Source organism: Rhododendron vialii, chromosome 13a, assembly GCF_030253575.1.
Source record: "Rhododendron vialii isolate Sample 1 chromosome 13a, ASM3025357v1".
NCBI classification, from domain to species: Eukaryota; Viridiplantae; Streptophyta; class Magnoliopsida; order Ericales; family Ericaceae; genus Rhododendron; species Rhododendron vialii.
In genome coordinates, this window is record NC_080569.1 from 14,225,128 (window position 1) to 14,276,070 (window position 50,943).

The window sequence follows — 50,943 nt, forward strand, 5'->3', positions numbered from 1 at the left end:
GCTCAAAATGTGATCTTGACGTAAGATCGTACTCTTAAAACCATATTTTTGGACCAAAATCATTGTGGTTTTCTTTAACCAACACAAGTCTCTTTCAGCCAACTCGTCGTTATACATCCAAATAAGATGTGTAGGTTTTCAACAAAATAATTTTAATGCCGTTAAAGATTGCAACTTAAATTAGACGGATAAGTGCTTTCTCAATAGTGATCGTATCTTTTAACTATAACTGTGAACGAAACAAGACTCTCTCAAATACAATAACTTGATGCTATGACCGCTCTTCCAATTTTTTTGAAATGGACCGTTTTTCGGGAGCTGCTACTGCTGGACTAATTAGAAAAGAGGCACTAGTATCCAGTTCTTTTTCAATAAACCGAAAATAGAAGGCTTGCATTCGAACTTGTTTAATTTATACTGTAACTTCTTTCTCTCGAATTTTCTTGTTTATGTCAACATAGAGAATTGATAGGGAAATTAAAATTCACAACAATGAACAAGCCCCTGGATTCGAATCTTTCTTAAAAGAGACATAATTGCACTGATATACTGAGAAGACAACATCGATATGAGAAGACAAACAAAAACAGCTAAGCTAGCAACTGGGGTGAAAAAGATCTCCATTAACAGTTATAATAAATAGAAAAAGACAGCCTTAATAGCTAGAGAAGCAACACAATCGACAACCCTAATACATGTCTTCCAATCCAAGAAACAGAATAGAACTCGTTCCGCAGCATAGACTTGGTATCTGCAACCAAAACCATTACCTCCCAAAGGAGAACTAACTCTAATACACTGAGATGGATGGCTTGTTTGTTGTCTGATTCAATAGCCACATTTGATCTTGACATCAGCAAATGCTGTGTAATTCGCCTTGAAGGACTGAAGACACTTTCAACTTATTCGTATCACCATCCACTATGAGACCATTGGTGTCTTTAAAAACCACTGCAGCCACAGTATCACAGTTGGCTTTGAGCATGCCAGGACTTCGGGCTGACCACGGGATAATTTCTGGTAAAATTGATGTTTGAGATATCTCATCAGGCATAGACGCAAAAACCTAGGAAAATTCCAACCTAGGACACAATATCTTAGAAACAGTTGATTCTAGGCTAATAGATTCATTCCTGAAAATGAAGCGAGCCTTCCAAATGAACCAACAAAACAAAAAGCTACTTTGCTAATCGGAGAAATTACTTCCTTCTGAGTGTAATCACAATCAAGAATATGAGAAGACCATTCTAAACCGACGGAACAGCTCCATGTGTAATAACACCATGCAAATCATAGTCAAACCACACCACCCTAACCCAGTCGCATTTAAAGAGAAGGTGCTCTATTGATTCTCTAACCTTGTTACAAATTGGTCAGATAGGACAAGAATCTGCACACTTTCAAGAGTGGTTATGACATTCTTGGATGCTTTCCACCAAAAGTTTCCGACTCTGGGGGAAACCTCTAGTTTCGAAATTGTTTCACAACGTTCTTATAAATTGCTAGTGTTAGTTGCGACGTGCAAGGCACGTCTTCTTGTGCTCATTGGTTTTTTTTCCCTAATGTATTTTTTAATTTTTTTTGGTTTAGTAAAGTGTAATTGGATGCGAATGCAAGCAGAATATTACTCTCCAAGGCCCACTTCAATAATTGCAACCCTGTTTGAACCTCCAACATAGGAGCTGAGCTGGCATAACACACCTCAACGTGTGAAACTTGCTCTGATCCCCCTGCTCCAAACTTCACCCAAGCAGCTGCTCCTCTTAAAGAAGCTTGCTGCCATGCACCATCATTCACGAAAAAAAAACTGCACTGAACTCATGTTAACATCCATTCCTTGCCTTGCAACACAAAACAGTCCTTGCCATGTGAACAGCTCCTAGCTTCCATAGTGCTGCATGTTTCACTATTAAAATTAAAAACAAATTTCCTTTTCCATGTCTGCAACTGCTTCGTAGCCCTGCAAAATGAGTTAGTGCAACATCCACACCATACCAATCTGAATTAAACAAGGCATTATTCCGTGCAAACCAAATAGCCGAAAGTAATAAAACAGAATCCCTGACAACCTCCTCATTCAGAGCATTTTCCAGCCAGCCCATCAACCATTCTGAGCATAACACTGGAGTCCCAATATCAAAATCAAAGCCCAAATGCAAAGCTCGCCATAGCCGTTTAGCATAGGAACACTGGAAAAATAGATGTCCTATTGTCTCCATCGAACCTCCACCACATAACGAGCAATCCACGCAAACTTCAATTTTCCTGTTGAGCAATGTATCTTTGACAGCCAAAATCCGATGAACCACCTTCCAAATGAATAATTGACATTTTGGAGGGAGACCCAAACCCCAAACTTTAGCCCACATTAAGAACTGTTCATGATCATTGCTTATATTTTCACTTGTACCAAACTTCTCATAAAATATCAGCCAATAGGCTGACTTCACTGAAAATTGGTCATCTTTGGAAGGATCCCACACCAGCCTATCCTCCACGCTGTTATAGGGTATGTAAATCGACATGATTCTATGGGCATCCTCCGCAGAAAACAAAAGAGAGACCAAAGGGTCCCTCCATTTTTGTGCCCACAACACTTGGATGCCTGGATATACATACTAAGGAATACATTCAAGAGAACAGAAATGAGAGAGTTTTTTTTTATGGTACGGGAAAAAGGAAAACTGAAAGAACCAAAGAAAACAATCTAATACTACAGGGTTTCTCTTTTTTATTAATACTCCAATACTTAAATGTACATGAACACACATCCGCATTGAATCAATATAAGGGTTCCTTCATGCCGTAAATACAAGTTAAACAACACAATATTTGTAGTATACAAAGGGACCGTTCGCTAATTTCTCAAGTTCCTTCTTTCGACCTCAACCCCCTCGTCATGTTCCACAATCTTCCCTCTTATAATGCATCTCACCATCTTCGTGGCAGCGATCTGAAATAGCAAATCAAAAAACCAAATTAGTATGGCTGCATAATACCAATCAAGATCCGAATACATACACATGCATTTTTTTGTGTGTGCATAGAAACGAGACAGTTAACGACCTAATCGATACGTAAAAGCTCATCTGGTAAATTGACATAATCTTAATCCACTTTTGTCTAACCTAAAATCCATAAATAAAGTCATTGATGAGCAAATAATATTTAAACTACCTTCATTCCATCATTTCCTTTAGGGGACAAAAATTCATCCAACCTGACCATGACAACCAAATGCCCAATGCTGATATGAACACGGTATCAAATTCACACCCAGTGCATTGAACATGTGATAATGTCATCCAATTCATCTACTAATGCCTTTCCTAATTTTGTTTTCTTTTTCGCACCTTGATGGTGAAAAGTAACGTACATAGCAAGCTAAAGGTATGCACCCACTTTTGTATTAAGACTAACATTATGCAACAGCTCAAACCTCATTTTGTCCACTCCATCTTAAAGATATCAATAACAATTTCTGGGTCCGGCAAGCATTGCAACCACCCAGCTGTCAAATCTTCCCAATCATAATGTTTAAGAGAACTGGTGCAACAAACGAATTTTTTGACCAAAAGGGCATCTATATTTGCAATACTCTTAGATTTATATCAAGCAATCATACTATCTGTTTTCCATTCCCAATCCTTTTTAACTGTACTTCATATCCCCCCAGACAAGAAGTCCAATGAAAATCCAGAAGTTGTCATTAATCTGTCATGGAATCAAACAGGATACTACCTAATAAAATTCACCTGCATCAACTGTGGTAACCAAGTGAATTTGCAATGCTTTGGGCACGTAGAATGTTAAACATGTCTGAGGGAGTGCCTGGAAAAGAAAAGGAGTTGCATACAAGTTGAAACCAGTTAAGCTGCAAACTACCCATAACAGTCTTCTGACAGAAACGTAAGGACAAGGTTAACCTTCAAGACATCAACTTGAACGAGACCTCCCCAGAATATTGAAAAATCATTTAAGCCATTGGATACAATTATCAAATAAACATCAATTCGTAACCACCCAAAATTACCAAAACATCCCGGCCACAAACAAAGACCAAGCCAATGGAATCAGGGACATTTTTGGCAACACAACAACAATATAGCGATGGACAAGCCACAATCCTCTGACTTTCGAGGCAGAAAATGCCATCGATTGCTATATGGTTGAGGCTACCACCAAAAAGGGCAAAAAATGGCTCCAGAAAGTGTTCAGTGGCCTTGATCATGCTTCTAAGATTTGTGAAGTTGCAAAGAAGGTTCAAACCATAAGGAAAGAACTGGATAAACTCAACCAGAACCTGATGTTCATCTTTCAAACCCTTCAAGCTAAAGACCCTGCTGGCCGATGCAGGACGGAGAGGAGGCTCCCGGGCGTTGGAAAAGACAACTTGGTGGGATTTGACGAAGCGACAACCATGCTAATTGATCAGCTCACCGCAGAAACCACAGAACTACAGGTAATCTCGATCATAGGAATGCCTGGGCTGGGCAAGACAACTCTAGCAAATAAGGTTTATAACGACCCTAGAGTTTTACATGTATTTTCTACTTTGGCCTGGATTTATGTATCTCAAACTTATAACAAAAAGGAATTGTTGCTTTCCATTCTGGAAGGTGGTAATCAAGTCATAACCACCATGTCTGACGTGGATGAAGCCAGCTTGGTGAAAGAAGTCTGTGGCTTTCTGTCTTGGAAATATTTAATTGTTGTTGATGATGTGTGGGAGGAGATGGACTGAGATAGCATTAAAGAGGCTTTCCCCAACCACAAAAATGGAAGCAGAATTCTGCTAACAAATCGAAACGAACCCATGGCTGTGCATGCCGATCCACTTAGCCTGCCTTATAAGCTGGATTTTCCAACTGATCCTCAAAGTTGGGAGAAGTTTTTAAAGGGAAATTACAGAAGCAGTTAAGAACAGAGAAATTGATAACAATCTTGGGCATTATTATTGTTTGTTTTTTTTTAAATTGAACTATTTGTTTCAAAGATTAAAAGAGACCTATGTTTGGCATTAATTTGTGACAATGACAAACAATTACCCAAATGCACATGCCTCTGGAGAGAGAGAATTAAACCACGACTAACAGAAACTAAATGTATTGTATATTGGGATGAAATTGCAAGCAAAACAAGCAAGTGTAACTCACCATCCACACACCTATTCATTGCTGGATTGTTATTCATATCCAAAATTCGAAAGTTTGATGATTTTTGGCGATATAGTTGGTTGATCCCATAAGAAATTCTACAAAGAAGGTACTGATATTTGAATCTCAAATCATGAAGGTAGTGTCTCAAGTTCTAAAGCTGCAATGGACAAGCTTGTCGACATCAGTCCACAACCAAAATGATTGAATGCATGGCTATAAAACCTAATGGGCTTTGAAAACTCATGGGTTTCACAAACAAGATTAATCCTACAGCCAAGCTGGAAAAAAATGAACTTCCAGTGCTTAAATAATAAAAGGGGAAGCAAATCTTTCCAAAACAGGTTATAATTCTCATTGGACACGAAAACAAAGCAAAGGAATACCAGATTCAACATTCACAAGAGACAAACTTCCAAATGTGCTATACACGTAACCAAATGATAGAAAGTAGAATGAACATCGAGATACATAACGATTACGGAAAAAGCTACAACACATATGGATGGAAGAAAAAGGAAGAATCTTACTTCGACATGAAGCACAACTATTTCCCCAGCACATATAAGACGATCTTTAGCTACCCTGAAATGAAATTAGTGGTTCTCATTTATCCAAGGAACACAGGTCGTTGAGCTAACAAAATTGAATAGGCATGTAAAGATAAATACACAGAATACAGAGAAATTCAAAAGAAAGTGTGGATTATATTTTCTTGGACTTTTAAGACTACCAAAAAACAACAGTATTGAATATTCAAATGCCTCTGTCACTGCTTGTGATTTGCTTGTACAAGTTTTTTGATAATTCACCTAGGGCCATATCTCTCACATCTTTTTCTATAAAAAAAACCATATGCCTCCATGAAGGAATGGAAAGATGGTAGTCATGGGACTGACATGGTTTCCATAGAAGTTTTCTAAGATCTTCAGAATACCCAACAATTTACTCATTAGTTCATAAAGGTTAAAGGTTAAAAATTCTCTTTATCTGATCGTATTGAAGCTTGTTCTTAGCATTTGCTCTATGGGCCCTCCAATCAGATTATATCATTTGTGGAATTTTGAGAAACCATTTTGCTTTAGCTTTGATCTTATCAAGATCTCAAACAGTGATTTAATAAGCAACGTCAACAGGGAAAAGTGGTCCAAACATCAAAACTACAATAGCACACATGGTTTAAAAAGCAACATACTGACTATTACTCGAGTAGCTGTACCTCACCCAAACTAATTCTAGTTCATAAACGACAAATCGGAGCATGTCATCTGAAACTTCAAAAAACTTTTACATTAGATCATCTTACCTTCAGGAACCCAGGTTCCATGCTCCCAGATAGAACAGTTGGATATGCGTTGCCAGTGATACATATTAAAGTCTTCCATAGTATCAGTGCAGATTTAACAATGATTCCTGAAATAGAAAACAAAATCACAGCTCTAAAAGATCGTTTATTCGTATTGGATATCAAACTACCATTCACCATTGTGATCATTCCCCAGGGCGTTGCAATATGATTTTCTTCTGATTAAAAAACGAATAGGGCTAATCTAACATAAATTGTAAAAGTAACATCACTCAAACAAGATGGGCAGATTATGATTTAAGCTCGATAGCATACAATAACAGAAGAGGGCGGAACTATATAGATAAGTGAAATCTTCGCTCTCAGCATATTACAATTTACAACTATGAAAACCCTCTACAGCTCTCAAAGAATGATTTGAGGTGAAATGCATCCAAGTTCTACAAAAATAGCATAACTCTTTGGTTTCATCTCCAGTATTAGTATCTAGTACACCTTGCCACAATTGAAGCTCAAGAAGGAAAACAAACATATAACTCTTATAATGCAATTAAGAAAATTGCAGCCCAGGTCAGCAAATTTTGCTCTGGTGCTGGGGTGAAATGCATCCACGTTCCACGAACCGTAGCATAAGCTTATTTGCTTCATCTGATTTCCCCTCTAGCATCAATCTCTTGCACACTTTCTCACATAACTTCAAATCAGGGATCAGATTCCGATCAAACATCCGACACCCCACCTTATATGACAACAGAGGAATACCTTTACTCATATAACTCTCCATAAGCATGTGGCATGTACTGGCATCAAATCTTGAAGCTGTCCTCAAAACCTTTCCCAAGAGTTTATATGCCTCGTCAAGGTTTCCAAGACTACAAAGCTTTTCTATAACCTGATTATACACTGTTCTGCAATCTTTTCTAGAAAGCATCTTCTCCAATAATTTCAACAAATCTTCCACCCTACTTTGTTCACAAAATCTACAGATGATTGAACGGTATGTAATAGGACTAGGAACCAAACCCTTGTGGAGCATTTTCTTGGTCAGTTCAATTGCGTCTTCTATTCTGCCTTTCTTTGCTAATGCATTAATAATTGTTGTATAAGTGACGGTGTCAGGGCATCTGTCACTCAAATACATGTCATCAAGCAACGAGAGCGCAGCATCCACATCACCTCTCTGACAAAATCCATGAATTACAGTGCTAAAGTTTACCGCATTAACTGCACATCCCTTGTGCAAACACTCCTCCATAAAATTCTTAGCATCATTAACTCTACTCTCTCGACAAAGAGACTGAATCACTAAGTTGATTTCAACTGCGGTCGGTTGAAACCCCTTTCTGATCATTTCCTTGACCACATCACAAGCCTCAGATAATTTCCCTTCCCTACGGAGCCCATGCATCACAACACTATATGTAATGCAATTTGGGGTCCACCATTCTTCCTCACTCAAGTTCATCATTTCCCTTGCCTCTGATGATTTCCCACTTCTGCAAAGCCCATTTAACAAGGCCGTATATGAGATAGTGTTTGGTTTGCAACCTTGTCTGTTCATCACCTGCATCAACTTTTTGGCTTCATCCACCTCTCCTACGCGACAAAACCCATGGACAACTGCACTGTAAGTCACTACATCAGGACTGCATCCCTTCGTGATCATTTCCCCTAAAAGTTCTTTCGCCCTATCTATTCTTCCCTCTTGACAAAACGAGTTAATTATCGCACTATACCCAACCTTATCCACCAAGAATCCTCTCTCTTCTGCTTCCTTTAAAAATACTACGGCGTCGTCGCTATGACCATGTTTGGTTAACATATGGATAAGGGTATTGTAAGTAACCTGGTCCGGTAATAGTTTGCCATCCTTCAACATCTTCCCCATCAGCTCCCTCACTTCTTTGATCCTCTTCTCCTTGCATAGAAAACCCATCACTGTGTAGTAACTAACTTTATCTGGTGAACAACCTTCAAATGGCATTTCATCGATTAGACTCACCGCATCGTCAATCCGATGCAAATCACAATATCCCTTGATCAAGCAATTGAAAGTTACAACACTACGTTCAATCCCAATAACTCGCATCCTATTCAAAAACCGCAATGCTTTCTCCAACCTGTTCCCCTTCACTAAAACATAAATGGCAGCGTTGCATATTGACAAATCAGGTTCAACTCCTGCCTTTTGCATCAGAAATAAAACTTGCATTGCTTTCACCATATTACCAGCTCGACTATGAGATATCATCACATAAACGAAAGCTTGTGGCTGAAGCTCAATTCCCCTTCTCAACATCAGACGAAGGACCCTTTGAGCACCATCATACAACTTGGTCTTACTGAGGACCTCAAGCATTGCATAGTACACGATAAGGTCATGTCGGTATCGCCATTGTCGGTCAGCCCAATAGAAAAATTTCAAAGCATTCCGTTCATCGTTCTGAACGCGCAAAACAGCACAAACATGTCGAGGTTTGAGGCTTCTTAGCAGGTGCCTCAACTCGTTTTCAAGCTTCGGATTCCACGATGACCGAAGACTAATCAACCTACAAACTTCTTTCACAAGAGGGTGTCTTGATTCATCTTCATCCCCACCAACAATCCTAAAAGTTTGCCTTTGGGGCTTGTTCGTGCTGGCCATATTCAAAACCCCAATATCATGATCATTGTCACTCTCACCCTCCCCTTCTTCAGACTCCTTATCCTCATCTGCGTCACCGAAATTACAAGTTTTTCTATGCTCATCACTAGTATTACCACAAGAACTCAAAAGCCCAAATTTTTTGAGATCCATTTCTTCAACTCTTGCGTACCCATGTTCATTCTCATCAATTTGTTCTGTATCCACGCATCCGGCGCATAAACAAGGGTCAATATGAGAACTAGGGTTAGGGTTTTCTGATGACCATGAGGAAAAAAATGTACCAGCCCTATTACAGCATATTGGGTTTCCATTACATTGGCTTCTGAGTTCAAAAGTTAGCCTTTTTTCCAGTAGCTTCCACCTAAATGCCATGAATAGAAGCACCTAGGGGTCGATTTGAGGATCAAAAACATTTCAGTGGGACAAATTCAGATTCACAGTTAAAAAATCTTGGACATGTAGTACAGAAAGAAGCGAAAAGAGGAACAAGAATGATTGGGAATTGAGTATAAAACGGTCAACAAAATATGCACCTGGAACAGAGGATTAACCAGTGAAGAGCAAGGATTCTTTTCTAATGCGGAGGTAACGAAGAAGGAGAGGCAGAAGTGACTAACGTTTGTGGATATAGCAACGCCGTTCCCAGCTTTTCGCAGATCAGTGCGGTCGGTGTTGTTTTGACAAGGGTTAATTAGGTCTCGTGCGGCTAAATAAATCAACACGCTTATTTTTTTTTCTTATTTAAATTTTTTTTGTATTTGTTAATTTGTTTTTAATTTTTTAAAAATTATTATATTGTTATAATAAGAGAATTTTTTTTTGTATTTATTAATTTTTCATCAATTTTTAAAAAATTATCGCATCGTCATAATAAGGGAAATCTAAGGAATAAAAATTACGATCGAAACTTAATTTTTTTATTAAAAATAAAAATAAGCTAATAAACCAATTTTTTTATTTTTATAAAAAAAATTTGAATTTCGATCATAATTTTTTACTGACGAGATATAATTCTAAAAAATTAATGAAAAATTAATAAATACAAAAAAAAAATTAAATAAAAATAAAAAAAACAAGCCAATTACTTATTTAACTTGAACGGGTCTTACTGTTAGCTCCTTTAAAACTCCAAAAATATACTGACTGTAGTAAAACGAAGAAAGATCAGAACCGTCGTACATATAAACCGTTTGCTTCCCTTCTCTATTCTATTTGCTGTAGCTGTAGAACAGGCCGAGAGAATCCCGCTGCACACCTCTCTCTCTCTCCACCGGACAATGGAGTTCACCGGCAATGTCGGCGAGAACGGCTACGCCGCTGAACCCCGATCGGCTGTGATATTCCTGGGCACCGGTTGTTCGAGCGCTTTACCCAACGCCAGGTGCCTCATCCAGCCATCAGATCCTCCCTGTCAAGTTTGCTTCTCCTCCTTGTCCCTCCCACCCGATCGAAACCCCAACTACAGGTGATTCTTTCAATCTCGTGGTTTTGGTTTTTGGTTTTTGTTCGAGGCATGGACCCGTGAATGTAGGATTTAGAACGCGCTATGAAAGAAAAGAAAGGAAAATAAAAAAAAATCCTCAGGGGTTGTTTGGTTCCTATGTCAGGGAAAGGAAAAGAAAATAGAAAGGAAAAGAAAGGAGAAAGCTCTGGAACACTGAGGAAAATGAAAAGAAAGGAAAAAGTTCTCATTTTCTTTCCATTTTCCCCTTAAAACCAAACAAGAAAAATTTATTTTCCTCATAATTTCTTTTCATTTTCTTTCCACAACCAAACAAGAGAAAAGAATCTATTTTCTTCACATTTTCCCTCTCTTTTATTTTCATTTCCTCTCCACAAGTTCCAAACAGAGCCTAAGGTCCAGTGTTTTTTCTTTGAGGCTTGTTAGGTTAGGTGCACTGAGAAATATGTTTATCAGATTCTTTTTTTTTTGGTCGTAATAGGAACGGCCCTTTATAAGTTCCCCATGTTTTTTTACTTTTACAGTTTGTTTAGTAGCTTATTTTTGGGCTGTTTGACTTTGATGATTCTTTTGGGGGATAAATTTGCTATCTTATAATCGCCAGTCTATTTTAGCTCTGAAACGCAAAAATAAAAAAATTCTGCCCAAACAGCTTGGCTCTTTTAACTCCTCTTTCTCAAGAAGAAAAAATCTCTCCTTAGCTTAGAGTGGTGGTGATGAGTTTTGTCGGTTGGGGTTGTCTTGTGGTATACACAGTATATTGGATAATGTGCAAGATGAGCGTGCTCATTTTTTTTTTTTTGGGTAAGTAATTTCATTTCACCAAAAGCACAGAAACTACAAAAACAATGGGGCCTCCCCCTGAACAACAATACAAGGAACAACAAGACTATGCAAGAGCATTAGCCATTATTGATTCTAAAAGCTCTAGAGTTAAGTAACCAATCATCACAAATTTTCCTATTAAGGCAAGAAAACTTTATAGAATTAAAAGAACAACACTTGGCTCTAATCGCATCAAAAATCGCTGCAGCTAGGCCATCTACATACCTGCTCTTGTTTTGAAATATCCTTATGTTACACTCACCCTACAGGAAGTAAGAAGTTGCTGCCAAAGATAACTTGTATACAGTACTACAAAAACTGTAATAGGGCATTATGGCATACACAATATATTGGATAATGTGCAAGATGAGTGTGCCCATTATGGCATTTAGGGTTGGGAATGTGCAAGATGAGCATGCCCGTTATGGCATTTGATTGGAAAGGATCAGAAGATGACAATTTTGCTTAGACCACAGCAACCATTGTGATTTGTGACGACCTGTAATAGGGCTTTTGCAGTTGGTAGCTGGATCATTATTAGGGGTGTCAAATAGGCGGGTTTTGGCCAAATTGGGTAAGTTATTAGTGGGTTGAGTCTTTAATGGGTTACTGACCCATTTAGACCCAATTAGTTATGAGCCTAATTACCCATACCCAACCCAACCCATTTATTTGAAATCAAACCCGACCCGCCCATTAACCCAATTACATATATATTAAAATTTAAAATGACTAACATACTCATGTACACTAAAATGACCGTATTGCCCCTGTACATTTAAATGACCAAATTACCCTTGTATATTAAAATTACCATTTAAATGACCAAATTACCCTTGTATATTAAAATTACCACAATACTCCTTATGTACTAAAATGACCAAATTACCTTTGTACACTAAAATTATTGAACCAAATGGAGATTCTGCTGAAATTTTAGGGATTTTTGGACAAAAGAATTTAGAGTTTTGGTTTTTTTTTTTTTACTCAATTTCCTCTTCTAAATTGTTGGTGATTATTATATCCAGATTAGCTTTTTTAAACCTTTTGCCAAATCCGTGGGCTATCTCCACCCCCAATCTCTCTTATAACAGTAAGGTACCTTTAACAATCAATATTAAGGATATGTTTGAATTAAAAAGTCAAGTCAAGTGAATTATTTTTTTGTCTTTAAAAAAGTATGATCGAAACTCATAATTTTTTTAATAAAGACAAAAATAAGTCAAAAAGATAATTTTTTTTGTGTTTTTAATTATGAGTTTTGATCAAAATTTTATACTTTTCAATCCAAAATGTTGGTGAATGGTACCCATCCAACATTTCAATCCACCGGTTAGAAAATGAGGTAATGGTGTTAATTTTGGATTCAATAAAGTCACCTCAATTTGCAATTGCCTTTTAATTAGATTTCAGAGATCAATAAATATTTTGGGAAGCTATTTGCGACGGCAGAAGGATGGTGGGAGCCTGGGAGGGGGTGTCGGGCAGCGGTTGGGAAGGGAGAAAGAGAGAGAGAGAGAGAGAGAGAGAGAGAGAGAGAGAGAGAGAGAGAGGCTTGCCTTGTTTTGGGTTCATTAAGTGGGACCCACCTGACTGAGGTGGCCTGCCACTTCAATTCTTGGACATGTTCTTGATGGTTTCGTACTCATGGATCATAGCATTCCTCGTCTATTTTTGTTTGGGTCATGTTTATGATTTATTGGGTCATTTAAGTTGAACCAATTGATGCCCAATTGAGACCCAATTAATAAATGGGTTAGATGGGTTGGACCCATTCTAACCCAACTAATTAATGGGTTGGGTTGGGTCTATTTTCTAGTAGATGGATTTGGGTTCAATTTGCCACCCCTAATCATTATGATGCTCACACAGACCTTTTCTAACAAAGCAGCCCAATCACTTGAAAGAAGCTGGAAGAACCAATCCAACTTTGGCAATCACTTCGCTTGCATTTGGTTGAGTTGTTATGTTTCTTTTATTATTAGTTGAATGATTCAGTTCCCATACTAACAAAATAGAGGTATGGTACTAATGGACTTCAAATGAATAGGTGCAATACATCTCTTCTCATTGATTATTGCCGAAGAGACGGTGAACACCGTTACGTATTGGTAGATGTTGGAAAGACATTCCGGGAACAAGTGCTTCGGTGGTTTACTTTCCATAAGATACCTCGGATCGATTCGGTTAGTTTACTTCTTTTAGTGCTTCTCGTACTGACATGTGTATTTGAAAATTAATGGGCCTTTTCAATTGTGAAACCATTATATAATTACTTTCAAGCAGATATGCCAACAAGTGTTTGCATTTATCATGGTATATGGCATGGCTTCTCCTTGGTTCTTTCTGCATATGCAAGAATGTACGGAAATGATATACTCACTATATCGTGCATATGATGTAAACTTTTGCCTACTGGGGTTGGAGGAAGACAAAGTACAGCCTCTTCAATCATGTCTAATTACCCCCAAAGAAAGTTGTTAAATCAAGTGTTGGCATTTGGCACTTTTGGCGAATGTGTGAACAGGTGTGTTTTGGGGACAGAAGTGTGGAACTTACTCATCTTAAATGCGGAAAACAAGTTTAATATGGAAAGTAGAAGAAGTGAATGGCATTAAGCTGGTGATGTCTGTAGCTTATTTTTATTGTATAGATAGAGGATTGTCTCCCTAGTTGATTCTTATTAGCTTTTTTGTTTGTTGTGTGTGCACAATTGTGCTTGCCCAATATGTATGACTTATCTTTATACTTGTGTTTAAATAGAAAATATGATGAACTAATGCGTATATTTCCTGCAGATTGTTTTGACCCATGAACATGCAGATGCAGTTCTTGGTCTTGATGATATTCGTGCTGTGCAACCACATAGCCCTACAAATGACATTGCTCCCACTCCTATCTACCTCACTCGGGAGGCAATGGATAGGTAACTATTGAACTGCTTTTGGACCGACGTGTACTATTCCCTCACCAAATCTTTTGATGTTTTTCAATCCACACCGGCACAATTCCGAGATTTAACCGTGATACATATTTTAATATTCTCAACAATGGCATCGGGATAATGTCTACTTACCTGCTTGTAGGGACTTGGAATGAAAATATTGCCGTACTGTCCACTTACCTGTTTGTATCATTTAATTGGGGCCAGCACCAATGTTTAAGATCCCCCATATTATTAACTAATGGTTTCATAATCTGTAACATTTTTCTTAAAACTAATATAAAAAGTCGTTTATCTCTATTTTGTTACAATTTAATAAGTTATCGACCAGTTACTGGATAAAACATTGTCGGGGGCTTGCATTACACAGTGATCATAAACTTATTTGGGGGGCTAGAAATGGCATTAACTTATGGCATTATTGGGTTTTTTTTTTTTTCCCCCCCAAATTAACATGCATTCTTTCTAGTTTTCCTGTGACACTTTTGCATGCTTCTATCCAACAGCGTTGACATGAAGTTCCCTTACCTGGTTCAGAAAAAGCTGAAGGAAGGTCAGGAAGTGAGACGGGTGTCACAGCTTGAGTGGAAGATAATCGAGAATGATTGTAAGAAGCCATTTGTTGCATCAGGACTAGAACTTGTTCCTTTGCCTGTTAGTTGCACCAAATCTTACTTTTCTATGATTTTAGATCTTATTCCTTAGATATTTCCTTGTTACATACTGCTTATTTTATGATGTAGGTGATGCATGGTGAAGATTATATTTCTTTGGGTTTTCTTTTTGGTGAAAATTGCAAAGTAGCATATATATCTGATGTTTCTCGAATTCTTCCAACCACCGAGCACCGTGAGTTTTTTTCCCTCTCATTTTGTTGCATGTCTTCCTTTAACATACAAACCAAATTTTGGAAGGAATTACTAGTTGGAAAACTTGGTTGTTCTAATCTTGGGCAACAGACTCCAATATTTCACCTTCCAGGTTCTTCAGTACTATTGCATACTAATGTTATCTCACTGAAACTATTTATCCTTTCTTCACATCGGTGATGTACTTTTCTCCATTCATTGGAAATTTAAGCTTCTAATTGCTCGGTACAACTAGAAGATCATTACATTTTGGTTATAACTTATACCGGCAAGTCTATCATGGTTACTCCTTTTCTCTTTAAGTAACTATTAAGACCTTGCTAGCAAAATGCGGTGAACCAAAGCTGAGTGAATGATACACATACACTTGAAACATACTGAGGAAGTTGAGGAAACTTGAAGGAAAGAGCCATCCCTTGTTTTTTTCTTCCTTTTGTCCCTCTTACTACTACTATTATTATTAAGTTGTAGCAGAGGGTCACTGCATTAAATGGGTGGTAATATCAGTCACTTGCCTTGTCTTTTGTTCTATATGAAGTCCATACATGCTTGATTGCCATACTTGTGGCATTACATAAGTATGTGTAAACTTGCATGTTTCACATCATAAAAGTTGCGAATTTAAGTGAGGTCTTTTTTGGCATTCATGTTGCTTGCAGCTTGCAAGTTAATTATTCTGCATTCTCCCTTTTCTTCTTGTTAGGATAGCATACCAAATTCTGGCTGAAGGATGGTTCTCATTTTGCAGATATTTCAGAAAGCAGTGGTCAACAGCTGGATCTCCTGATCTTGGATACACTGTACAAGGTCAGTCACAAAGCTTAGAAAAAGTTATTTGTTTCTTCCCAATTCTTTTGTGAGGACACTTCTCTGCATTCGTTTATAGTCAGGTGTTGGGGTTACGAAGGAAAAAAAAAAATTCTTTGAAACCCATATAATATTTTCCGTGTATTGTAGTAGACGTATTCAACAATATGATTGACTTGCTATTGAAAAAAGCTTTCACTTTATCATGTAGATACCTATTTGTTACTGAGTTGTATAGGAGAATTGTGGTAGACAACATATGTTCCGGCTCCTGCTTAGCATGGCCTTTTTCTGTTCTTCTCTTTTCAGAACCTGTTTTTCTGTTTCTCTACTGTATGTGTCATCCGTATATATCTAACAGACCTGGGAAGAAACCCCTGGAATCGGTGTTATTACATTTGGTAAGCTACAAGAGAGACTCTCGATTATTTACACAACTGAAAGTGAAAGAAGCCTCATTTGACTATTCGGAGTTGCCTACGTGGTTCCTTTGAATGCTGTCTCTTCATTGTGCGTCATCTAATACTTTTGTCAACTCATGCACCTATATAGTGGTTGTACCCATGCTGATTCTTTATCTTTGTCGTCAGTTCTGGTCTATAATCATTTCAGTTCTAGACACCCTTTCTTTGAGGTTTTTGTTCCAGGTTCCACTATTTATTTGTGCCGATGGAAACTTGTTTATTCCTTTTCCATTGATTGCATGTCTTTTTCTTTTTGCCCGATGTTCTTAATTCTGCTTTTTTGTTTCTTCTTCCAAATTCTACAGAAGGGGTTACATAACACTCATTTTTGCTTCCCCCAGGTTTGTGTTGATTCTAGCAATGTTGAAATTTTGTATCTTTACATGAACTTATGTTTTGTAGATCGCTCATGTTTGTATTGGCTTTCAGACTCTTGATGCTGTGAAGAGGTTACGCCCAAAGCGAGCATTGTTAATTGGGATGACCCATGAGTTTGATCATCACAAGGACAATGAATTTCTTAGGGAATGGTCTACAAGGTACTACAACTTGCATTTTGTTTATCATCTAATTCTCCATGCAGAATGTGTGAAATCATTCTTTATTAAATTTTACTTGTTTAACAAGTTGTATGGGTGAGGGCATTTGTGATAGCTTTTGGGGGAGTGATTTTATGTTCTTACACCTTGTAAGCTGTGCCAATGTGTTGGTCTAAATGGCTTCTGCTTTCAGGTCAAAAACAGCTTTTGAACTTCTTAAAGCTTTTCTTTTGTCTTTTTGGATTCTGATTTTTAGAATCAGCTTTTGTAAAATCTAGTTTTTTGGCAATTGGTTACTCTCTGATTGAAAGGCCAATTGGGAATGAGGGCCAATTGGGAATGAGGGACTGGTATTTCATGTCCTGTTATTTGGAAATTCTTACAGCTTTGTTTAATGTAGAGAACTGACTTCCTTGCTTTTGCGTTGTTTGACATAATATAGAGAGGGGATCCCTGTTCAGCTTGCACATGATGGATTGAGAATCCCGGTAGACCTTTAATGAGGTAAGGTGCCCTAGATATTCGGTGTTATGTGCTCTAGATGTACTATGAAACTATTTTTGTTTTGGGTTTTTCATAAGATGATTACATTACAGGTACAATGATCCCATTTGCTGCAAGTGATTTGCCGAGAAATGATGAGAGAAAGAAAGAACTTATGTTTGCATTGCAAAATGGTTGTGAGACTGGAAGAACAATTGCGAGAACTGGAGAAAGATTACTCTCTGAAACAGCAATATAGAGAAAGATCTCTTATTTAAGTAGTTTCTTTCTCACAAAAAAATGACGAGATTTTGTGTCAAAATGGATTCCTTGTGTACGTTTAAAAGTGCTGCGATTGCCCATCAAAAATTCAAATGAAGATAGAAAGATGACCTGTTATATTGGTTGCTTTTTTGTTTTATGGCAAAATGAAAATAACTGGAACAATGACAACGGTAGTGATTGTTTTGTAACATCTTCGTTCTTGTCTCTGCAGGTAACATACAGCCATGAATGGGGTTAGAGTTCACTGTTTCTTCTCCCAACTGATTTGAAGAAATAAGAACAGGATATTGTTGTTGTCTAATAAAAAACAAGAGGCCGAGATTTTCGTATCTCTAGATTGCTTGGTATTATCTTTGTACTTGTGATAATACTACCATTTATTATTGTAAGTTAACATTTTACTAATTGTTTCATTCTGACGTATATATAGTCAAATTCACATATAATCCTACAAGTCTGACCAGTCAAATAGGTGTAGTCTGGATTTGAGCACACTATCAATTCAAGTGTTTGTTGTATGTCTAGTTTAAGTTCTCTGGAGAATATCTGTCGAGTATGAAATTCCAAAAAAAAACAAGAGATTTGGATTTTGCTGTAATCAGCCCAATAAGCGTTCAAATAAACCAAAAAAGTGATATGATCTGTTATGGTTCAGAACGGTCAGTGTACTTTTGTAGTTATTTTTTTGTCATTTCAAACTTTTACCTCAGGAAGACAATTTTACCCTCTTGTTTTTTTTTTTTTGGCTGATTTAAACGATGGGCCCACCAGCTGATGTGGCATGCTATATCAGAGTCATGGGTTGGAGCATGGGTCGAGTTCCTGGTCTGTAGACTTATTGACCTTTTAAATAGAAAACATGAGCTAGTTTGGGATTAGTCGCTCAGACAAAGGGAGAGAGAGTCACCGTTAATAGTTGACCTAAATTTTTTAGAAAATAAGGGAGTGTTCCACTTTTGGAAAAAAATACTTTTTGAAAAAAAAAGGTAATTTCAAGCTCAAAAATCATGTGTTTATGAAAATAATTTTTCTACCAATATGGACCTTGTTTGATAGATTTCATTAAGATCTTTCAAACGGTGCAAAAAAAATTGAAAAAAGATTTTTCATTTTCATTATATTTGAGTTTGAAATTACCTTCTTTTTCAAAAAAGTACTTTTTTACAAAACCGGAACACCCCTAAGTGGGTTCTCTCCTTATTTGAATTTTTTTTCGCATTTGTTAGTTTTAAGCCAAAACTTTTGTGGATTATTGATTCATCTCGACGAAAAAAATCGATAAAGTAAAAAAAATTACTTTTACCCAAGTATTTTGAGGAATAACCATTTTTTAGAAGAAAAAAAAAAGTAAAATAAGTTGACTGAGTTCTCCTAAACTTTTAAGAAAATTAACTGGTTTTGTCCTCCTTTAAATTTTTTTCGCATTTGTTAGTTTTTTTCGCTAAACTTTATTGGATTACTGATCCTTCTCGACGAGAGGAATCATAAAAGTTTTTTTTTTACTTTTATCCAAATATTTTGAGAAATAATCACTATTTAGCACACAAAAAAAAGTCAACTTATTTCACTTTTGTTTTGCCAAAAAGTAGGAGTAGTTATTTTTCAAAATTTTTAGGTAAAAGTAAATTTTTTTACTCTTCTGATTTCTCTCATCGAAACAAATCAATAATCTATAAAAATTTGATACAAAACTAACAAATGCAAAGAAAATTTAAATAAAGACAAATCAATATTTTCTTAAAAATTTGAACTCACCCAAGTGGCTATTTAAAAAAACGTTGCGTGTGCTATTCACAGGTTGAGTTTATAGTACAGTAGGGGCTCGATTGGATGGTATATGAGCCAAAACATCCATATTAGGGAGGCGGGGGGTTGCTGTCCCCTTGGGGATAGCAGAGTGCTGCTGGGCCCAATTTCTGGGCCCACTCCGGTCTCGCTCTGATAATCGGAATCGTTTACTTTGTAGAACTCGTCGAGTAGAACAACCATGCAAAAAATCAGCTTAATTGGATATCGTTAAGTGCCTGATCGGAACCTTTTTATCTTGAAAAGAATGGATCTGAAACACTGGATCAAATCCACTGTAACCCATGGACCGAGAGTTATATGGGCTATGATCAGGCACTTAACGATATCCAATTAAGCTGATTTTTTGGATAGTTGTTCTACTCGACGAGCTCTACAAAGTGAACGATTCCGATCATCGGAGCGAGACCGAAGTGGATCCAAAATCAGGCACAGCAGCACGCTGCTGTCCCCTTGGGGACAGCAATCCCCCCGCTTCCCCGTATTAGTGCTTGACTGCACCGTTTGGATAGATTCCACACTCCTGTATAACTTAATCCCCCTTCTTCTCTATCCCCAGGTCAGGGCCATAATCTATTGTTACCCCCCAGGTAGCAATAGCTAATTCGGCCTTATACACCTATTTTATGACCTTTCTACCTCCCTCATTCCCCCTCCAACCCCCCGACTCCATCTCTCGCACAGAAAAAACCAAGCAAAACTAACCCATCTCTGACGCCGGAAAACAAAAATCAATCATGGCCGAAGTTGTAATTTACCAAAACTTTGTAATATACAGCACCAGACAAGATCAATTTACACCACCACACCGTCGCCATCGTTGATTACAAAGAGAGGGGGGGAACGATGGGCTGTCAAAAATTCCAAACCTATTGCCACTAGATTGGTAGATATGACCATCCACCGTCTTCAAAATCCAACCGTCGTCAGATGCAAGACTGAACCTCCTAGTCGTTGTCCATGGGAGAAGGTGGGTGGATCGGGGAGAGAGAGAGAGAGAGAGAGAGAGAGAGAGAGAGAGAGAGAGAGAGAGAGAGAGAGAGAGAGAGAGAGAGAGAGAGAGAGTTTTTTTTAGAAAAATCCTATCGTCCACACCCATTTGATTTGTTTAGTAAAATGAGTTTTGATCATGTGGTTCACATAAACTAAAAAAATCCTTTGTCTATCTCTTTTCTTTTGTATATAGAAACGCTATTAGCAAAGAAGGAAACAAAGAATGGTATGGAAAGAATAGTGGTCCCACTCCACCCCCCGTCCCGATTTTTGAACTTTCAAGAATTCAAATTTGCCCTTACTTCAACCACACCTATTTTGACAATAGTCAAAAAAATTCGGAAAGTTCAAAACCAGATCTCACTCAGCCAGAATCAAACCAGATCTTCTCACTTCACACACTCTTCTCTCAACGGCCACCCCAAACCCATTCCCACCACCTCCGACGCGCCACCACAACCATCTCATCTCTTCTGTCTCCTCCATCTCACACGCTCTCCTCTCTACGTAGCACCACCAACGGCCACCCCAAACCCGCCCGCACCACCACCATCTCAAGTGAATCCAGTGTTTTTTGTGGATTCTATAAGGACCAGGCTAAGCAATCCTCTTAGGGTATGTTTCTGTTGGAGTGGTTCTGTTTGCTCACATTGTTAGGGACTTTGATCCTCATGATCCCATTGGTGCCGTGTTTGTATCAGATGATAGAGCTAAGTGAACAGAGATAAAAATATAGTAGATATGATGACATTTTTTTACTGCAATTGAATTGGTGTGTGGTCACCATTTACTGTGAAACACTAACAGAAAAGGGATTCGAAGTGGAGGAAACCGTGTGAGTCTTTTTCGTTGCAATTAAACTGGAGTGTTCTTCATAATTTTGCTCTTAGCTTAATTGCACTCAAATCTTCTATAAGTAAGGAGTAATAAGTACTGGTCTCAGGTAGGATCTAGGTAGTTGGGACCCATAAAATTTAGGAAGGTAACCCATTTCATGAAACTGGACCATACCAACAATTGATTGAGGGCTTTGGTTCTGTGGTTCCAGTTAGAGTTATTTGTTGTTCTTCTCAGATTGTTCCAAACAGTCAAATTGTTTCATCTTAGCACTATGAAGCAATTTTATAGTTGCACTTTACAGACAGAATTCAAAGAGTGACTTTTGTATCAAATTAGAACCAAATTTATACCAGGAAACATTTCCTAATCTGCAATCTGTAGACATTAGCCTAATCTCTTTTTGGCTGTAGTTGAGTTAGTACTTATTCAGGTGATTATAGTCACCTTCTAAGCTTCTTTTTTGTGAAATTACTGCTTTCTTATTCTAATTACTATAATGTGCAGGTCGAATGCCAAATTGCTTTGCAAATTAGGCCATATGGAAGAGGACGGTTGAGCAATCGACATGATATATTTGCTTACATCCCAGGCAAAGGTCATAATTTGCAGAAGCATTCTTATAGGCTAGACGGCTCTATTCTCTCGCACTTCGATCAATTCCACGACTTTCCATCCTTCTTGTGAGAGTTTTAACTAATTCTAATCCCCGGTCCTAATTTTTATAGTAATACTAAACTAATTACGGCAACTATTAAACTAATTGTTCTAATCCCTAGTAATATTAAATGGGTTGATAACATTTAGTATGCTGCAAACTAGTGAACTAATCAGGGCAACTCATACTCAACTAATTGAACCACCGTAGAGTCCTAATATTTAATCCCCAGTTCTAATCCGTAGTCCTAATTTTTGAATCCCCAGTTTTAATGTCTTAATTTTTTAATTCGTAATTTTAATCCCTTTCATTTTTTTAATCCCTAGTTTTAATGTAGACTTCCATAGTGATGTCAACACTGCAAAAAGGAAGACGTGATGCCGACACTGCAAAAAAGGAGAGAGAGAGAGAGAGAGAGAGAGAGAGAGAGAGAGTGTGTGTGTGTGGTGGATGGGCCGCTGTCTGTGGGGGCTCTGGTGGTGGTTGCTGCTGTCCGGTGGTGATCGATCGATGATGGTGGTTTGGTGGTGGTGGCTACACTGATTAGCAGAAAGAAGAATGGGAGGATGGAGGAGAGAGGAGTTTTTTGGTTTAAAATACGACCCAAAATCAATTTTCAGATTTTTCTTTCCGGCTTTTTTTCCATCGTAGGAGGGAAGTAGTGGGGCCCTTTTTTTTCCTGTTCAACTTTATGTCATTCTTTGTTGTCTTCTTGGTTTGTTTCTATACTAATACTCCCTCCGTCCCTTTTTTTGTGTCCAGTATTTCATTTTGAATTGTCCCTTAATAAGTGTCCATTTTGTAAAGTTATGGGGTAAAAGTTGATCTATTGTCTATTTTGTCCCTAAAAGTAGATTTTATTTTGAAAAGTTAGTGAGTAAAAGTGTAATGATGATGGGTAAGTAAGGAAAGTGGAGGAAAAAGTTGATGTGAAAGGTGTAATGATGATGTCTTTTTAATAAGTTGGAGTTACGAAGCAGGACACTTAAAAAGGGACGGAGGGAGTAGCATTTTTGTTTTGCATATACTATTGTGTTGTGTACAAAACTAAATATTCAACAAAGAAAATGGACATTATATCAATAAACCCATGCAAAAAAATTGGATATTAATAATTGACAAATAAAATAACCTATAACAAAAATTAATCCAACTTAACATTCATACATTTCATATTAAACAAAACACAAATTGAATTAAAAATATTTTTTATAAATATAAAATTAAATATTTTATTTGTAAACTAAATTATTATTCCTTAAATTACAAAAAGGTCGTTAATTTTATTGATTTTTTTATTATATAATGAATAATCTAATTTCATACTGCATAAGGGCAAATGAGTCATTTGACAGCTTTTACATCATATCCCCTTCCTTATACTCCCAATTTATCATTTATCCAAATCAAGTATTATTTTATCCCTCCTCCATAAATGTCACATTAATGTGGATTATCCATTCTTAATTAATATCATTCATTATCTTATCTCCTTCATAAATAATACACCCAAAACTCATACGGCATCTAATCGAGCCCTAGTAGTACAGCACTGTACAAGGGATTTGAAGCCAATTTGTTTATGACTTGTTTGGATGGAGGATTTGTTTTGGGTAGATATAGAATGAGAGTAAATTTGAAGATGGATATGTAATGAGGGGTGATATGTTAAGAAATGTGGCCCCACCTATTAAGAATTGTGAATTTGTTATGAGATGTTTGGATGATTTTTTGAGAAGAAGGATATGGAAGATGGATATGATGAGATTAGATGTCAAATGACAAAATTGCTCCCACTTTAATTTTTGTAATGCTCAAAATTGGTTTATTTCAAATTTATTAGAATAAATGATACACTTTAGGATTAGATAATTTCATTTTAAAATACAAAGTGAAAACATGTTTTTTATTATAAAAATAGTACACTAAATTTAAAAAAAAAAAAAAAGCTAATTGGAAAGTGAAAAAATACACACATAGATGCGATATAGGAGAACCACTTCATCGAGTCCTCTCTTATACATACATAGGTCTCTCTCTCTCTCTCTCTCTCTCTCAGATCTCTTCGCCGCCGACCAACTCAAGTCTCACAAATCCACTTCACTCCCTATTTCCAAAAACTCCACCCACAGATCCTCTACAATCTCCTCGTCATCTCCATCCGCCGCCGATCATCTTCTCAAGGTTGCCATTGCTAAAGATCAAGGTTGCTGGGTTCGACCTCCTCTCTCTGTCTCTCTCTCTCTTCTTCTTCTTCTTCTTCTTCGCTGTCATAGTAAAAAACTGTATGGGGGTGAGGGTGGATTTGGAGGGGTAAAAGAGTCCCAAATCCCCCGGATTTGCAAACGATAGGGGTAAAACTCTACTTGGCAAACCCACCCAAAACGCTGTTGGAGGTGGATTTGTAGTCCCAACAGTGTTTTAATCCACCCTCCTAAAAATGAAACCAAAGATCGGATATGAGTGGTACCAGGAGATGAAATTTGGGCGGCCTCCAAATCCAGCATCCAAACAGGGCCTTATAGTGGGTGCACGTAGATAAAATCAAAAGAGTTAGGGGTTAATTTGGTCATTTGCTGCTAAAAACATTCAATCAACTCAGAGTAAATTTACAGTGCATAGAAATATGTAAAGGGACGCCAGGATAACAATAGCACGTGGAGGGAATTTTTAACGCGTGTTGACATGCACTATCGTCAGCCCCGTGAGTTGATTGTAGAAAAAGCCTTCTTTTCTTCTAAGAGCATTGCCAATAACTTCAATGGCATTCTAAGCAAATTTGGTTTGAAAAAAGTGCAAATTTGCTCTTTGTCTAGCCACCAAATGGATGCACCACCCAACAGATTATGTATTCAGGCTCTCCAATAATCCCAAAACTATTTTTTTTCCTTAAGAGAAAACACAATATATACAGTTATACATAGGTATATATACATACACTTGTTTTTCAACCCAGAAGAATTCAGTCGATTCAACACAGGTATATACATATACATACACATCCAAAAAATCGAAACACCAACTCTGATTCAACGCCAGCGTCGAAATCGATTCAACCCAAAACAAATCGAAACCCAAAAAATTGCCGTCGTCGAAATCGATTCTACAAAAATATAACCCAGGAGAAATTACCGTCCTCAGCCGTCGTCGACTTCTTCACTCGTATTGGTGCCGTCGTCAACTTCTTCGCTCATATTTGGTTGGACGTACACAACACCACTAGAGAGAGAGACAAAGTGAGCTCCCTGTACCTCGGCTGTGGTGGCTAGGTACTATAGCATATGGGGCTTTGACGAGGAGGGAGGCGAGGCTGTTGGGCAAGGGTTTTGGGCGCTGCCTCATCGGAAGTGGCGAGAGAGGGGGAAGAGACTAGGCTATTGGAGATGCTCTAATTGTTGCATTCAGGCACCGTAAAATTCTGTGCACCTATAACCAAATTCACATCTAATTCCTCAATTATTGATATTTACTTCCTTCGTCCAGATTTAATAGTCTCTAGTTCAATCATAACCGGATAAAAAATAAATTATATCTTTAAAGTAGTAATGAATTTTATAGATCTTATTTTATATATTTCAATTAGTTCTATACGACAATGTTCTCAAAATTACATAAAACATTATGAATTATAAGATATAATTGATAATTGATTGAAAAGTAACACAAACTCCCAAGCGTGTGCCGAGTGGCCAATCCGGCCGTTCATCTCGTAATTAACGGCTCGGATCGAAACATCTTTTTCTTTTTTCTTTTTTTAAATCCGTTCGATACATTTACATCTGGGCCGTCCAAAACACTTTTGGACGGCCGAGATGTGCTCGACACCCCTGCCAAGCAGGGGTGCTTGGCGGGGTCTCCAGGTCCGACTTTAAGTCCCATAAAGTGCATGCGGAAGATCGTGAAACCATTTTTTCAAAGTACATTTCAAATTATCTGTGTTTGGTTTGTGTTTTGAAAAGTTTTTGGGAAAATAGTAGGGGTAATAAGTGGAGAGAAATAGAGAGAGAAATGTTAAAAGTAGGAGAAATCTAGGGGAAATCTAGAAGGAATTTTTTGAAATTTTTTTTTCAATTAGCAAAGAGAACAAGACATAAAATTTGCAAGAGCAAATATTGAGAGCGCAAATAAGACAAGTGGATACCGGATAGGTACCTCTCCTCTAGTAAAACGAAGAAAAATCAGAGCCGGCGTACACATTCACTGCGTGTAGAAAATTGTTTGCTTCCTTTCTACGTTTTGTTTCTTTTTCTCTTTCTGTTGGCCGAGAGAATCCCGCTGCACACCTCCCTCTCCTTAGTCGTTCCCTCTAGTTTCCTCTACGCCATCTCCATCTATCTATCTCTCTCTCTCTCTCTCTCTCTCTCTCTCTCTCTCTTCCATCGGACAATGGAATTCAGCGGCAATGTCGGCGAGAAAGGCTACGCCGCGGAACCCCGATCGGCTGTGATATTCCTAGGCACCGGTTGTTCGAACTCTGTACCCAACGCCAGGTGCCTCATCCAGCCCTCAGATCCTCCCTGTCAAGTTTGCTTCTCCTCCTTGGCCCTCTTACCAGATCGAAACCCCAACTACAGGTAGTAATCTCATGTTTTGTTTTTTAAATTTATGTTTCGAGGCATGGATCTGTGAACCTTCTCAAGTACTACATTGGATTATTGATGGTTGCTTCTAGCAGAACTTAAGGTCCAATCTTTACTTGTTTCCGCTACTGGAAAACAACTACGGCTAACTGCGAGACTGGACATTTGACAGGAGTTTGTTAAGTGTAACTCCATGAGATTATTTTTTCATCAAATAATTATTGTTCACTTTTATGGCGTAGTGAGAAAATTTTCGGTGTCAGAATTTTTGTTCATAGTTACAGGAAGGGTCATTAAGTTCCCCATGTTTTTATATTTTATTGAATTTGTTTTAGCTTATATTTGCGCTATTTGACTTTGGTGTTTTTTTAATGCTACATTTTCTATCCGAGAATGGCCTGTCTATTTTAGCTATAAAAAAAAACTAGGGAGTTTTCGGCCAAATTGCTTGGCTTTCTCTTATCAGTCTAATTGAGGAAAACCACCTTTTTTGGTTTATGTGCGTACTTGTCCTAATTTTTTCAGAACAGGGTTTGGTCCTTGATATGCGAGATGAACACAAGGTTTGCCGCGTTTGCCGTTTACCCATTATGGCATTTGATTAGAAACGATCAGATGAAAGTTTTGCTTAGATCATGTCAATAATTTTGGGTTGTGACAACCTGTAATAGGAGTGTGTGTGGTTTGTAGCTGGAGCATTATGGTGCTCACGCAGACCTTTCTAACAAAGCAGCCCAATTGGGCTTTGCCGTGGTAGAATAAATCCAACTTTAGCAATGACTTCGCTTGTATTTTGTTGAGTTGTTATTTTTTATTTTTTGTTATTGACTTATTATTACTTGAATAATTCAGTTCCTATACTAACAAAATAGAGGTCTGAATAGGTGCAATACATCTCTTCTCGTTGATTTTTGTGGAAGAGACGGTGAACACCATTATGTATTGATAGATGTTGGAAAGACGTTCCGGGAACAAGTGCTTCGGTGGTTTACTTTCCATAAGATACCTCGGATCGATTCGGTTAGTTTAGAATTTTATGTGCTTGTTGTACTGACATGTGTATTTCATAAACAGCCCTTCTGATTGTGAAACCATAATATCATTAAAAGCAGCAGATATGCCAACAAGTGTTTGTGTTTATCATCACGGTATATGGCATGTCGTTTCCTTGGTTTTTTCCACATGCAAGAATGCACAGAAATGATGTACTCACTATATCATCCATATGATGTAAACTTTGCCCGAAGGGTTTGGAGGAAGAAAAAGTAGAGCCTCTACAATCTTGTGTAATTACCAAAAAAGAAAGTAGTTAAATCAATTGTTGGCATTTGGCACTTTTTGCGAGTGTGTTAACAGGTGTGTTTTTTGGGCAACAATGCGGAAATTACTTCTATTAAATGCTAAAAACAAGTTTAATATGGAAAGTAGAAGAAATAAATGGCATTAAGCTGGATCACGTCTATAGCTGATGTTGATTGTAGAGATAGCGGATTGTCTCATAGTTGATTCTTATTTGCTTTTTACCTTTTTTGTTTGTTTTGGTTGCATAATTGTGCTTGCCCAACATGTGTGACACTATGACTTATGTTTATAATTCAGTTTAAATAGAAAATGTGATGAACTAATGCATCTATGTCCTGCAGATTGTTTTGACCCATGAACATGCTGATGCAGTTCTTGGTCTTGATGATATTCGTGCTGTGCAACCACATAGCCCTACAAATGACATTGCTCCCACTCCTATCTACCTCACTCAGGAGGCAATGGATAGGTACCTGTTGAACTACTTTTTGACTGACGTATACCCTTCCCTCACCAAATCTTTTGATATTTTTCAACCTGCTCCAGCACATTTCCGAGATTTAACCGTGATACACATTGTAATATCCTCGACAATGGCATCGGGATAGTGTCTATTACCTGCGTGTAGGAACTTGGAATGAAAATATTAGTGCAATGTCCACTTGCTTGTATCATTTAATTGGGGTGAGCATGGCATAATTAAGATCACCCATGTTATTAACTTAGGGTTTCATAATCTGTAATATTTTTCTTAAAACAAGAAAAAGTTGTTTCTCTTTGTTTTGTTATCATTTAATAAGTTGTCAACCAGTTACTTGATAAAACATTGTGGGAGGCTTGCATTTCATAGTGATCAGAACTGATGCAGAAATAAAATGGCGCTCCAAGAAACGAGGGGTTTTTTTTGTCTTGTCTTTTATTTCCTAATCTAAGTATCTGTCCACACAGTTTTTTAGTGTCTCTTTGAGTTGATCGAAGAGTCTTTTTAAGTTTCTAAGTGTTTTTTAAGTTTCAAGAGTCAAACACATTTTTATATTAGTCTATGGTCAAGTCCTTTTTAATTTGTGTCTTGAAAATGTAACTGTCTTTCCCTATTCTTGGAGGGTTGTTCCAAGGCCTATATATTCCTTTGCTATGAATGAAATCCTAAGTTGTGTGTTTAAGTAAAATATAGCCTTTGGCTAGTGACAAGAATTATCTTCTTGTTCATCGTTTCTGTATCTCTTAGGTGGATTCCTTTGAGTGGTGAGCGATCCCTACACCTTGTATCCCCGTTAATCCTTGGGTGGTGAAATCTGTATCCCTTTGGTTTTATCAGTGGGTGGTGAGCATTTATCCCTTTTTACATTTTCTTCCTTCCCATTTTATAAATCCGGCATCAATAACTTATTTCGGGGACTAGAAATGGCATTATGTACGTTCTCTATCGCACATGGAGTTTGTTTTTTGGTCTTACATATAGAATGTGCCGGCATGTTATTGTTCAGTGTTTTTTAATTAACATGAATTCTTTCTAGTTTTCCTGTGACACTTTTGCATGCTTCTATCCAACAGCATTGGCATGAAGTTCCCTTACCTGGTTCAGAAAAAGCTGAAGGAAGGTCAGGAAGTGAGACGGGTGTCACAGCTTGAGTGGAAGATAATTGAGAATGATTGTAAGAAGCCGTTTGTTGCATCAGGACTAGAACTTGTTCCTTTGCCTGTTAGCACCAAATCTATCTTTACTGTGATTAGATCTTTTTCCTTGTGTATTTCCTTGTTGGCTTGTTACATACTGCTTATTTTGTGATGTAGGTGATGCATGGTGAAGATTATATTTGTTTGGGTTTTCGTTTTGGTGAAAACCGCAAAGTAGCTTATGTATCTGATGTTTCTCGAATTCTTCCAACCACTGAGCACTGTGAGTTTTCTTCCCTCTCGTTTTGTTGCATGTCTTCCTAAACATACAAACCAAAATTGGGAAGGAATTACTTTGTGGAAAACTCAGTTGTTCTAATCTTGGCAGTACACTCCAATATTTCACCTTCCACGTTCTTCAATACTGTTGCATTCCAATGTTATGTCACTGAAACTATTTCTCCTTTTTTCACTATCGTAATATACGTATATCTCTTTTTATTGGGAAGTGAAGGTATCAACAAAAAATACTCATCATATAAGGTTCTAATTGCTCGGTCCAGTTAATGATCTATGTTTCGAGCAAGTCTATCATGGTTACTCCTTTCTCTTTAAGTAATTAAGACCTTTCTAGAAAAATGCGGTGAATCAAAGCTGTGTGAATGATACACATACACTTCAAACGTACTGAGGAAGTTGAGGAAGCTTCAAAGAAAGAAGAGGCAATCCCTTCTTTGTTTTCTTCCTTTTGTCCCTCTTATTTTTATTACTATTTTGTAGTGGATGGTGACCGCGTTAAATGGGTGGTAATATTGGTCACTCGCCTTCTCTTTTTGTTCTATATGAAGTTCATGCAAGCTTGGTTGCCATACTTATGGCATTATTAAATAAGTGTGTGTACACTTGCATGTTTCACATCGTTAAAATGTGTGAATTTGGGTGAGGTCTGTTTTGCCATTCATGTTGCTTGCTGCTTGCAAGTTAATTATTTCCCCATTCTCCCTTTCTTTTCTGTTAGGATAGGATTTCAAATTCTGGCTTAAGAAAGGTTCTCATTTTGCAGATATTTCAGAAAGTAATGGTCAACAGCTGGATCTCCTGATCTTGGATACACTGCGCAAGGTCAGTCACAAGGCTTAGAAAAAGTTATTTGTTTCTTCCCAATTCTTTTGTGAGGACAGTTCTTTGCATTCGCTTATAGTCAGGTGTAGCCGTGTTGGGGTTACGAATGAAAAAAGATACTGTCTGATTGGCTTTCTATGAAAAGAGCTTTCAATATATCATTTAGATATCTATTTGTTGTTGAGTTGTATAGGAGAATTATGGTATACAACAAAATCTGTACCGGCTCCCGCTTAGCATGGCCTTTTTCTGTTCTTCTTCTCTCCCCAGACCCTGTTTTCCTGTTTCTCTACAGTATATGTCATATGTAATTATATGGCAGACTGGGGAAGAAACCCCTGCAATGGGTGTTACTACAATTGGTAAGCTACAAGAGAGATTTTTTATTCTTTACCTGACTGGAAGAAGCCTCATTTGAATATTTGGAGTTGCCTATGTGGTTCCTTTGAATGCCGTCTCTTCGTTGTGCTTCATCTAAGGTCATACTTTTGTCAACTTATGCACCTAAATTGCTGTTGTAGCCCAGCTGAGTCTTATCTTTGTCATCAGTTCTGGTCTATAATCAATTACAGTACTACACCAGTTTTTGCTATATATGTTCGGGCAACCTTCCTTTGAGTTGCTTTGTTCGAGGTTCAGCCATTTATTTGTGCCGTTGGAAACTAGTTTATTCCTTTTCCATTTATTGCATTTTTTCCCCTCTTTTTGCCGATGTTCTTAATTCTGCTTTTCTGTTTCTTCTTCCAAATTCTACAGAAGGGGTCTCATAACGTTCATTTTTGCTTGCCCCAGGTTTGTGTTGATTCTGGCAATGTTTGTAATTTTGTCTCTACATGAATTTATGTTTTCTAGATTGCTCATGTTAGTATTGATTTTCAGAGTCTTGATGCTGTGAAGAGGTTACGCCCAAAGCGAGCGTTGCTAATTGGGATGAGCCATGAGTTTGATCACCACAAGGACAATGAATTTCTCAGGGAATGGTCAACAAGGTAACTACAACTTGCATTTTGTTTATAATTCTCCATGCAGAATGTGTGAACCCATTCTTTATTAAATTTGACTAGTTTATGAAGTTGTGTGGGGTAGGGTATTTGTGATAGCTTTTGGGGGAGTGATTATATGTTCTGACACCTTGGAAGCGGAAAATTATTCAGAGCCTCTGGGGTTTCCACTAGTACACATTGTGTTGTGAACTAAGACAAAGTGTGTGGCTCCCATCACAATATGTGGTGAAAAAAGAGCTTAGGGCATCATGTGGCGGTGCCCTAGGGTCACCGGATAATCACCCCTCACCTTCGGCTTCTGCATGTCAAAAACAGCTTTTAAACTTCTTAAAATTCGACTCTGAGAAGCACCATTTTTCTTTTTTATCTGATTTTTACAATCAGCTTTTGTAAAATCTAATCTTTTGGCAATTTGTAACTGTGTGATTGAAAGACCAATTGGGAACAGGGCACTGATATTTTTTGTCCTGCTATTTGGAAATTCTTAAAGCTCTGTTAAACGTAGAGAACTGACTTTCTCGCTTTTGCGTTGTTTGGCATATAGAGAAGGGATCCCTGTTCAGCTTGCACATGATGGATTGAGAATCCCGGTAGACCTTTAATGAGGTAAGGTGCCCCAGATATTCGGTGTTATGTGCTCTAGATGTACTAGCAACTTTTTTTGTTTTGGGTTTTTTAGTAAGATGATTATATTACACATGTAATGATCCCATTTGCTGTGAGTGATTTGCTGAAAAATGATGAGAGAAAGAACTCGTGTTTGCATTACAAATTGGCTGAGAAACTGGAAGAACAGTTGTGAGAATGGAGAAAGATTACTCTCTGAAGCGGCAATATAGGGAAATATTACTCTCTTGTGCAAGTAGTTCCTTTCTCACAATGGTGAAATTTTGTGTCAAAATGGATTCCTTGTGTATGTTCAAAAGTACCTTGATTGCCCATCAAAATTCAAATGAAGATAGAAAGATGATAATGAAAAAATACCATCAGTACTTTTGTTTTCTCACCCCCACCCAAGCGGACTGTTATATTGATTGCTCTTTCTTTTATGGCAAAACTAAAATAACAAGAACCATGACAACAGTAGTGATTGTTTTGTAACATCGTCTTCGTTCTTGTCTCTGCAGGAAACATACAGCCACGAATGGGGTTAGAGTTCACTTTTTCTTCTCCCAACTGATCATTTGAAGAAAGGAGGACAGCGTATTGTTTGTTGTTGTCTAGTTTAGGTTATGAGTATAATTCAAGAGTTGAAAAACAAGGAGCAAAGGAGGTAGAAGAAAGGGATTTTGATGCATGATATTCATTTTAATCTGGATATATGATGGTCCGTTACAGAGAATTAACTCGTTCGAACGAAGAGGGAATCGCAATGGAGAGCAATCTTAGTTGTTGCCCGGTTTGTTCTGGTAACAAATGAAATAGTATTAAGTTCTTGCAATGATGCGTAAATAATTATTGGTGCACCTTTGGTAAATTGCTTTGGCACATTATTTTAGAGATGGGGCAGATATGGCTCTTATCATTTTGCCATTTTTCTCAGTAAAGAAATGGTAGTAGTACCTTTATTTAGTTTTGCGACACGTGTAGCGATAAATCCATGGCAAACGTTGATGAAAGTCTTTTGATATCGTATTTAGGGGAATGCATTTGTTTATGTTGAAATTTGAATTATTCTAGCTAATGGAACCCATCAAGAGTTTCATTTGACGATGAGAGGTGTTGAACATTAGGTTTAATACGTTTGTCATTTATGCAACAAATTAGATTGGTCGGACACCTGGATTTATCTCAAAGCATCATATTTGTCCCTAGACGTTCGGAGACCTAGCTTTCATTAACGTCCGATCAACCTAGTTTTTGTATTGAATGGCCCGAACCGTCAAAAAAAAACTCAGGTCTCATTGATATTGCACGTGAGGAATCACACGAGGGATCCTTACATCAGTGCTGACCATCCCCCTTACATCAGTGCTGACCCGAACCCGAATATTCCACAGCTGCTCTCCATTCCGCGGTATAAACACGTACAGTTGCTTTCTAGTGTTTTGTTCCCACAAATCATTTGTTCGGAGGCATGGAATAAGTGGCCTGGCAATGAATATACATCTGCGCCGTGGGGTGTTCCAGAACAAAAACTCGGGCAACAGCCAAGTTTCAAATATAACCCGCCGACCAATGACTTGATGATTTTTAGTGATGCTACAGTGGTTCGCGTGTTGCATCGTGACAAAGGAATGAGAGTTCCAGGTCAGAATTGTAGGGCTTGATTTTTAAACAATTCAATTGAAAAATTAGTTGATTCATATCTCGCATATCATGTGTCTTGCGTTATGATTTTAGATGATTTGATCAGCACTTCTTTTTTATCATTAGAATAAATGAAACATTAAATTTTAAAAGATGGATGACTGATTATCAAAAGGTGACCAGATGTTTGTGTGGGTAATGTTCACCTTATTTTTTAGTGGAAGAATAAACTCCATCCTTTTTTGCTGTTTTCTTTGCTCCTCGTGAGATATCGTTATCTCCCTTCTTATAGGAAATGGATCATTTTCTTTGCTGTTTTCTTTTTCTTCTCTCTTTCGATACGAAATGGACTGTCAAATTGGTAGTGTTTTGTTTGATGGCAAAATCACAATAACAAGAACAACAGTGATAACAGTAGCGATTTTTTTAGAAGTATTTTTATTTTATTTTAAATATAATCAGATGTCTGAGCTAGCTTTCGTGCATGGCGGCTAATTTCGGGACTCTGAAGTTAACGACCAGACAAATCCTCCGGTGGCCCCAAGGTTTAGAATATTTTGCCTTCGTAAGATTCGAACATGCGACTTGATAACAAATACTTATTTGTTTGCTCATCCCCACTTGGCCCAAATCCCTTAGGTTAATTGGAGTATCTTCTCGATCTGATCTTGCATCTGCAGGTAACATATATACTGCCATGAGTGGATTAGAGTTCACTGTTTCTTCTCCATACTGATTTGAATGAGAAAACAGAATAGTGTTTGTTGTACTACAGTCTACAGTATTAGATAGGTTATATCTGTTCCAAGAGTTGGAAATAAGAAGCAAATTAGGGAGGTATAAAGGAGACGATTGTTCAGAAGAGAGGTCTAGAAAGAAGTAAATTATGGTAAATAGTGACTTTATTTGGAATGATCGCTAAATGGTGGACCAAATATAAAAATCAGTATGCCATTAGAATGACCATTCAACTCCAACTTTGATTTTTATTGAACCAAACATACCCTAAGTATCGTTATTATTGTGTTGATGCATGTATTCAGAAATGATATTGGTACCGACGGAGTTGGTACCGAAATCGTAGGGACGGCCGCGCCGGGCCGTCTCCGGCCACCGGACGGCCGATTCGAGCCGTCCAAAAATTCTTTAAAAAAAAACGAGGGGGCCAGCGCGGGAATCTACGGCATCCGAGGTGTGTAATCAACGGCATCCGAGGTGTGTAAGGTGCTTGATCCGAGCACCATTTTTTCGTATATATATGTATATTTACCTGTAGCATCACTCGCATGTATTGGTTTAACACTCATTCAGATTTAGTCAAGTCAAAGGACTAATTAAGTACTTGTCTTTATCAACCCTAATTCTTCAAACTCCAGATAGTCCATACTCACGTAATTAACTGACGTTTTAAAAGCTAGCTCAAGAAGCCAAATAAGACCAGGCATTCCTGGTTTCATTTGAAATTCCTTTACCCCGTCCTCCACGCCAACAGAAAAAGCAATTGAACATAAAAATAAGAATAAAGAACTCAGTCCAAGTTAGTAATTTACAGAACCCACTGCCCTTTTATTCTTCCTTCCTCGTTCATTCAGAGAGAGAGAGAGAGAGAGAGAGAGAGAGAGTAACAAGAAAAAGAAAGGCAGAGAGAGAGAGAGAGAGAGAGAGAGAGAGTTGCAAGAAAAAGAAAGGCAGGCATGGGGTGCTTTGTGCCTTTTAACAACAGGAATTTGGATATAAGCCTATTTGCATTCAGGCCAATGGTTGTGTTTGTGGATGAACTATTGGATGCCCTTAAGCACTTCTCTTTGTGCACTCAGAGCCTTGGTTGTGTTGACAGTGCTATTTTCAGGAGTATTCATGGGAATATGGTATGGCCCTTTGATTTGCTTGCTTTTCCACCCTACTTACGGTTCGAATTTTTCTTCAAGTTTCATCAAAGTAAATAGACACTATTTTTAGCTTATTGGGCTCTGTTATTTCTTTTTATTTTGTTTTTCGCATCCAAATTCACACTTTGTAATAAGGGTATCAAGATACGTATCCATCTGTAACGAAAAAGAGACCTATTTAGAATCAATTCGAGTTAGGCCGATACCTTGCTTGTCCAAAGCTGATCTTGATTTTTTCGGGGTTTAGATCGAAAATTAAAAATGGGACCTTTTTTGTTGGACTATAATAATTAAGAGATAGAAAATTCGGAGAAGCCCTTACAATTAAGAATTTTTTGAAGGTCTAAAGCGGTCGCCACACAAACGAAAAAGAGACCTATTTAGAATTCCAATTCGAGTTAGGCCGATGCCTTGCTTGTCCAAAGCTGGCCCTGACTTTTCCAGGGCTTAGAGCAAAAATAAAAAGTGAGACCTTTTTTGTTGGACTATAATAATATAAGTTCAGGACTGGCTCTGTGCTTGTCAACCCTGTATTTAAAATCTTGCATCTAATTACTATCATTATTGTATTATTTATTATTACTACACATGATCTCTGAATTAAACAATTGTCTTCTTCTTGTTCATGATTCAGATCATATGGTATGGAGCATGGATGAAGAGATCTAACGAGAACAAGGAACTAGTGAATGCAACACTTGTAAGTTGAATTTCGAAACTCTTTGGCTCCTTTTAGCTTTGTTTGGAAATTTTGATTTTTGAGGAAATTCGTGGAAGGAAAAGAAAAGAAAAGAAAAGGATGTGGACTAGTGAATGCACGGAGGGAACAATAAAACAACATTTTCTTGCCATATTTTGCAAATTAATCGTAACTGTTAATCTGGTTGATTGTCAAGTTTGAGCCTCAAATTCTGATGTATGCAAGCTGGAAAATATTCGATATTTGAATAAAAAGATACACTGCCTAGCCAAAAATAGTGCAGCCAAATTTGACTAATTATTCCATGTCCCAAGGACATCTCGTGGTGATGCCCCAAACTCTTCTCTATGGTGGAGACCACAAATGTATCGTGGAGGATAAATTTGAGGTACCATGTGGTGGTGGCCCAGGCACATGGAATAATTTTTTCATTAGGACAAGCACGGTGCGAGCAACACCTACAACCCGAATGGCCAGAGCCCTCCAATATATGTTTTTCTTAATTACCATGCATTTGGGGATTCACGCGCATCAAATTACTCTAGACACATTCGTGTTTCAATTTGTGTCTGATGTCTATGTTAGAAGCAGAATTGCTATACCACAATCTGCTGAAGTACTAAACTGTTTCCTTCCCTTAAATTTGGAAGCATGTTTCGAAAAATACATAAACAAACACAAATGTAATAAAGAACACGAAAGATTACTTAGGGTGTTTGACCTAAATTTACTATTGGATTATTTTTTCGTCCTTATTCATAATAACTTTTCAAATTGTTGATTTATCTAAACGAGAAAAATCAAAAAACTAAGAAAATACTTCATCCGTTCCAAAATATTTGCGCACTTTCGAATATTAGCGAGAAAGACTTGACAAACTACTAATTGTACCCTTAAAAAGCTCAGGAAATAAAAATAAAAATTCAGAAAATTTGTTTCGTTTGAATTATTCTTAACCTCAGTACAATTTTGATCATAATTTTTATATTTCTTATATTTCTCTTATCGAGATGAATTAATTACCGACAAAAATTTGATGCAAAATTAACCGTAAATTATTAGCCAAACCACCTGACATCATTCTGTCCTACAATTTCTCACTATTCTCCATTACTACCCCAGCTATCAATGTTGTCAAACGTCTCAACCATGGCTATCCTAATCGACCATAGTTTCTTCGATGCCTATGCCGGTGAATCACGCGACGGCTCTCCAGCAGCCAAATTCTCCACCGGCGACACCATTTCAATGAACGCAGTACTCTTCTCCGACGACGACAAAAACGAAGTCGCGTACACGTTCTTAGCCATTTTCAGATCACGTTTCTCGAAAATGGACGGTGCAACTTCTGGGGTGTGCTTGAAATGCCAAACCCGAAAAAGGGACGTGAATCTGTTTGTGTGGAAATCGCTGCAATCGTGTTATACTTGGATTCTAGCCACGGATTATCGAAAGACAATTTTGCCCTTTCTTGATGAACACCTCCCTCTTGAAATTAAGTATGATATGTTTCGGGTGGTGTATGTCAGTGGTGATGATGATGTAATGAGTTTTTGACTATGAGAAGGGTACAAACACATATACTACAAAAAAAAAATCACGTATTCGAACGCAGATGTAATCAGACTTTGCACTATTTAATGTGTTTGGGTCATCCATTTATCGTGACTCATGTATCAGACAATTCGTACATTTATGTATGGATTTTGGTTTTGATTTTAACCTTCCTCATATATGTTGGAAAGTTGAAGAAAGAAAGAGAGTTTTGTGGTAGTTTCACCCAATTTGGGATGTAATGTAATGAGGATTTTGAGAGTTTAATAGTATTGTCGTACGATATTTGTAAATAATCAAAGTTACATAGTTCATCACTTTTAATTACTGTGGATCTTCCATGGATATGCACATCCTATTGGATTTTGATTTTGAATTTGTGACGACATTCTAAATCCAAGAGTCAATTGCTTTTCACCAATTTGCATCCTAAATAATGTTTTCTTGAGAAGTTTAAGGTCATGAAATATCTCCATTCAGACAGTTGACAAAAGGCATATACCTATTGCGAAAGCTTCAATAATTGAAATTCATCTTCAAAACATTCAAAGTTAATTAACCAATTTGAACATGACTTCCAAGAAGCTATGCACCCGCAATCTATAACAAACAGTTAAGCCTATCTCGACCGAAAACTCCAGCTTATCTCTCATACTTCTAAAACACACACACAGTCTTAAACCGGGCAGCACTTGCTAGAAATAAACGGATCTACATAACTAACAATTTTCTACGCTTTCATATAGATTTTTGGCCTCTTTGAAGTCAGCACCGCTTCTGTAGAAACAAGCTTCAATGCGGCAATGTTGCTTTTAGACTTCAGCACATTGCATAACATTGACCATTTTCTCTGGGCTTCATTCAAATCACTTGCATTTCCAAAAGATTTTTTCTTTTTTTGGTATTAAAATTAGTATTTTGTGTCTCATGCCCTTTCGTGCCCTTGCCATGCCTTTCTAGGACCGTGCTGTGCCTATCTAAAAACGTGTCTGTATCGTGTCACCTGACCCGTTTGACACCTTTACATCTATCATGTTATTGTTCTGTAAGGACGGAGTTATGTAATAGGGTTACTTGACTCAGATTGGAAAACATCTCTAGAGTAGTTATAATTTTTAAAGGTCAAAATTGATCACACAAATATTGAAGAGTTATCCCGAAGACGTTCTCTAAACACCCATCATTGCCCTTTGTCATCACAAAACCCTAGATGGCCCTAGATACATGACCCCATTGCCAATCCAGTTAGTTTCCAACCAGTTTGGATAGTTTGTGGGCCTTTCCTTGGCCCACAATATTGATCGGAATCGTTCACTTTTTAGAGCTCATCGAGAACATTGATCGGATATCGTTTGATATGATTTCAAAATGTATTAAGTTTGGAAAAAAAAAGTGTGCAACACTGGAGCCACCATTATCGGAAGATAAAATGCATTTTGATATCATATTGATCAACATGATTTTTGGCGGGGTCAATGTTCTCGACGAGTTCTAAAAAGTGAACCGTTCTGATCATTGTTGTGGGCTCGAAAAGGGCCCACAAACAGTCCAAAACTGAACCAAATTGGTTGGAACTCGAACTGGACAGGACCTTGCCCTTGACCCCATTGCCAATCAATTTCTGGCTTCCGCCACTACATGTAACTCATGAGCTTAGTCCATTTTTTCAACGAGCCTTTATAAATGAGTAGAATTTTATAAAATTGAGTTGAGTTTTTTCGAGATGGGCCGATTTTTTGAGTGTTGAAGTCGGCCAAAATTAGTTAATGAATAGTTGTTGTGTTTGATTCAAATATGATTTTTTTTTAATGACAAATATAGACTTGTTGGGAACACGATAAAAAAGAGAGATGTTGGGAACAAAAAAAAATAGTTGTTGGCATTTTTATTTGAAAAAAAAGAAGATTGTTCAACATCTTAATAATGTACCAATTCCTTTGTGGCCAGTCCATACGAAGTTTGGCTTCGATTTTAATTGGATTCCCCGCAAGTGGTAGTGGAATTGGACTCCCAGAATTAGTTGAATTCTTTATTGGCCAACAATTGGCCTCCTATAAATCTTAACCCTTTATTTGCTTCACCCATCGATAAAATAAACACATTTAACCCAATGCATTTTAATTTTGTAAAGGTTGAGATTTGTGTATGAAAACCCCTAATCTCAGATCGCAAAAAACACACCACTAAAATTTGAAGTAAAAAAAGCTAGGAACACAATAATCCAAACAAAATCTCTTTTACATACGCCAAGAATCGATTTGGGGATAGTGCTGTGCAGTGGTGTGTGTAGCACCATGTTGCGCAACTCCGAGTCATCGGATCGTGTATCCGACAGCTCGGATCTCATCTTGGCAATAAACGGCTCTCGATCGTTGATTGTCGAGATGAGATTCGAGTCGTCGGATGCACAATCTGATAGCTCAGAGATGTGCAGCATGGTGCTATATACCTCACTGCACAGCACCAACCCGAAGTCTCCGAGAATCAAAAAGGTCACAACAAGAAAATAGGGGAAATCAAAGAATTAATGTGGAATTCTTGACAGCAAGGCAAAACAAAGTGAGAAAATTAGTTACAACGGCTAGCTAAACAAATGTGGAATTCTCCTCATTCAGAGCATTCGCATCAAACTCTTTAAAATTCAGGCCAAATTACATCTTAAATTGCCACTTTATTACTTTAGCTAATTACTTTTAAAATGTATACTGCATTAGACTTTCTTTTCTAACTTATGACCTACTAATATATTATTTCCTTCTTCCAATATAATATTAAAATGCTATTTTTTTTAATATCTTCTCAAAAGTAATACTCTATAGCGGCTATATTTTTGTAATGGCTATATTTTAAAAGCATTCATATTAGCCTCAACAAATTTAAGTAAAATTATAACTTAAAAAGTCACCTTCATTATTTTTCTGAGCCATATTTTACTCTATTCGGTCCAAATTATTGGTCCCATACGATCAGACGTTTAATTTTTAGATAAAAAAATCAAGTACTTTCGTACATAATTTTTTAAGTTTCTTGACACCGAATTAAAAAACTAACTGAGATCTCAAAATAAGTGTCAAATAATTTTAAAAACAATGCATGAAAGTACTTTATTTTTTAATCCAAAAATTGTAGTATTTTTGTATAGAACCAACAATTTGGGATGGAGGAAGTATTGCTCTAAACATCAAACCCATTATATTTTGAGATTTTTAAAATTCAATAATCTAGTACTTTTGCTTTTAGTGCTTGAGAAGGAAGTCATGCCAGAGCCATGTGAGAAGATCACATTAAAAAATAATAAAATATTTAATAAGGTTTCGTTCAGCTAAAAAAGTCAATTGATTTATTTTTGTATTTGTTAATTTTTCGTCAATTTTTTGGGAATTATTGCATCGTCATAACAAGATGAATCTAAAAAGTAAAAAATTATAATCGAAACTTATTTTTTTTGAATAAAGACAAAAATAAGCCAATAAGCCAATTTTTTCGTCTTTATTAAAAAAAATTAGATTTTGATCATAATTTTTTACTTTTTGTATTCCTCTCATCATGACAATGCAATAATCTCTAAAAAATTAACAAAAAATTAACAAATATAAAAAAAATTTAAATAAAGATAAAAAAATTAATTACCTTATTTAGTCGAACAGAGCCCACGCCGAGGAATTGTAGGAAGAAACGAGCCTAATGCATATGCTTTCATAAGGTGGCTGCTATTTGCAACGCACTTCTTGCTACTCGCAGCCAATTAAATTTTTTATCAATTATGGACAAAAATGTCCTTATTCAGTTTGACCATTATACCCCTAAAATCTCATGTTATTTGACCATTTTACCCTCTTACATAATTCATTACATACAACCACAAAAATCATCTCCTGTCCATCCCTCCCTCCCTCCCAGAACATACAACCACAAAAAATCTCCCCGTCCATCCCTCCCTCCCGAAACGTCTCCTCCCTCCCCGATTCAAACTCCTCCATTTTCATCCCTATCCAGCTACCATCACCCACCACAAGGCCCCTCCTACCAACAACCAAGTCTGCCTATCTTCCTCCTCTCCTCTTCCTCCTACATTGTCAATGGAAACCTCGATTGCTTCTTCTCCCTTCATTGATAAACAAGAAAAAGTTGACCCATCAATACACCACAATTTGGAGTCGGAAGATCACACAATGGATGTTGAGAAACATGTCACAGATGTTGTAGTGACGGAGCAAAAATCGCAGCAAGAGGTAAGCCCGCCCATTTCAATTTCAGAAGCTCTCCATTTCAGTTCTGGCCCGACACAGTTGGACATGCAGTGCTAAAACTTTACCAAATTTTCGGACTCTAATATCTGAATTATGTACAACTATTCGGATATTAATATCCGAATTTATTGCCAGTTTTCAGATATTAATATCTTAATGAAACTGCAGAAAATCCTGCACTTACAGTTGGATACACAGTACCAAAACTTTACTAACTTTTCAGATTCTAATGTCTGAATTATGTACAACTATTTGGATATTAATATCCGAATATTGTCAACATTGTTGGACTCTTATATCCGAATTTAGTGTCAGTTTTCAGATTTCAGATATTAATATCTGAATAAAACTGCTTAGAATCCTACACTTACCTAGTTTGTCTTTGAGTGTTACAGGGTGACACTTCAACACTTGGTAGTTATGTAGGGCCATCGACTATACCTACTTCGACTTGTCCTCCATACGATTATACGGAGCATTTTACAACGGAGACGGTGAGTATTTTTTTTGATAGAGTGTTTATCTTGTGCAATCTTATATTACGGGCTATAATTTTTTGTTATGCGTGTGTAGGTTTTTCCATCCGATGAAGCGTTGGTAGATTGGATAAGATGTACTGGTAAACAACACGGGTTTATCATTGTGATTAAGGGTTCTGAGAAATATATTAAGAATCGCACACCTAGGATGTGGGTTTCATGTGAAAGGAGTGGTAAGTATAGGCCGTTTGTGAAGAAAGTTGATGGGAAGGAGGTAGCTGTAAAGAAGAGAGTGTGGTCCACGGGCACCAAAAAATGTGAATGCCCATTTGAATTGAAAGCTGTAAAGGGCAATGATGGTTGGACTGTCTCTATCCATAATGGCACCCACAACCATCCTCCAGCGGTGTACTTGGAGGGTCATTCGTATGCCAGGAGGTTGTCGGCAGAGCAGACTAGCACGGTGGTTGATTTGTCAGTTGCTTTGGTGAAACCCAGAGAAATCCTAACCCATTTGAAGGTTCAAGATCCTGAGAACGTAACGTCTATCAAAACCGTGTACAATGTACGACAAAAGTATCGAGTGATAGAGAAAGCTGGAAAATCTCAAATGCAACATTTGTTGGATCGGCTAGAAAAGTACCACTACGTTCATTGGACCCGTGGGAACAAGACTCAGAATGTCATGGAGTTGTTTTGGTCTCCCCCATCTGCCGGGGAGATGTTACGTGCTTTTCTCCACGTGTTAATGATGGATTGCACATACAAGACGAATAAGTATAAGTTTCCTTTGCTTCAAATTGTTGGTGTAACATCAACGGAGATGACTTTTTGTGCAGCGTTTGCTTTCATGGAGTGTGAAAAAACGGAAAACTACATTTGGGTCTTGGAGAAGCTAAAAGGCATGATGGATCCCAACGCGCTTCCGTCCGTTATTGTCACGGATAGGGAGTTGGCGCTTATGAATGCCATCACAAATGTTTTCCCTCATGCTACCAACCTCCTATGTAGGTGGCATATTGGCAAAAACGTATTAGCCAAGTGTAGAAAGATGTTTGATGACAAGATGTGGGAGGAGTTTATTTGCAGTTGGGGCCTAGTCGTCCTTTCATCGAGTGTTGCACAATACGAGGAGCGCCTTTGTGTTTTGAAGCGTAATTTTGAAATGGTTCCTGCAGCACTTGAGTACGTCGAGAAAAATTGGATGGTACCCTACAAAGAAAGGTTTGCAGGAGCTTGGACGGACAAAATCATGCATTTCGGAAACCTAACAAGTAACAGGTAAACGCTTCATTCGCAACTCTGGCATTTTCCTTAATAATCATGTTATTCACGCATTTTTGGGAATTTTCATATATTTATGTTATTTGCTATGGTTAATATCTTGCCATATTTATTCATAGGGCGGAGAGTTCACATTCGCAACTAAAAAATCATCTTGAAAACTCGCAATGCAATTTTGATACTATATGGGAGAAGATTCACAGATTGATGTTGTTACAAGTTACTGAAGTCAAAGCTTCGTTTGAGAAGAGCCTTAATTCTATACAACATGATTTTAGGACAACTCTATTTGATAGGCTAAGGGGAGTTGTTTCGTCGAATGCCATGACACTTGTTTTAGCGGCATCCCATCAAGTCAAATGGTTTATGGAATCAAAGCGTCAATGCGAGTGTTCTTTGAGGCACACACATGGTTTACCTTGCGCTCATGAGATTGCTCCTTGCAAGATGGCAAATATCCCCCTTCCGATTGAGTTAATCCACGACCATTGGAAGAGGCTTTCTTTGTTTGCACCCCAAAATGAGGGTTCGATGGAGGAGACGCTTTTGGCTCACTTTGATTGTTTTTACAACAAGTTCTTAAGTGAAGATCAATATGATGTAAAGCTCAATTATGTTAAGAAGATGCAAGAGCTTGCTCATCCGAAAACCAGTACTCTCCTTGAACCCAAAGTGAATGCATAACCACGCGGTCGAAAATCAACGAAAGAAAAATATGCAGCCAAAGAACAAAATTCGACGCGCAAGGATCCCTCGGAGTTTGAGCATGTTCTGGCCTCCCTTCAAACCCCTAAGCCCATTAAAGAGAAACCGCGGCGCAATGTGAAAGGGAAAACAAAAGTTCTAGTACAACTTTTTATATGCCCCTTCATCAATCGGTTCCCGGAAGCAATAAGACCTTACATAGAATCGATCAAGGATGTTGAAGATGATGGGAATTGTGGGTTTCGGGCAGTGTCGGGCTTCATAAAAGGCGATGTTCATGAGTGGTTAATGGTAAGAAGTGATTTGCTGAAAGAGTTGGAAACACATTTACACCTTTACGAACAAGTGGTAGGGGGGACCCAGAGGGCTAAGGAATTACTTCATATCTTGTCATGGTATGAAAGTCCGGCGCCACAGGAACATTGGATGACAATGCCAAACATGGGTCACATCATAGCATCCGCTTATAATTGTGTCCTTGTCCATTTATCAAATGTTCAATGTCTTACATTCCTCCTCCTCCAATCGAAACCTTTACCCTCCATGAAACGAAAGGTTATTGCTATCGGGTTTGTTAACGGCGGACACTTTGTACAGATATTATTTTGGTAAATGATTTGTTGTCATCTATATAATGAATTGTGCTCCTTAGGTCCAACTTAATTAATCTTTTATAAGTACCTAATGCAATTTGACAGGTATTCCTAAAAAAAGGTTCCCCTATGCCGCCAATAGCTTGCAATTGGAAAAGACATCGTCTTTCTATCGCTAAAAATTGGGATGCAGCACATGTTGCGGCCATTTAGAAGTTCAACGAGATCATCGGCGTTGACGTAGCAACAAAGGAGGTCATCCATGTCAATTAGCCATTTTTAGATTGAGAAACGATTTAATGTGTTGTATTATATAATGTGTTCTAATGTTATGAAAATTGGATGATTACGTCTGCTTGTAGTTTTCGGATCATCAAGAAAACTCTTATATTGTATTTATGTTTGAAAATTCATAGTTGTCAAGTCTGTGACATTCTGTTCAGAAACAAGAATGGTGTCATGCCATCTCATAGTTTTCATTTTGTTCGGAAATTAGAATCTAATTAAAGGTATATAAATAAGATATTAAAGTCTGAACATGAGTATAAATTTCGGATATTTCTTTCCGAACTTATTGATCCAATTCGAACATTAGTATTCGAATGGTGTCAGGCTATGTCATAGTTTTCCTTCGGTTCGGAAATTAGAATCCAATTAAAGGTATAAAAATCAGATATTAAAGTCTGAACATGGGTATAAGTTTCGGATATTTGTTTTCAAAATTATTTATTCAATTCGAACATTAGTGTTCGATTGGTGTTATTCTATTTGATAGTTCTCATTCTGTTCGGAAATTAAACTCCATGTACTGGTATATAAATCAGGAATTAAAGTCCAAAACTTGTTATATATTTCGGATATTTATTTCCGAATTGAATTTTCTCCGAATGAATGGGCTGTTATGGACGAAAAAGAGTGTGGAAATTAAAAGGAAAATTTCCAAAATTAACTCCCTTATTTATTATTGGTGAAAATAGGATGTAATTCTTCCTCGTATAACGTGCCAACATGAAAATATACATTTGCAGGAATTTTAGTCCTCGTAAAACGTGTTCGTGTCCAAAAATTCAATGATGCTGCCATTTTTATGTAGTAAGTAAAAAATGGGTTATTTGGAGCGAATTTATTCTTCGAAATACATGCTGATAGGACTATTAAATGACACCTGAGATTTTGTCAAATAAGACAACGGATTTTGTGTAGAAATTTTTTGACATGACTATTCAATAAAATTTCAGATTGCCCCACTACGATATCCGCCCCTTCCCCCTGAGAGTCGATGTTTGATTGTGCTCGGACACGTTAACGGTGATCACTTTATGACGATACATTTGCGACCAAATTCTCCCATCTCGCCTATTACAAGGAATTGGTATATACATCACTATTCATTCGCGGATGGATGGGATATACAATATTCAAACAAGATCGAAGAGTTTAAAAACATAGCGGGGAACGATGTGGCAACGACGAACTTAATCGAACTAGACAAGGTTGGCTCGAAGGACTTTTATGTAAAATTTTAGTTCATAGAATCTTATTATAAAATATGAAATTTATGCAAACTCTTGTTTTTGGTAGTGTTCTATGTTTGTCTACAGCATTGTCGGTTCATACGGCACTCCTCATTTAAATCTAAATTTTGACATACGAGTATTGTGTAGCGAATTATCTGTGCCTAGGAAAGTATCAAGAATGATTCAAACCAACCAATATACGTTTAGGTGCCCTACTTAGCATTCATATTTTAACGGTATCCAATTATCACAAATATCCTAATAGTTATCTGCAATAATACAAAAGTCATTCCACCACGGAAAGTAGTCCATAAACCATGGCCATAAAGTGTCCAAAATAAATACAAGGCCATAAAGAGTCCATCAAAAATAAGTAACCTCTGAACTTCTGACCCTCATAAGTAACCTCTCATTTGCCTCCGCTATTGACCACTTCTTCAAATTACGTCCGTGTGAGTGCAGTTTCAACAATGGTCGCTCCATACCGTTCCAAATATCAACAGCAACATGGTTCCTAAAATCCACTAACAAACTCCGGTCTTGTGGACCAACTGCCTCATCGTCTACCTCCTCTTGCCTTGCCTGACGCCCTCTCCCTCGTCCTTGTCCTCTCCCCCGTCCTCTGTCTTGTGTCGTTTCCTGTATATTGCAAACAATAGTTTAGTCTAATAAATGAATTATAAATGAAACATAAACGAAAAATTCTAGAGTAGTAGTAGTAGTAGTTGAGTAAAATATATCTATCCAATTCAATGATAGAACTACAAAATCGTATTCTAACTTTCATGTACCTCGTCCTCCTGTTGATCGGACTCACGCTCATTTTCCCGTACATCAACATGTGGCTCATCCTCACAAATTTCAGTATGTGGCTCATCCTCCCTTACATTAGCATGTGGCTCATCCTCCCCTACATTATCATGTGGCTCATCCTCCTGTAGGACAGAATGTAGCTCATCCTCATGTACCTCCGAATGTATCTCAACATCCACATCCTTCTCTACCTGAACATGTTGCTCAACCTCCATATCCTCCTATACGTCCGAATGTACCTCAACCTCTTGCCTCTGCCCTTGTCCTCGTCTTTTGCCTCGTTTCCTTTCCAAAGTTAAAGTTTGCTCAGCCTTCCTCTTCCTTCCAGAAACGGTAGGAGGAACTCGTTTCATTTCCTATACATTGCAAACAATATGTTAGAACCGTAGTTGTCAAAATCATACGATTTCCGCAAAAACGATACGAATCTATACATGAATCAAGGTTTATCACATTATTGCATTTGACTAATATGAAAACACATACAAAACTATAGTATTTATTTTCCTACTAGGTACTAAAGTCTACCTCACGATGTTGCTCAACCACCACATCCTCCTCACCCCCAACCTCTTGCCTTTGCCCTCGTCCTCGCGTTTTGCCTCGTTTACTTTCCAAAATTAAAGCTTGCTCAGCCTTCCTCTTCCTTGCAGAAACAGTAGGAGGAACTCGTGTCATTGTATTTTCTATACATTACAAACAATACATTAGTCTAACGCTTGAATTAAAGGTAGGTGAATTGGATACTAATTTTTGAATAAAGATACATCAATCGGTGTCACACCCCGCGTCTAGAAACACCCAAAACGAAGTTTAACAAAGAATAAACTACCGTGTCAGGTAATACCAACACAGGCCACATAAACCTTGGCTATAGAATTATATCAGCATCTATCAATGGTAACATGACAAAAACTTTCCATCAATAAACTTTTTACTTTCAAGCTCATAAGAGAAGCATTAAATTGGCATAAGACTTGCACATGTAATAAAATATGAGCCAAGTGTCAAGAAAACCCCACCTCTAACTTCTACACAAAAAATTCACCAACACGTCGCTCACGGCCTACGTATCTCGAACGATCTTGGAACCTCGTTAACACCTAGTACACAATTGATATCACCAAATCACCTTTACAAAAAGAAAAAATCAAGTTTACTTGCATAAAACAACATATGAATGCATGAAATGCATGTCCCTCCCAAATAGAAGACTCAAAGTTGTATTTTTAAAGACTAATCCGTACAGAGTTAAGAACCACGAATTTATAAGATCAAATTAGATATATAGAACAGCAACTACTCAAAAAAATTAGAATAATACGACCTCGTTAGGTCGCTCAATTAATTCCACAAACTCAGACCACATGCTATGGTCAAAGTATTTCCAGCAGTGTCACACCAATTTGTAAAATTTGCCAAGATTAAAGTATACACCCAAATGACCTGGGATTTGGTATAACTCATAATAACACATCAAAGTTCATCCTTGATTTTTCCTGGAATTTTATAAGCAAGAGAACCAACTCAAATTCAATTTCAAAGTCAGAAATTCTGTGCAGGAACACAGTTTTTCAGCAGAGCAGTCTGTGATCGAATATTCATTACAAATCGTGTACTTCATATTTTTTGATGATTCCATCACCAAAACAACACCAACTTAACTATCTTTAAGACTCGAAAGGACTCATAACCAATAAACTTGTCTAAGTATAACAAATTTGATGAAAAACGCAGCTTTGGATGCTGCCCAGATTTTTCAAAATTTCTCAACATCAATAGTAGTAAGCAACTTCAAAATTCTACAAGTTCATACTCATAATCCATCTATATACCAACCAACATGCATCAATCTTGGGTTTCCATGATCAAAATCATAGTATCTATACCAATTAACAATATTTGAGAATTTTGAGATGAATTAGGTATAAAATCACCATGTAAGCACTATAGAACCCTAATTCTTAAATCTCTTCCATGTAGGTTGATTCTATATGCACATATTCATCAATACTCATAGTTTAAGGAAGATTTCTTACCACAAGAAGAGAAATTTTCAGATTACATGTCAAACTCCAAGAAATTACTTCAAGTTTTTCAAGCCAAATTAGGGTTTTCCTATTATTTTTCAATGAAGAAGAAAGAACTCCGAGTGGGGTAATGTTATGAATGTTTATGGGTTCTTACACAATCGGATTCTAATGACTGAAATAGAGGGGACAAATCGGACTCTAATGTCTGAATGGAGTAAAATACTTTGGATATTAAAATCCGAATGAGGCAAAACATTTCAGATATTAAATTCCGAATGACCTTACCTTACAAATTCAGCTACATATTAAAATTCAAAATTTTTGTCAATCATGCCTGGACAATGTCAATGGTTCGTGTCATTGTCTAATCGGTTCACATCATATGATGAAAACGTCTAGAGTGAAAAACTTACAGAGACCGATTACAGAATTGAGGTAAAATACATACACGACTCGGGTATAATTTAAAGTCCGAATGGGATCAAATATTTTGGATATTAAAATTTGAAGGAGGCAAAAAAAATTCAGATATTACATTCCGAATGAGCTATGCTAACAAATTCAGCTGCTGTTGTAGTACATAGGGGCCAATCGACCAATTGGATACTAAAATCCGAATGAAGCAATAAATTTCAGATCTTAAAATCCGAATAGGGGCAAACAATCAGACTTTAATATCCGAAACTGTGGAAAACAAACGGACTCTAATGTTCGATCAAATCTGAAATACACGAAATAGCAACATACTTACTGTGCGTTTCTCAAAAAAATTCAAACTAAAATTGAACAAAAATAAAAAACACCTGCGTAATAACAAGATTCAAAAATTTACCAATGTTCAACTTCTAAATAGTTGGTGATACCGGTGTGTTGTGCTTTCTTCTCACACCTCCTTCGCATCAAAGTTGTATTGCTATTGTGGTGTGGTGAGAGTGGTGTTGTGGTGGCTGTGGTGGTGACTGATGGAGGAGAAGAAGAAACGGGGCAATAGGAGAAGAAGAAACGGGAGGTGGGCCTGTGGGGTGGGGGTTGGTGGTGGCGGTAATGGTGGGTAGGTGGGTGGTGGTGCTTATGGTACCCGTGGGTGGTGGGAGTCGACTGGAGTTGTGGATGTACCGGAGAGAAAGAAAACCTAGGTTAGAAAAGGGAACGAACGGAAGAAGAAGGAGT

The 50,943-nt window shown here is 37.5% G+C and overlaps 6 protein-coding genes across 14 annotated transcripts; 4 read left to right on the forward strand and 2 right to left on the reverse strand.

Annotated features, from left to right (window-relative positions):
* Window positions 1–2,708: 2,708 nt before the first annotated feature.
* LOC131313238 (pentatricopeptide repeat-containing protein At1g09900) lies at window positions 2,709–9,853 on the reverse strand. Of its 5 annotated transcripts, XR_009196116.1 has the most exons (5): window positions 9,643–9,853; window positions 6,463–6,569; window positions 5,687–5,741; window positions 3,756–3,831; window positions 2,709–2,953 (listed from the first exon to the last, which is right to left on the reverse strand). XR_009196116.1 is itself a non-coding variant. In XM_058341446.1 (2 exons), the coding sequence occupies exon 2, from the start codon at window positions 9,479–9,481 to the stop codon at window positions 7,034–7,036; it is 2,448 nt and encodes an 815-aa protein (XP_058197429.1). In that variant the 5' UTR covers window positions 9,482–9,493; window positions 9,643–9,834; the 3' UTR covers window positions 6,780–7,033. The 5 variants fall into 5 exon arrangements, 1 of the variants encoding a protein (XP_058197429.1); XR_009196117.1 differs by lacking the exon at window positions 6,463–6,569; XR_009196114.1 differs by having other exon boundaries at window positions 6,463–9,796.
* A 397-nt stretch (window positions 9,854–10,250) lies between these two features.
* Window positions 10,251–18,238, forward strand: LOC131313240 (putative hydrolase C777.06c). 4 transcript variants are annotated; one of them, XM_058341450.1, is made up of 10 exons: window positions 10,254–10,574; window positions 13,447–13,582; window positions 14,195–14,322; window positions 14,847–14,994; window positions 15,084–15,189; window positions 15,958–16,016; window positions 16,786–16,821; window positions 16,910–17,019; window positions 17,462–17,523; window positions 17,999–18,238. In XM_058341450.1, exons 1-9 carry the CDS (start codon window positions 10,387–10,389, stop codon window positions 17,517–17,519), a joined length of 969 nt encoding a protein of 322 aa, XP_058197433.1. In that variant the 5' UTR covers window positions 10,254–10,386; the 3' UTR covers window positions 17,520–17,523; window positions 17,999–18,238. The 4 variants fall into 4 exon arrangements, with proteins under 4 accessions (XP_058197434.1, XP_058197433.1, XP_058197432.1 ...); XM_058341449.1 differs by having other exon boundaries at window positions 10,255–10,574; window positions 17,616–18,238; XM_058341452.1 differs by lacking the exons at window positions 15,084–15,189; window positions 17,999–18,238 and adding an exon at window positions 17,616–17,992 and having other exon boundaries at window positions 10,255–10,574; window positions 14,847–14,947.
* An 8,197-nt stretch (window positions 18,239–26,435) lies between these two features.
* On the forward strand, window positions 26,436–33,183 carry LOC131313239 (putative hydrolase C777.06c). Of its 2 annotated transcripts, XM_058341447.1 has the most exons (10): window positions 26,436–26,655; window positions 27,546–27,681; window positions 28,305–28,432; window positions 29,518–29,665; window positions 29,758–29,863; window positions 30,644–30,702; window positions 31,459–31,494; window positions 31,582–31,691; window positions 32,251–32,312; window positions 32,834–33,183. In XM_058341447.1, exons 1-9 carry the CDS (start codon window positions 26,468–26,470, stop codon window positions 32,306–32,308), a joined length of 969 nt encoding a protein of 322 aa, XP_058197430.1. In that variant the 5' UTR covers window positions 26,436–26,467; the 3' UTR covers window positions 32,309–32,312; window positions 32,834–33,183. The 2 variants fall into 2 exon arrangements, with proteins under 2 accessions (XP_058197430.1, XP_058197431.1); XM_058341448.1 differs by lacking the exon at window positions 29,758–29,863 and having other exon boundaries at window positions 29,518–29,618.
* A 2,204-nt stretch (window positions 33,184–35,387) lies between these two features.
* Window positions 35,388–38,423, forward strand: LOC131313242 (uncharacterized). The gene is made up of 3 exons (XM_058341453.1): window positions 35,388–35,824; window positions 36,480–36,545; window positions 37,668–38,423. The coding sequence occupies exons 1-3, from the start codon at window positions 35,651–35,653 to the stop codon at window positions 38,100–38,102; spliced, it is 675 nt and encodes a 224-aa protein (XP_058197436.1). The 5' UTR covers window positions 35,388–35,650; the 3' UTR covers window positions 38,103–38,423.
* Window positions 38,424–42,166: 3,743 nt separating this feature from the next.
* On the forward strand, window positions 42,167–44,796 carry LOC131313897 (PKS-NRPS hybrid synthetase cheA-like). Its single transcript, XM_058342395.1, has 4 exons — window positions 42,167–42,331; window positions 42,745–42,843; window positions 42,923–44,109; window positions 44,232–44,796. The coding sequence occupies exons 1-4, from the start codon at window positions 42,179–42,181 to the stop codon at window positions 44,794–44,796; spliced, it is 2,004 nt and encodes a 667-aa protein (XP_058198378.1). The 5' UTR covers window positions 42,167–42,178.
* Window positions 44,797–47,290: 2,494 nt separating this feature from the next.
* LOC131313898 (uncharacterized) lies at window positions 47,291–48,422 on the reverse strand. The gene is made up of 3 exons (XM_058342396.1): window positions 48,269–48,422; window positions 47,719–48,096; window positions 47,291–47,566 (listed from the first exon to the last, which is right to left on the reverse strand). Exons 2-3 carry the CDS (start codon window positions 47,953–47,955, stop codon window positions 47,291–47,293), a joined length of 513 nt encoding a protein of 170 aa, XP_058198379.1. The 5' UTR covers window positions 47,956–48,096; window positions 48,269–48,422.
* Window positions 48,423–50,943: the final 2,521 nt, after the last annotated feature.

Bases quoted from the DNA above. Each gene is read 5' to 3' on its own strand.
- LOC131313238 (XM_058341446.1), bottom strand. From the start codon at position 9,481: ATGGCATTTAGGTGGAAGCTACTGGAAAAAAGGCTAACTTTTGAACTC.
- LOC131313240 (XM_058341450.1), top strand. From the start codon at position 10,387: ATGGAGTTCACCGGCAATGTCGGCGAGAACGGCTACGCCGCTGAACCC. The intron at 14,323-14,846 runs GTAACTATTGAA...TCTATCCAACAG, and splicing joins ACTCGGGAGGCAATGGATAG to CGTTGACATGAAGTTCCCTT. The intron at 16,822-16,909 runs GTTTGTGTTGAT...ATTGGCTTTCAG, and splicing joins CTCATTTTTGCTTCCCCCAG to ACTCTTGATGCTGTGAAGAG.
- LOC131313239 (XM_058341447.1), top strand. From the start codon at position 26,468: ATGGAATTCAGCGGCAATGTCGGCGAGAAAGGCTACGCCGCGGAACCC. The intron at 28,433-29,517 runs GTACCTGTTGAA...TCTATCCAACAG, and splicing joins ACTCAGGAGGCAATGGATAG to CATTGGCATGAAGTTCCCTT. The intron at 29,864-30,643 runs GTGAGTTTTCTT...CTCATTTTGCAG, and splicing joins TCTTCCAACCACTGAGCACT to ATATTTCAGAAAGTAATGGT.
- LOC131313242 (XM_058341453.1), top strand. From the start codon at position 35,651: ATGGGGTGCTTTGTGCCTTTTAACAACAGGAATTTGGATATAAGCCTA. The intron at 35,825-36,479 runs GTATGGCCCTTT...TTCATGATTCAG, and splicing joins GGAGTATTCATGGGAATATG to ATCATATGGTATGGAGCATG. The intron at 36,546-37,667 runs GTAAGTTGAATT...TTACTACCCCAG, and splicing joins AACTAGTGAATGCAACACTT to CTATCAATGTTGTCAAACGT.
- LOC131313897 (XM_058342395.1), top strand. From the start codon at position 42,179: ATGGAAACCTCGATTGCTTCTTCTCCCTTCATTGATAAACAAGAAAAA. The intron at 42,844-42,922 runs GTGAGTATTTTT...ATGCGTGTGTAG, and splicing joins AGCATTTTACAACGGAGACG to GTTTTTCCATCCGATGAAGC. The intron at 44,110-44,231 runs GTAAACGCTTCA...ATTTATTCATAG, and splicing joins GGAAACCTAACAAGTAACAG to GGCGGAGAGTTCACATTCGC.
- LOC131313898 (XM_058342396.1), bottom strand. From the start codon at position 47,955: ATGGAGGTTGAGCAACATGTTCAGGTAGAGAAGGATGTGGATGTTGAG. The intron at 47,567-47,718 runs GTACATGAAAGT...TGCAATATACAG, and splicing joins CCGATCAACAGGAGGACGAG to GAAACGACACAAGACAGAGG.